This window comes from Pleuronectes platessa, chromosome 2 (genome assembly GCF_947347685.1).
Source record: "Pleuronectes platessa chromosome 2, fPlePla1.1, whole genome shotgun sequence".
NCBI classification, from domain to species: Eukaryota; Metazoa; Chordata; class Actinopteri; order Pleuronectiformes; family Pleuronectidae; genus Pleuronectes; species Pleuronectes platessa.
This window is the reverse complement of record NC_070627.1, coordinates 5949885-6021013: the sequence shown is the minus strand read 5'-3', so window position 1 is coordinate 6021013 and position 71129 is coordinate 5949885. Positions and strand designations below refer to the sequence as shown.

Genomic DNA, 71129 nt, shown 5'->3' with positions numbered 1-71129 from the left:
TCAGGTTTTGATGCCAGTCAGGGAAGATCCTCTAGAACCTCGGTTCCCAAACTGGGGTACATGTACCCCAAGGGGTACGCGAAGTGGTTCAGGGGGTACGTGGGGAGAACATTTTATCTGCGTTTTCAAAGTGAAAAAGCCCATTACATTTTCAAACTGAGCTATAAATAATCGCGCAATATTAAATAGTCTGAATAGCCAACTCGCATTGCCAAAAATACCCATATTCAGCAAAATAATTACACTGCCAAAAAAAGTTACAGGTAGGTTAGTGACCGTTAGTCAAAACTAGGGATGGGCATAATTAATCGACAATCGATTAATTGATCCTTAATAATTTCGTAGATGACATAATAATGTCATCTACGATTATTATAAGTCCTGAAATCCCTGACAATTTCAAAGTTTCAAGTGTTATAGGCTGTATACGTGCGTCGGGGGGGGGGGGGGTGCGTAGCTGGAGATTGAATGTCTGAAGGGGTACGAGACTGTAAAAAGTTTGGGAACCACTGATCTAGATTAACCTCCATTCATTTGAATTGGTCTCCCCAACTTCTTAATATTTATGATTTATTCTTTTATTTATTCATTCACAGCCTCATTCTTTGGTGCATGATATGGCAAGAAGACAGCAGAATCGCATGCTCTTAAGTAAAGCCGACACTGACAGGATTGTGCGGACACTGTCCTGCAATTTCAAATTCTCAGTTGCTCATTTTTCAGGAATAATCTCAGTTATTTGTCTGTCTATCCTATTATCTGGGAACTCATGAAGCGATGAATATATTCTTTATACGTGTACAAATGAGAGAAATAAATCCTTAAAGCACTGTTGTAATATGCCTTAATTTTGAACTGAAATGTCTAAAGGATTGGTTGAAAATAGTGTTATTCAACACAAAGCTGCAGTTTGTCTGTCCTTGTCAAATAATATCATGCTCTTGCTGATGATATAATAAAGCCAAGCTTTTTGTCCATTCATAAATATCACTCTCCAGAGGCTTATATTGAATATCCTCACAGCTTGAAGTGAAACTAGTGGTACACAACCAGCTGTTAGAAGATAAAATATGACATCAATTATGTTTTTTTTACTGAATTCTCATTTGGATTTGATGTTCAGTTCAGAATAAGTACTTTTGTCAAATGTTGTCCCAGAAACTCTCCAGATGTTTGTGCTTTTCATTGATTATTGGGAAAAAGGGAAATGTATAAGTTGTATTTCCCACATGTGTTTTAATTGAAATGTGAGGGCAGCTGCATGCAAGACATAAAAACACCCAAATTAAATTTAAAACATTTTATTCATTAGTCGACAACATAGTACAAACCACAAACAGAGTACAGACATGATGTCACCCAGTGCAAATTATACAGAGTAGGAGCAGGGGTTGCAGTGGGGGGTTAGTGTCCATTTACAAATATCACTGTATAAGTTGTATAAGTGTATAAGTTGTATTTCCCACATGAGTTTTCATTAAAAACTTAGTGGGGGGTGGAGTATGCCATCTTCCTGGCATCCACTGTTTCCTTCAACAAAAGGGAGAGCCTTGGTTTCCTCTTCCCTTTCTCTGCCATATGGTCCAGCTGGTTATAGTAGGTGTCCATCAATTCCTTTTCCGTCACCACCTCCAGGTCCTGCTGGATCATCTGGAGGAGCTGACAGAGGCCCTCAAGAGACGGCCCGTCTCCTTTCTGCAACAGCCTCCTGATGCAGCAGTGCATGGATTTCTCTGCCAGCACCTTGGAGAGGAACAGCTGCCCAATAAACCTCAGCATGTTAAGGAACCGACCGGAAGGTTTGGCGTTCTGTTGCTCTTCCCTCAGCCGGTCGGTGACCCTCACGTCCTGGACTGGCTTCAGGCAGGACCCACTCTCTTGATGAATGCCCTCCTTGTCCAAGTTCTTCATGAACTCTGCCTGGCAGTGTTTAACCAGCAGAGACCTGAAGGAGACGCTGGCTGACCAGTCAGACAAGGACTGGAACTCCACCTGAAGAGGAGAAAACCATAAAGGAATATTAACACTAATGTAACTCACATACATACATAGTGATCAGTGTGTTAAATTAAGGTTACAACCTGCATACAAATACAAGGTGTCCAACTAAGTAAGAAACAGGATAAAGTAGCTTCCAGTCATAGATGCATCACTTACTTCTGAGAGGTGTTGACACAGCTCCGCGAAGACTGCAGCAGAGTCTGGTTTCTTCACGGCCCTCTTGAAAATGAGCTCCACCATTTCCTGCAGGTTCTCCTCAACGTCCAAGTCCTCGTGACTCAGATCCGTCACGAAGGCTTGAAAATTTGCTGTGACGCAGCTGACGGACTCGTAGGAGGCAGCGCCGAGAAAGACCACGGGTGTTGGGATCATGTTGATTCAAATCAATCGTAGTTCTCTTAAAGGCAAATCCAAAGAAACGAGTTCAGGAGCAAGAACAGAGTTCAGGAGCAAGAACAGAGTTCAGGAGCAAGAAAATAGTTCAGGAGCAAGAACAGAGTTCAGGAGCAACGAGCCAAGTATTCCGAAGAGAACTGACTGAAAACTGACTGAAAACTGACTGAAAACTGACGCTTATGTAGGGACAGACTTCAAAGGTATATGGCTGCTGCTTTGGTGACCTTCAGTGACATTCATCAAAGGAACAAAGCCTGAGTGATAACGTTAAAAAAAAATTCAGAAAATGCCTATTTTTTTGTTTAATTTAGATAAACATTAAATTCAAACTTAACGGTTTGAGTGAAAAATCCCCGATGATGCTTCTGAAACTGTGTGTTACAAAAATAAAGTACATCTATTTATCTACATCAATTTAGATCTATCTGGCGGGGGGGGGGGGGTTGGGGTATAGGGGGGCTAGTTATGGGCATAATTAATCGACAATCGATTAATTGATCCTTAAGAATTTCATAGATGACATTATTTTGTCATCTACGATTATTATAAGTCCTGAAATCCCTGACAATTTCAAAGTTTCAAGTGTTACAGGCTGTATACGTGCGTCGGGGGGGTACGTAGCTGGAGATTGAATGTCTGAAGGGGTACGAGACTGTAAAAAGTTTGGGAACCACTGCTCTAGAATCACAGAGGATTTGGTGACTCTAGAATATGAGAATATGAGCATATAAATACAAATATATTTTTTTAACAGTTTCAGCAACTCACAATCAGCCTTATTTTGTTTTACAAAGCCTTGAGCTTCATGAATATGACAAAGACATAAGAAAAATAAAAAAATAAATAAAGAGGGGGGCATGTGTGTGAGTGTGTGTAGTGACATTCAAATAGAATATATAAATATAAAATAAACAAAGATATACTGTTTATTTAATTCAGGATGTGGTAGCATTAATATTATTTTTATAATCATACATATTACTCCCCTCATCAGTCATTTTGCATATGGATGCAATTCATGTTTTCCACCACAAGATGTCACTGACCTCCAATGAAGTGTTTTGAGGAGGGGGGGAAATCCATCAATTTATGAGACTTGGATAAATAATAATTATCATCCAGTCAAATAAATGACTTTGGTCGTGTTGAGTGTAGTTTCCTGTTTGAGGGTTAGTGTCATAACAAAGTCCACAGAGGACGCACGGCTGATTCTTGTGAAAACTAGAGATTGTGACAGCAGGAAATAAGAACTCATGAGTCATAGCAAGTCTTTTGACCTTTGCAGTTTTTAGAAATGTTAGGGAGTTAATCCTTCTCCTCATCTCATAGAAATATTCCATCAGGTTTAGTCAAAGTCATAACTCTCATGTTGAAACATCCTCGGTATGCGTGACCCCAAAGAAAAAGGCAGGTGAACAAAGCAGAATCGGACACGTAGTGATGTTATGGGTGGAACCTCTTTTCTCCTCATTATCAGACGTGAAGAGAGGCAGATGCATTCTTCTCCGCCAGTTGCTGAGGAGGGAGTTGTTTCCACAGTTCTCTTGGACAAGGTGCTGGACAGATAAGACGCACAGGCCTTAAGCCACGACTCTCAGACTGTGATGAATAGCTTGGGAAAAATAGCATTAGTTACCTACTAGTTTTTCAAAAGCCTTAAAAGGACACAAGGTGCACCACAATGTTTTACAGGCTTCACTTTATTGGCTTTACCTCAGTACTTCAATGTGCCAGGAGAGGGGGGGGGGACTTCTTTTAACATGAAATTCTTTAATGACGTAAGTATTTCGTCACTGTTTAAAAAGTGAGGGTTTCTCTGGGTGGAGGACACAGACGTCTCCTGTCAACAGACTTGCGTGGTTGAAATAGGGCGGTGGGGGGGGGGGGGGGGGGGGACTCCTTGGAATGTTCTGTGGTAATGAGGCTCAGCCCCTCGTTGAGAGGGGAAACAAACCACATGTATCCATGACAATAACCCAAACCAGAGAATGTCAACTGTGCTGGAGAAGAGGAGAACTATCACTCTCATGGTTCCTGTTGTTTTGTGTGATTGTCTTTCCTTTTTTTATTCTTCATATTCTTATTATTATTATTCTTTGCTGTCATCGTAGCCATCTTCAGCTTCTACTTATTATAATTCTTATTATTTTTTCTTTGTATTATTATCCTTCATTTTCTTAGTTCTTCGTCTTCGTCTTCCTCTTTTTTTTATTCATTTTCTTCTTCTTCTTCTTCTTCTTCTTCTTCTTCTTCTTCTTCTTCTTCTTCTTCTTCTTGTTTATTAGGGACACATGATGTATTTAATCTGTGAGTAACTATCTTCTGGTGTTTATATGAATAGAATAGAATTGAGGAGAATAAAATAGAAAATAATAAAATAGAACAGAATGCAGTTTAATGAGGGATTCCCCTTTAGAGGAGTCATAGAGTTTAAACCCCTTTTTTCCAGGACACACCCATCACAGTTTTCCACTTGACTGTTGTGAAATCTACTGAGCTGCAGGAACCGGTGAACTAACTGAGACTGTTTGTTAAATACAAGTTAAAACAACACTGACAAGTTGTATCTTTAACTGTTGATGTCGATGTGTAAACAAAAAAACTGTGAGTTTTATTCACTGTAAAGTTCGGTTCTGTTCTCCAAACACTGCGGTGTCAAGGTTGATGAGGTTTAAAAAGAGAACTTCCTCTTTAATTTTTTCAAAATAAAACTCGTTTTTGATGGATGGATGGATGGATTTTTTTGTACAGCATCTGTGGCAGCCAATTATAAAATATGCTTATTGTTTTTAAGGGTTTGCTGGGGGGGGCCCTGTATAAGGCGAATGTAAAATTAAATAAATAAAAACATATAAATGAATTAAATATTAGGTTCGGTCTGTCTAATTGAATTTTCTACCATGTGCCTGTCCTGTTCAGGTGAGAACAAATGTGTTACTACCCGACCAATTCCTTGTATAATATCATGTGTTTTATATAGAGAAACGTGAAATAGTGGAACAAATATGCTGCCTTTAAAGTATCAGTACACCTGTCTTAAAGGGATAGTTCACCTAAAACAGACTTCAATCATTATCTTATCACCACTATGCTGAATGGAGGTGGTGGGGGGGAAGTGTTTGAGTCCACAAGACACTTTTGGAGTTTCAGGGGTAAACAGCAGTGGATAAATAGATGGACATCCTAGACAACAGTAACTAGGAGGCGGATTACAGTGGACCATCACTTTAAGGGTGTGGCGTGTGTGTGCTTTTATTGTGAAGAGACCGTTTCACTTCCTGTCTCTCTGACTATTAAAGTGAACCTGCCCGACTGCTCGTTCATTGAAGAAACTTACCGTCGCGTCTCTCTCACCTCCGATGAAGAGTAACTGGGACCGAAGGGACTAGAATCACTGGGTTATTATCCGTCTCCCTCCGCGGCAGGACATGGACTTCCTGCTGGACACCTGTGGACGGCGGAGGTGTCTGCTGGTGGTGATGCAGCTGTTGGTGTTGAAGGCAGCAGGTCAGTGAAACACCTGGAGCAGTGAGATAATCTTTATCAAGCAACCAGGTCACGTGTTTACAACTCACCCGTCGACTTTACACGGAGTATAAAAACTTGTACTGCAATTAATAGTAACTTCACTTTAAAATGTACACATGTGTAGTATTTTAACGACCTGCAAATATTTCATTACTTCATGGGTACCCCCTCTTTGTAATGGCACAGACAAGTTGCATCAACAGCAGTAGTTATTATAGGCTACTGTAAGTAATAATTACTATATGAGTCAGGGACATTACTCGTATATTTGATAATTAATAATTTTACATTTAAGTTGAATTAAGTAGCTTTTGGGGGGGGGGGGGGGGGGGGGTATGTTTCTGACGTGAGCTGAAAAGAGATGAGATAGTATTAAAACCAGAATACATACAGTTCTCCTTATATTTTTTGGGGAATGTCTCTTTAAAATGATCTAATATTAAGAAAGGATGTTGCAGCTTACATTTCTAAGTAAATATAATAATGTGTATTAAATGTATTAAACTTAATATTTGAGATTTCTCCAAAGGGAAGCTCTGTAATCTTTCCTTACTGTTTTCCACGCCAGCCTTCAAAAGGGTTTTTAAATTGTAATGATCAGTCGCTTCAGTAATGATTATGGTGCCATGTTTGAAACCTAGCAATCAAACTGCAGCAGAACACAGTTTAAAACATTAATGGAATGACTAACATTTATTACTCTAGACCTAAAGTCCTCATTTGAATGTGAGAAACTGTTCATTGATGGATTCACACATTTAAAACTGGAAATCAATGGTTTTTTCTTACGAGCTCATTGTTTATAAAGGGGGATTATCTAAGTGTTCATTCTGCTAAAGACTAGGTTTGGTTTTAAATTCCTGTTTTCTTATTATACATATTATTGTATATTATTATTATTTTAAATCATTTTATCTTAGGCACCTACATGTGCTTTATAATTATGGCCCGTGTCTTTAAAACAGCTGCTTTTAAATGTTTGCATGTGCCCACAGGGCGCTGAGAAACACACGTTTGTTCCACCTTGTGTTTTACAGATGCGTTTGGAATGACATAATTCAACTTGAAACTTGAGAACTAGAAACATCTTTTCAGTTTCAAAGTAGTTATTCACTAAATCAAACACAGGGAAATCAGATTCTCAGATGAATCCTGCATCACCTCTAAATGATCCCTTTTTTTTTTTACTTATTCAATGATCATCATGTTTTCTGTTTGATTAACCAAAGGTGGATCGTCATGCCTGATTTTTGAATATAGTCAATTTCTCTTTTCTCGATTTTCCCTTTAGCCAACTGTCCCAAACCTCAGGTAGGGGATCATATAGTTTTGACAAATGAGGCACTTCTCATGAATGAGTTCCCAGAAGGCTCCACTGCCACCGTGGAGTGTGCTCACGGATTCGTTATCGACACTGGCTCCGGGGTCCTAAGCTGCACTGGTGGGAAATGGACCGAACTGGATCTCAGGTGTAAAAGTGAGTCCCGTCTTTAACTTGATTTATAACTTCATCTACAATCTCTGTTGTTGTGTGGCTAATGACATTAATAATATTTGTTTTATTATTTTACAGAGAAGGATTGCGGTACCCCCAAACCTCAGCCTCACTTGATTTTCAACCTCACTGAGGGAACTCTGTTTGGGGCTGAAATAGAAGTCAGATGTGAGAAAGGGTGAGTAAAAAATGTGAGAGGTATTTAGTGTCTCGCTCACATGTGATATTAAATCATCATATATTAAATGTTAAGGTGTTAAACAGCCAGAAGCTCCAGGGCCAACACAAAGGAGTCAGCTGGGTTCAGACATGAACATTGTTCTTATATGAAGGACACAGCAGGAGATTATCTGGGTCAGACAAGATCAAAGAAACAGGAGCATGTCTGGAACACAAGGGCTGGCACCTGGAGCGGGCAGGACGCAGGGCCTGATGGGTAACTCCTCCTGTGGAAAGCCCCCACACTGGTGGACTTAGATGGCGTGAGTGTAGAGATAGTGATCAAAACAAACCAGAACCATCACCGGCTCCTCTTTTTCACCCAGTTCCTTGTCTGTCATCAACTTGCTCTCTGTGAGTTTTCCTGCTGTATTCTCACACGGCTGTTTGAGCCTGAGCATATCTGAAAGCAGCATAAGTAGATTTTCATGTTCGAGGAGTCGTCTACCTCCTCACGCTGCTGGCAAACAGACACATGAAGTCGAGCTGGATTCCCTAAAGAAATTTTAAAAAAAATCCTGCAAGACAAATAGAGGCTTTGCCAGAAAGTCTTACTTCATAGTTTCTCTGATTAGAAACTTGGCTCTCAGAGGGTTGTTGATATGTACGGTGCTTGACTAAACACTGAAGGAATTTAGTGTCAGACTTGGAATTACCTTTCAATTGAATAAGTAAATCAAGGCTCTACAGTATCAACTCCTCATCAAATAAACAGGTGTGCTTCTTTTTTCCTTGGTCTGTCCTCAGATTCCAGATCAGTGGATCGAGCTTCAAAATGTGCTACGCTACAGGCTGGAGTGGAAGGGCCAAGTGTGAAAGTATGTGTCTTGTTTTTTGAAACAATAAATAAGAATATTTAGAAGCTTGAAGTTCTTGGAAAGTATCCAGTACTAATATTGAATATTTATAAAAATCCATATTGGAGCAAAGTGGCAAACAGTTAGCTACTGATGTGACCTAGACAGAAGTGGCCCTGGTGTAGGATCTTGTAAACGGGCTTGGGCCGGAGTCCTTTGGCACAACGGGCCAAGACTGGTGCGGACCGATTCCTTTTATCTGGGCCAGCTCCTGATTGGATAAAAAACCCTGCTCCAGGGCCGGTCCACTCCAGGCCTGAGCCAGGACCCCTGCCCAAGCACGTTTTATGGATTTGAACTCATGAAGGTTCTGGGTCACATCTGGGCCAAATCATATTTGCTGTATGGGAACTCCCTGGTAGAACTCTTTGTGCTTTTGAGCACAGTTTATATGACAGCCCATGTTTATTCTACGTTTCTTTCTCTATTGTGATATGAATGTGTTTATTTCTCAGTTGCAACGTGTGAGCTCCCTGATGAAGTGGCCAATGGCACAAGCCTGTGGGCGTCTCAAGACGAACCCACATATGGAGAAATCGTGGAGTTTGCCTGTAATGACGGATTCACCCTCGTTGGTAACAAGAGCATCGTGTGCAGTGATGGTGGTAGATACTCTCCTGCTCCTCCTGAATGCAGAGGTCAGTCCTAACTGCTTTCATGTGTTTATTAATCCAAAGATTACAGTTTGTCCTGTGTGTTGTAGAGTGAAGCTCTTCAATGAGGTGGTTTTACATGTTTTAACACTTTACTAAGAAACACTGCCGACCATTTTCACATCACTGATTTCTATTCATTTCACTGATTGACAATCACTCCACACGAGACAGGAACCAGCTCATTAAACAGGTGTCACCATCATTTCTTTTATCACCTTCACGGCATTTCTGGCAATTACAACACGATACCTAAAACGCAACCGACCCCAAACTGGATGATCATAGATATCCCAGGTTGAACGAGAGAAGCCATGCATGTCGTGGTGTTCATGTGGAGACAAAACAAAGATGGAGCTGTGACTGTGTCGCCCCCCTCACTGAACTGAAACTCAACCGAATGGTGGATATTACCCATGAATCCCGGCTTCCTGGGTCAATAACAAATCCAACAAACTGTGTTTAGAATTGGTGGAATATTGGAGATTTACGCTGGTTTTAAGAACTTCTAAGTCTTATTAAATGATCTTCAGTTCGGCTTTACTCTTGAACTTGCTCAACCAGGATTCTGACAATTGAAGCTGCGACGTCCAGTCAGTTATTTACTTCTATTTACTACTTTACTTGAAGGAGGAAAGATTATCTCTATTCCGAGTCAGTGAGCCATCAAACTCCTTGAGAAGCTGCTATTTTAAATGTGCATAGTGTCGATTCCGTGTTGACACATGGTGGAGAGGCCTAGGAGAATAGTTTGAGATAAAGATGCTTTATGTTTAGGGTCAGGAGTTGACATCCTGTCTCTGCTTGGAGATAAGACGAGCTCTCACCAAGATAATGAAAACCATGACATGACTTAGTGCATATAGACTCCTTGTCTGTTTCCTCCCTTATGGTATAATACTGAGATATTTTTACTGGACATCAATCTTTTTGCTGAAGCTGAACAAGGAGGACAGTGTACTACCTAACATGGGTATCAGGAGAGAGTATGCCTGAAAGAAACAAGTTACATGTCAATCAACTCTTGTTAATGCCGCAATATGCCACACCCTGATAGTGTTTGTTAATTTACACACAGAAAAAACAACACAAGATATAAAGACTGTGAACAATGTGATAGTAATTCAAGGATCTGCAGGTTTCGTGCTGCAGTGAAATGCATCAGTCACAAAACTTACTGCTGGGCTGAAACATGTCAAACCACATAGCTGTGGTATAACAACTTTCCCATCTCTGTAGAAACAAACTATGACTTGCAACATAAGCCTCATCCAACAACTTTACAGTGTAGCTTTGTGTGTCTGAAAGTTTAAAGCAGCTTGTTTTTAACCGTAATATATTGTTTGTAATTAAAAGTGCACACTCGTCTTTAAACACCACCACTTATCCCCTCTGTGAACTCTTCTCTGAAGCAATATCACATATTTACTCACGTTATCTTTCACCTGTCATGCATCGGCACTCCCCAAAGGCTCGGACTGCTCATAAAGAGGGACAAAGCACATTTGAAAAATATTTGAATTGGTTCTTATCCCACTGATGTATCTACGATTGCTCAAATTCCAGTGCGTTTGGTTTAATTGTTAATTTGATGCTGTAAAAATGGGTTGAAATTTAATGATTGACAGCGGAAACTGACTCATGATTGGTCGAGTCTGTGTATTGGCGGGACCTTTATCCTGTGGCTCCCCCCTCCCCCCTTTCAATTGCCAGCGTTAGTATCAGGGATATTTTCGCTTCATTTCTGGATACTGGGAGGAAGTGGAGACATGTTGGGCTTCATTTCCAGTCTATATTGGTCATAAGTCAAACCTGTCCTTCACCCAACACTGCCACACACACCGGTAACATGAAGTATGGTGTGTAGCCGCGGCACACACATGTGAAATGAAATGCGTTGCCCGTGCATGCTCCACCAGCAGCTTCATAAATGATGATATATGACACTTATTGCAAACCCAGATAAATTCAGCAGTCTTCTCGTTCATAGGTGCGACAACAGGAGATAGAATAACACCAAGTCCTGCGCCCACAGCACAAGGTAGAGGAATGTTCTACACACTGGGAATCATTCAAACTGAAACTCATTTCTATGTTAAACACACTAAACGCTTTCTTTAATCCCCTCGTTACTATGAGAAGTAAAAACATTTCTCCATCTCACGTCAGGGTCCACTTCCACAGATTCATCGACAATATCCACAGATCACAGAGATAAAAGTATAACAACCAGGGCGACAGCAACAGTCTCACCCACAGCACAAGGTACAGGAACATGTCTCCAAACTAGCCACACGATATATACACCCTGCACACACGGTTCACAAATGGCTTCTTGGGGGGACACTTTAGATCCAAACTCGAGCAGAACTAAGAATCCTTGTGATGCTTCTCTTCATAGGTGGCAGAGACACTTTGACAGAGGAAGCTTCTACAACCAGAGCTTCATCAACAACGATGTCATCTGGAGGTAGACACAGAGTTTGTTATTTCACTATTATATTATATTATATTATTTTAGACAGTGTGATAGGTATAATGTAACATACAAACTTAGTGAGTCACATTTAAAAGCAGACAGAAAATTAATATCAGTGAAAACTGCTGACTCAACACTTGGGGTCAGTTATTCCCTCCACTTTTTAAGACATGTCCACAATTAGTTGAACTAATTAATGTCATGACTCTAAAAATAAGGATTTGCTAATTTGGGAATTGGGCCTATTCGTGTTCTGGCAGAAGTGAGATAGTAAAAGTAGCTGCAGTGGAACAGCAGGTTAGATGTCAGACTCTTTCCTGCCCCCTCGCAGTTGCCAGATGACCAGTGGAGGCTTATGATGCTTATAACCCAACATGAAATGTCTCAATGTGTTTTTATTTCAGTTTCGAGATGAGACACAGGGAAATCCTGGCAGAGACCTTTTTGTCAGGCTAGCTGTTTCCCTCTGTTTCCAGTCTTTATGCTAAGCTAAGCTACCCATCTGCCGGACATAGCTTTGCATCAGTTATCTTCCACCAGGAAGCGATCAAGCGTAATTCCCAAACATGTCAAACTATTTCCATAACCCTCTAATTTATGACTTGTGATTTATATTGATATTTTAATGTTAGTTCCTCAGTCCTTCACCCATTTAATATGTTAATATATTTCTCCTCATCGATCCAACAAAGACAAACTGAGATAAATGGGTTGAACCACAGATTTTTTCACCCTACATACTAAATACAAAAATACACTGTCTAAATAATTCAAATATTATATATATTACTTATAAATTTAGTCATTCTTCTGTGTTCACGATGTGTTTGATGTAACTTGAAACTGTCCTGTTGTATATGGCACTTAAAATATTGTAGACAGTAATAATATGATTTTATATTTGCAGATAAACGCGACGGGGGTGTGAATACTTACACAGATACTGGTAAGTTATTGAATTCCAGGTCGAACAAAGATGTGGGTTTTATTCTGTGTCTAACTATGATTGTGTCTTTCAGGATATACGGCAGTTGTCGTCTCTGTCGTATGCGTTTCACTAGGTAATGTGTTATTTCTCTGGTTGGAATTCACAATTTAACTGAATATTGCACTTGAAATACAATATACATTAAATATTTTCTTTTCTCAACAGTTGCAACTATACTTGTGTTCGGTTTATACAAGTTTCTTCAGAGGAAAAAAGGGTGAGATTGAATTATTTGTACTTACCTCCTTCATGCATGGGTCACAATATTTTCTATTTACCCTTCTGTTTGTTTTTTTCTGCTCCTTTCATCTTTTGATATTCTGCATACAGTTCAATATGAGAACATATTTCTCTGAGCAAACGTGCAGGGAGTTAACACAGCGTAGCTCTGCAGCAGGTTCAGCTTTTTCCAGTTTCCACAGCTTTCTAGTTTTTGACCCCTAAAAGGAAATCTAGACATCTGTGTTTCCGGACTTGTGCTGAGGAATGAGGGAAGTTAACAGGAAATCCTTCAACACATAATAACCAGGTGTGACGTAGGAACTCGTGTCAGCACAGTTATTTCCTCCAATGCATAAACTAAAATATATAAGTAAGACTAAAAGTGAGAAATACAAGAAAATCTTAGCACAGTAATGAGGTAAATGTACATTCTTACTTTCCAACTCTCGTCATATTAACAATGTAGAAATTGGCCTTTATGTGAAAACCTTTGTTTGACTTCCATGTGACCTGCATTTGACAGAAACTGTGCAGAGAGCAACAGACTCTTAACAGTAAAATAACAGCTCGATATTCTATATTTCTAAACCAGATCAACTTTCCCTCAAACATTAATCATGCCTTTTTTTACTTATACACTCATATGCAAGCTTCTCACCTTATTAAACCAAGGTTCAACTAAATTTGAAGTGTGCTCTCGAAGCTGCAGTGACTAACACTAACACAGTGGGACACTAATCAAGAATGCAATTAAAAATAAAATACACTTTAACTATTGACATTTTAACATAACAATAATTTAAATCAACAATTCTGACTCAAATTCCTTATTTGGTGACACCATAGCTCATATGACACCAGAGAAGACCTGAAGCCGGAGTTATTACTGTTCCAAAATCTTTAGCTCTCACCCAGGTACCTGTCCAAAATACCTTTTTAAAACATTGTTTACGTGTTGATTTGGTAACGTTAATAATCAGCCTACAAGTGAAGCTACGAAAAGCATGAATAACCACAAATGTCTTGTCTTGTCGACACCAGCTCCTTCAATGGAACCGCCCCTATCTGATGAAGAACATCTGTGACCCGGGGGACGGACGTGCCAGCAGACTGCGCCTCTCTGAGTCGAAAGGGAAAAACTGTTCATATCATTGCACTTCAGAGGATCATCCCTGCCCTCTGCTTTTTTTTAAATTATGTATAATTTCGATTTACACATTCATTTTAACACAAAAATGTAAATATTTTTGCCACTACTATTTTGTACTTTATTTATGTTAAAAGAAAACTGGAGTAAACTTTTCCTTTGTATTTAAAAATACATATTTTGGCTTGGACTTTTTTGTGGAAGCTGGAGTCTGTGGGTTTCTGTCTTTAATGTGCTGCTTTGTCAGAGCTGCGCCTTGAACAAGGTGATTCAAGAGTCGCACAATGTGGTTAATTCAATTTGTCGAGCACAGGGGCGACCGATAAAGATAGGATCTGCGGCATTCTTCGCCTCCTGACTTTCTTTCCAGCATTGTGTATTGTTCTGTGGCTCCTTTTTACCGAGCTGTGCTAAAATAATGGGAAACCTTGTTTCATGAGAAAGTGATTCAATGGAGCTGCACTGACCTCAGCACGATATTAACTGAGGAGGAGAGGGATCCCAATGTTTCAGACCTTGATTGTGGAATTAAAACTAATCGAGCCAGTGAAGTAGAATCAAGTAGAAGTTTGTAAAACCATTCATCTGATATTTGAAAGCCGTTTCTTTTCACGCAAATGTTGAGCAGATCAGAAACATTTCACAAAACTGTTCTCCTACATATTGTACGAAGGGGGTGAAAGACTCTATTGAAAAAAAAAAAAGAAGCTTTGAAGCATTGGCAGCCATGGCAGCAGTGAGGGGGCCAGTCTTTGTCCTGGCAGGGGAGAGCAGTGTACAGAGGAGAGCTGTAATAAATCCTGCTCTCACTGTTTCTTTTGTGCCCGAGTCGCTGCTGAGCCAGACGCTCCCACTGTGGCCTTGTATCATCAAAGGAGAAGTTTTCTGCGGTCGCCCTCGGCTTTCATTAAAAACATCGTGGTCAGATTTTTACAGCTTCGGTCAACAGCTATGAGATAAACTGTGTCTGGACGAAAATTTGTAGAACTTCTCTGGAAGAGCAAGACATGATCACAAACAGGATATTCATTCATAACTCCAGTCATTCATCATGGTGATGTGGACGGACAGTTTATTACCAGAGGGCAGAGAGACCCCCCCCCCCCCCCCCCACAGTGGTGGTATCAACAGGAAGTACCCGCCCATTAATTCATCCTCCAGCTGCCCCAGAAGAAAAAACGTTTTATAGTGTTATTTCATTGAGATACGCCAACAGCTCTGTTGTACAGTATGTGTGGTGCTTTGAGCTAAATGCCAACTCATCTTATTGCTGCATTTTACCTCCAGAACATTTGTTAACCGACCCAAAATAAGAACAGCTGGATTATTATGTCTCTAAGAAAGGTTATAGAAATCTATCAAGAGGTGGTCGAGGTATTTCACTCAAAACACAATTAAGAGGCACAATGGAGCACAAACCTCGGCCAAGGCCCAACAGGTCCAACCTTTATGAAACCACATTTCAATCTACTATATGTACATTTTTCATCGTAGATAACAGTCCCCTAAACGTGCCCTTTTTTTTTTCAATCAAGATCCACAAATTATTCGCTGGGAAATCAGTGAAGATGTAAAAAAAACTCCCTCACGATGTTAAAAGAAATGTGAAGAAACTTTTCCTGTGTCGGCCTCTTTGTCCGGATCCTCTGCAAATTATAATGAGTTGTTAATCGGCCCATGTCCGATCCTTTCCCCAGGTTGGAAGCAGAGATAACAACAAAACTAAACTTCATGGTGGCTTTAGAGAAAAAGTCAACCATGAAAAGTAACCCATCTCAAACCAGTAGACCCAAACCAGTCAAGAGTCACTGGATCATCACTGTCACTGGACCTTGAAACACTTGATCTTCTAAATATCCGATTTTCAAACACTTTTTTTCTTAAAGTTTCAAAATGTCTCACACGCCCAAGAATATTTTTCATTAATGTTGAACTCTTGAGAGTCTTATCTCACACGTAAGGCTTTCTAAACATTACTCTCAGTGACGTGCAATATAAATAAAAACTATAATGTTATTGTAAAAGCAAATCAGGGTAGAAGCAAATTCCACCCCTCCTTTTAAAAACAGCTGCAGCTCTTTACATGAAACATTTCTATGTCATGTATTAGTATAACACAGCGTCTGGTAGTTTATTCAAACAAACCTCCGCCCAACAGCCCCCTTCAATTCAACCAAGCTGCATCGAATTACACATAAACATAAATCAGTCCTCTGATAATGAATAGATAATAATTTCCCAAGAAAAAAAAACACCCTATCTCACTTTATTATGTATATTTAGAAAGTATATAATATAAGTTTCTCTCCACACTCCACTATGGTTTATTTTTAATCCTGCAAGCTCACTTGATACTTGAGAGTCCAGTTCCAGGGCTTTTTTATTTATTGGCTACTTAAAGTTAACAGTGATACAAATCCATCAATCTCTTTCAGGAAGTTTTAAAGGGAACAAAATGCATCCCAGCTGGACTGAGAGCCGACTCCCATCACATCCACTGGTCTGGGTCATGATCCTGTGTTCACACGTGTCAGCACACAGACAGGAAGAGGTCAGGTCATCAGGCCTGCGTGAGGCCGTCAGTGTTTTCCTGCTGCAGTCACACTGTGGAGCATGACTACAGTAGGAGGGGGGGGGGACCTCACCTCAGCTCAGAGGAAGTGATGCAGTTTTACAGAAGAGGTAAACAAGGAGTTACACCAAACAGACACCACACGTCATGTTTCTGTAGAATTAACATGCCCCGACTGGAGCAAAGGCTGTGACTCATGCTCTGTGCCACCTACATACTGTGGCTCCTGTGGCTCCTGTGGTTCCAGTGGTTCCAGTGGTTCCAGTGGTTCCAGTGGATATGGCACAACAGACTATGTTGAAAAGGAAAAAAGTCCTTGGTCTTGAAGTTCCTCTTTAAAGTTGTTCTCATGAGGAGGGCGGGTTGGAGATCCTCAGAGCCGAAGACAAACAAGACATAAATGGTTCCCACTGTGGCCTCAGCGCTGGACCAGAAACAGATGTTTAACGTGAATAACCCACCTCACACTTCATGAGACGCATCTCTGTGTTTACATCCTTGTTTTTAATGGAGCTGCTCTTTGTGTGAGCACCTTCGGCTCCATTGATACGATTCCCTGAAGGATTTAGGGGATTTGTTGACAGTAATGGAAAATAATAGTCATAATTACAAGGAGGGTATAATTTCAACTGCCAACTTCCATAACATTTTGTTCCGAGGAAACCCCCCCGTTACATTTTGGTGTGGCTCCGGACCAGTGGCTGGATCGCCATCAGTTTGTTTTCCGACATTTTACTTTATTTCTCAGAGAATTATTCATGGTTGGGCTTTAGCGGAGATGTGACCTCTGACCACTATTAAGAAGAAGAAGAAGAAGAAGAAGAAGAAGAAGAAGAAGAAGAAGAAGAAGAAGAAGAAGAAGAAGAAGAAATGATAAACTTTATTTGTATAACACCTTTCAAGTGCTTTACATACAATATTGATGAGAATAAGAATATGTTGAAAAGACAGAAAATGAAATAAAAAGTTAGATAAATATAAGTGTAGAATCCCCTGAAACTAAGGATCATTGTGTTTTCATTACATTAGAATGTGAGCGTTCACCCTGTTGTACCATCATGTTTCTTCTGTAGCTGTGTCGACCAAACCACGTCATTGGTGGAGAGAGTCATCAAGATAACTTATTACTCCCTAACCCCCAAAACCTAACTCATACCAAAACCATACAACTGGCTCTTTGGCTTCTCTCCTGCACATATTACATTTGGCTGTACATGCTTCAGTGTACTCCCTCTATTCAGTTGGCAGATTCCTTAAAGTCTTACACAATCCACCTTGAAGCAGCCATATGTACATTAGAGCCCTTTAAGTCACACAACTTGGCACTCAGATTTTCCTTTTGCATCTGGTTGTGATTTTCAAGGACTCCACCACAAGTGTAATTTAAAAGCTAGCCGATGCCGATGCTGTGCTAAGCAGTGGCTCCTTTAGCCATGAGTCATGATCCCAGAATAACGAAGAAAGATGTACTTGAGCAGGAGAGCTTGTTATAGATTGACGAACAGCGTCTGGTCTCTTCACCGACTTCTCAGGAATTTTCCATTTTTTAACACAACACTATTTATGCACCATTGTGGTCATATTAACACAGTGAACCTGTCCTGTCCGTCTTCTCACCTGCCTGTTTGCAGGTGTGGCTGTTCAGAACAAGTATAAACATTTATTATCTCCTATGTGGTCGGACCACATGCCACAGAAATGAGAGGTTTACCTCAACCTGATCATAGCAGAGAAGCATTGCGTTTTTCCTGACAGTCCCGTAGATAAACATGCAGAAGTGTTTCCAACATGCGACAGATGCAAATCTGAAGGAAACAAAAGGAATACAAATACGGCAGGATGAAAAAGAGGAGCCATGCACAGAGAAGACGCCGGTGGAGATGTCAACTTCGAATGATCATTTATATAATGAGATTAAAGAGCTTTTGGTGATAGGGGCCGGCGCTGGTGCCGATGTGCTGTAATCGAGAAAAACAAGTATTAGAAATGTATAGAGTAGAAATGTAAAGGTCCTATGTTTTCTGCTGAATTACTGATCAACCCTTGAACCGACACTTCTTCGGGTGAGACGTAAGAACGCAAACATTTCCCCGTGCTTCCAAGGACAGACAACACGAGACATCTCAAGGTGAAGACAGCTCGTAGCTCTGTGAGTGTTTAGGCTCAGTGTGATAATCCGGAGAGGCGGTGGACTAGTGGCAGAAACTTGGACTATGGGCAGAAAAGCTCTCTGGTTCGTCTCTGGTTCGACTCCACGGAGAAACAACAAAAAAACGAACCTGGATTGATCAGTCCAAAAATCCAAGAGGATTCTCCCTACCCTGTCTAGTGCCCCTGAGCAAGGCACCTTACTCCCCCTGTGTGTCCTGCACCAGATGGGTCAAAAGCAGAGGTTAATTTTTCCTACCTGCATGTCTGTCCATGTGTTTGGGACAAATAAGTGCATCTTAATCTTAAATAATGTGACCTCACCAGAAGGTTTACAGTAAAACAACTATATTCACTTTCCCTTGTGCTCGTCCTCACATCTCATGTATCTGATTGTGTTGTGAGTGGATCTGCAGATGAAGACCAGCGTTGACTTTGCTCCTTATTCATCTGAAACTGCCATCGGACCCACAAAAGTCTATCTTAAGTTTGCTAACTTTAACCGATATAGATTTCTGGTCATACCAGACAGAGTCAGCCTGTATTTTTTATTTTCGAGAAGCTGAAAACACAATTTCTCAGAATCAGAGGTCTTTCTTTAAAGAGCAACACCATTAACTCCTCCTTACTGTGTGTCTATCTTTATTTCTGATGTATCCAATATGTCATTGAAATCGTGCGTCTGCCTCCGTCATCTGCTGAGGGCGTTGGGAAACTGACTGTGCAACCAACCACACCAGTCACTCTCACCACATCCCAGTGAGACAGGCACAGCAAGTCGGAACAGGGCTGAGCGGATTCAAACATTATCATAATGAGGCTATCACTCTTTCACAGAGACACTCCCTATGATTCATATTTACTCCGAAGTGTGAGGACATTGAATGAACATGTCCTTGTTTTGCTGTTGATATAGCAACACGCTCTGTGCTATGAATATATCTCCTCGCCCAATCACCAGGGCCGGCGTCTTCTCTCTTCTGCCAGAGATAAAAATAAGGTCATGCTGGAGGTAGGGTGGCCATTCAGGATCTGCAGCTTTTATTTTGACTGAGCTCAACAACACTTCTCAGGCCGTGTGAGGATGTCAGCAGGGGGAGTCGTTAGAAAGAGGCCCATGGCTCCTACCCAGCAGTTCACCCTGTTCGGACACTGTTACTCACTTGTGAGAGAAAATGTCAAAGGAGGATTTAAAAAGCTTCAAAGGGAAGTTTCTGATTCTGGAGGTTCAACAGTGTCAAATGATGCTAAGAGTGATGGTAGCTGTAATTCACAGCTCAAACAGCACAGGCACTGTTTGCTTACCCGCCACTGGAAAATGTGCAGAAACTTATATAAACATATTTTACTCGTGTCACTGTCTACACTTGCATCCTCTGATCTGCATGTTATAGTATTGCATTTTTTTTTATGTTTACACTGAGCTCTTTTACTTTATTTGAATTATCCCACTTTGTATTCTCTATGACGTTGCTCCTGTTGCATCGCTGAGCCGAACCATCTTTCTCATCCAACACTTTTCATTGTACCATTGACCCTGTGTTGACTGACACACGATAAATGAAGCTTGAACTTGAAAGAGAAGATCTGATATATTAGTACGACTTGTCACATTTACACATATATTTATTATGTGTCACAGTAAACACAAGGATTAAAAGAGGGATCTGATCGTAGCTGGCTTCATGAGGATGAAGTTACTACAAATATACCTACATTGTTATAAAGGACAAAATGGGAACATCAGTGCAGCTATCTCCCTAGATTTAAACACTGTTTATATGGGCGGATTAATATTAACAGATAGAACATACAGTAGAATAAAGGATCCTTACATTTTCACAAGGTTAAAACAAATAGTCATGTTCTAAAGTCACATTTCAACCCAGTGTGGTAGCTGTCAAAGAAGATACTTAACGTGGTTAGGCTGAACTGGAATCACCGCCCTGTGAGTGTGTGCCTCCTGTGCAGTTTCAGTTTCCTTACGTCCTTCCTCAAAGTTATATGAGGTCACTGTGACCATGACAATTGGTCAAACTTTGAGGAAATTCCCGTAAGTCAGAGTTAAAATCTGACGTTCATGAGGTACAAAAATATGCATGTGAGGCCGTATGACTGTGACCACCAAAATCGAATCAGTTCTTCTTTGACTCCCAAGTGAACCTTTTCACCAAATCTAAAGAAATAACCCTCACTGTTCCTCTTTGAGTCCAACTGGAATTTGAAGGAAATTCCTGGCGGGGTCACCTGCGATCTTTAAGATCAGGATGGACCCAATGAAAACAAAATACCACCGGGCACTGTTGCCACTTTGGAGACATAAAGACTAAGAATCTACTATTCATCATGAACTACTTTTACCTTATTCTAGTGTCACATAATGCTTTTTATACTAATAGATGCGAAAATGAATCTTTTGTATTACAACTTTAATTTTATGTTAACCATGACAATGTGAGTTCATGATCTTTTATACATTTTAGCTTAATTGTGTAGTGAAAAAGATTGCTGTATTAATGTGTTTGCCAACCATACGACGTGTGGAGGGTAACGGGTGAACAGTTGCCGGCTTAATTTTTAATATTGGTCCTTATTTGCTATCAGAAGAATCGTCTCCACTCTGCGTCTAACGAGTGACGGGTTGAAATTAGTGTTTGTTCACACAACCTACCTTCTCCTGTCCTTATAAAGTGAATTGAGGACATGATGTTAACGATCTAAGAATGAAAAAAATTTACTTTCATTTAATTGTCATTTCTGTAAAAAAGAAATCAAATAACAAGAGTCAAACTGAAACCAGTGTACACGTGGACAACTTGTCAACTTTATTGAAGATACAGTGTGAAACTTTTTAAATATTTGAATACAAGGAAAAACTGACACACTAACATTTTTCACTTACATGTAACCAGGGTCATCCTTCCTCAGTAGCCTTGGACGATAGCGAGAACTGCAGCTCAATGCCGCCCTCTTCTGGTACTTAAAGGAACTCCATTGTGCAGCTGCTGAGGGAAAGGTCTGTGTTGATATTCCCACCGCATTGTAACCGATTTCTAATGGTGCTAGACATGATGGAAACTCAAAACACCATAGGAAAACGGTCAGCCTGGGTGGGTGGGGGGGGGGGGGGGGGGGGGGTACGACGGTCAGAGGACTGAACTCTGACGCCGTTCTCTGGGGATCAGTGGAAAAGTGTGGAGCAGCAGCACGGAGAACCGGTCGAGAACTTCTGCTCGACTGACTGAATGTATCATAAACCTGGAAGAGTTCATACAGGTATCGATGCAAACTGTAATCCACGCTGTCGGAGATCCTGTCCGACAGAGTCCCACTCAAGAACACCGATTTCAAATGGTGCTAGATGGAATTTAATTCTCTAAAACACCATCTGAAACCAGTTCCCTGGGGAGGATGCCTCTGAGAATAAATATCTGGAGGCCACTTCCCCTCCTGAAATGAGAGGACAAACAAAACAACATTAGTATAATCACTTGAACATATTTCTGATTGATTTGAGTCTGCCAATATCAGATTAGCCAACGAGATGAATCATCGTTTTGAATGCATTTTACTGAGTAAATCATTGGAACACAATCAACAAAAGTGGCTCATTCTATCAGTGGGTGCGTTTGATTTGTGTAAAGAAATCTAATTGAATTGATCCTAATTTATTTTTCCTGCTGAGAAAATGCTCTTTTCCGAACTCAAACTGCCGAGCTGCTTATTGGTGCCGTCCCCACAGATCCATCTTCTTGCCAAAATACGTTTAAATGAAGATTGGAAAGAGGCAGTAATGGCTCCCGACAAAACAAAACACTGCTATGCACGCAGTTTGCTATTTGTTCTGACAAAGGAAAACAAGTTCCAACACTTAAGGGCGCGCATCTGTTCCTGTCATGGCGATTTCACAAAAACAAATAGGATTTCTTAGTCACACGATATGAAAAGCTCCTTGGCCTGTGTAAACTAAAGGTTTAAACCAAAGTCCTCTTTAATTTGAGGTGTCGTGCTGAAATTGCATTAACAATATAATGATAAATAACCATCATCTCAATTTTTTTTTATTTAACGTGAAATTGAAAACCCCCTTGTTTTATCACATGAACTGTAAAATCTCTGGAGGAGCAACATTTTACTCAAATACAGTCTGGAAACATCGGATATCTTGGTTTATCTTTACAATGCTAAGTTTCAGATATTCCCTCGAAAACAGTTGATGCTGCTGTTTAAGTAGTTCAAGCTAAGCGGTGGATCTAGGACTTTTCACAGAGGGGCCAATTACATTTGTCCAACACCCGTCCACAAATCCTGATTCACTAAAGTGCACATTATGTAATTTGTTGTTTGCTGTTAGCTGTTAGCTTAGCTTTGAGCAAAGCCCCACATCAGTTCCTTGTTTGAGCACAAATTTGAAATGTAGAAATCCTTAACAAATCGTCCTTCATGTTGTTAATAGGGTGACTCTTTTTTAAAGACTGCCGACCGGAAGGGGCACTTCAGGGTCGATTCAGATTTCAGCTGGGTCCATCCTTGTTCAAGCTATTTCCAAACAAAGAGACACAAAAACAACACAAAACTCAAAGAAAATGCTAAAAGAGGACAGAAAAGGTTGTCTGCCGGCAACGAGACCAATGAGAGGCACCACTGAGTCATGGTAAGCACGTCAGAGGATGACACAGCAGCATCAAGTGCATCAGATAACCAGGATCTCAGCGTAAGAAAGGGCACGGCGGCAGACTGGCACCAGAGATGAACCCCAACAAAAACCAGGAGTCTGTTAATCATGTTCGGGAAAAATAAATCTCCGCAGCTCCCCGTAGACGTCTTTGTATAGCACAATAGGATCCTGTGTCCCCCCCCCGCGCGCGTCAGCCTCCGGCATCCAGACCCACTGGTCCTGAACTAGGTAAGCATTCATTAAAGTGAACCAGCGTTGTCCCTGAGCACGCACTGCATTATGGGAGCACGTTTCAAGACTGTCTCCGTCACCGTCTCTTTTGGAATGACAACACAATACCGAGATAAGTCATGTGGAAAACTCACTGGCTTCTATTTGTAGGACTGGCACTGGGAGGCTGGCATTATCCCGTCTTGTCAGTGTCTCAGACGATGTTGTCCCGGAAAAGGTGACGTGTAGCAACTAATCCAAAACCCTCATGTGTCTTTCTGGGACAATTTCCCTGTCTGTCTCTCCCTAATCCTCTTCACTGGCAGTTTAGTGTCTTGGCTTAAAAAACACAGGCCCTTGCTGTATTATTAAATACGCCGTTATCACCGCTGATATTAAAACACGGGCATACATGATGGCTCTTATTGTTTTGTGCAGTTGGACTTTGACCCAAACCAACCCTCGAAATACCCCGGAATTGGACGAGCACTCCCAGTGTTTACACAAACACAGAGTCACAGGGAAGTCTGAGGGCCGCGCCACTGTTCTCATCTGTCCTCTCCTAGTTCCTGCTCTTCTGACTCCTCCCATGCAACAGTGCTATTTGTGAAATCTCTATCTACCTTTCCCTGGCTCTGTTGCTCTGTTTTTTACTAGAAGCTCTGTTCGACGTCTATTGTGTGTTGCAGCGACTGCTTGTCTGCACCAGAGCCAGTTTTATTTTCCAGCCAAGTCAGCTGACCATCTACTGCTTGTTAAAGGCGCATCGGCCCCTTTTTGAAAACAAGAGCGAATTGCGAAACCATCGTCCTAATTTGCAGCTAGGATATCAAACTATGTGCTGTCCAGCTCGAGTAGCAGATTGAAGGAACAAGTTGTGACAAAAGGGTCGGAAGATAAAAATAGGAATAAATCTTCAATCACAAACAAATACAGAAAATGGCAACATGATATATCTCCACTATAGTAGCAAATCCCCCAGGACAAATTGTGTGTTATAGGGAGAGAGTCATAGTGGGTTGGGTCTCAACGTCAGAGCGGGGTGACGTAAACACTGAATTCCTGTACGTTTGTGACATTGTGCGAGCGTAACAGTAGGGGGTGGGGTTGTGTGCATGTGTGCACGTGTAAACAGTGTAGGTGGTTAATCCTCTTACAGATTAGAGGTCCTAATTTATCAGGAGGGAGGCAAACTTGTTGAGGTACTGTGTTTTTAAACCTCCGCTCTACATTTGACCAATAAAGGAAAACTACTACAGGCTATACAAACTCACAGTTCTCTATTGTTTAGACGTCAGAAGCTTTGTCAAAACTTAAATTTGCTTTTATTTATGAGGTTGTGTAATGTTTTTAGTTGTTTTAATTGTTGTTTTTGTAATGTTTGATTAGCTGTCGTTTGTTTTATTTTGTATCGTTTGATTAGCTTGTATTCAATCTGTTTTTATTTATTTTATTGTTCTTGGAATGTTTGATTTGATTTGATTTATATAGTTTGTATTTGTTTTATTGTTGTGTTCAGAATGTTTGATAAGATTGTGTTTAATCAGTTTTATTTGTTTTGATTACATTTTTACATTTGATTTAGTTTAATTTATACTGTTTTTATTTCTTGTATTTATATTTTGGATTGTTAATTAATCAGTTCTCTTCTTGCTGCAGAGCACTTTTAAACTTTGTTAAGAGTGCTACATAAATACAAGTTTATTATCTTTACTCTATTAACACATATAAAGAACAAGCTCAGATATGTTTATAAATGTGGCTTTGTGACTATAAGACCACAGTTAAACTTGCTATTAAAGTGTCACTATTATGTGTTTACAGGAATCACATGATACTTTTCAGAACGAATCAAAGCCAAAAGTGGCATGAGCCTAGTTTCCTGCTCAATTTGCTCAACCACACATAAACTCTGTGGATCATTTAATAGCTTGGTTAACTCCTTCCAAGATGCCTCAGCTTCTCTTCCGTGCAGCAAACTGGTAAATATTCGGATCCTTAACACGTTCAGATGAGCCTGACACTTTGTTTGTTCTGTCTGCAGCACGCCGGATGAAAATAGAAGAGGCGAATTACACTTTGTCACTCTGTTCTGGCTCCGACTCGTGTTGTTGGGAAATATCAGAGGAGCTGCTGATAACAGGAGCGACTCTATGAGCTGAATGGCCACAGATAAAAGTACAGATACCCGTTTGAAATAGCTACGGGGATACTGGGTGTCTTTGTGAAAACATATCAGGTCTTCAGGAAGAGAGGGAGGAAATCTGGCCGGCATCCCCAAATGATTATCAGCAAATGTTGCAAAGAAACACCAGCTGCGTCACTATTTCCTCCTCCTCCTTAGGATTGTCCATGTTCCAGAAATCTTTACAGAAGTCCAATTGAGGTGATTAATCATGGCAGTAAGAAGTGTTTCAGCAAAGTAGCTTACAGTACCCCCTCCCCTTATTTTGCAGCCCATTAGTTTTCCGGTTGCTAATGATACCTGCGAATGAGTGCTGCCTCACACTTGTCTAATAATACATCATCATCTAGCGAGGCCAGCGGCGCTCCGAGTTTAATTTTAGCACTGTCATCTCTCAGCTCGGGGCCACCTCCTTTCCTTTAATCTGTGCGTAGGAGGGATCTGTTTTAGAAGGCAGTGGGTCGTTCAGACATTTTCCCTCGGACGGTTCAAGAGGTCTACAGGTGATGCCGGCCCCAGAAACATCCACGTCAACTCTCCGCTGACTTTTAGAAGTGATCTCTGGCTGCATCTGGCTTTTGGCCGAACATCCTCGGCGGAATTGCATTTGGCTGCCTCATTATTGAGACATTCCTCCGAGAACTCTGAATGAAACTGAGTTGAAAGCAGCTCATTTGGGGCCTCTTGTGCTGCTGTGCTCGGCTGTTTGTTTGACTCGAGAGGCAGCGCCCCTCCCTGCAAAAGAATAGCAAAATAACCATCGAGGTCACGTTTCCTTGTCGGTGAAAGTGGGTCACTTGTTCTAATGGTCAGCCCCAGGAAGACAGGGTAAACAGTACGACTGCGGAGGACATGATACTCTCAGTCTGCGTAATAAAAAAAAATATTCTGCTGAGCTTCCGCGTGAAGAAGATTATCTGACTCGTGTTTTCAGAATAACGTAAGTAAGAAGAGGAGGATTTCTGCTATAAGGCCATCCCTAACTCTCTTTCAGTGATCTCTTACGTACTTCCTCCCATGACCTTTACCTGTTTGTTTCAACACTACTAATGACATTCCCGCGGGAGTCAAGTTTCTATTCAGTACACATAATTAAAGTTCTAAAGCTCTCCTTCCTTCCCCTCCCCTTCTCTCCCTTCTCTCCCTCTCTCGCTAACTATTTCCTTGCCAGCAGTTTAGCAGCTCATGAGGTCGACTGCTGATTCACCCATTGAACGAACAAATCCACTTGTCATGAAGGGAGTTTTTCCTGTGTGTGTGTGTGTGTGTGTGTGTGTCTAATTTTCACCTCAGAAGCTCTACGAGGGCGAGTAAAGCACTTCATCTCCTGTCCCTCTGGCAGGTAAGCGGAGGTAGGAAGGCAACACGCCCTTTTTGCTCTCTCCACAGGGGTCATTAGGAAGGTGCAAGAGGCCCGCGGCCTCTGAGTCAACAGCAACTTGTGTCATCACATCAGGCGTGTCCGTGTCCTGCTGAGCTCTGGCTGGCGTCCATTGCAGGCTCCGACGCAGGTGGAGGCAAATCTGCTAAACGGCAAAAGAACAAAACTCTGAGGAACAAACAAATACAGCCAAGTTATGGAAATTCTATAATTATGATTAAGTTTGGAGTTATAGAATCACAGTTTGTGCCATTGGTATGATTAGAAAACAGAGCCCCAGAGATAAAGAAAAAAAGGGAAAGGTACAGAAGCTGTTTTCAGGTAGAGATGAGAAAAATACCTGTACGTCAACGTCCCTCAGCAGATAGGTGACGCCAGAGGGATTTGTGTTGCTCGGCAGCGCCCCCTGCTGTCCGGGGCAGCAAGGCTTGTTTTCATCTTCTCAAGTGCGCACGAAGAGGAGCCTGATTACTATGAATGGTCCTCCCGGGTTTCTCTGTGACGCAGCGACTGTTGTTGGAACACATGGAGCAAACCAAACAAGCTGCGTCACCGTTGTGCCGCTCGCTTGTGACGCGTCATGTTTCCTGCCGGGAATTACGCAAACGCCACAGCAGAGAACCTCTTCTTCTGCCTGCGCGTCAGTGAGAAGAAAGTCCGTCCGGTGTTATTGTGTTTGTAGAAAAAAATCAGGCGGTGACATTCGATAACGCCATAAAAAAAAAAGAAAAGAGAGAGAGCACGAGGACATGAAGTGTTAAGCGGCCGTGCCAATACCAACTGCGCAACACCGCGTCCTCTCCCACAACAAGGATTACGCACTACCCATCTCTTGCGCAGCATCCTATTCCGAGCTCCTTCCTCCTTCACACGCCAGCCCCCCCCCCCCCCCCCCCCCCCAACCGGATTCCACGCTTTGTTTACCATCGTAGTTTCTTTTCTCAAACGTTGGTTTCGGACGCAGCGCAAGTTCTTCCTCACTGTCCCCAACCATCGCAGCAGCGGAAATTGCCTCTGCTGTGATGGCGTGTGGTTTTCTTCTCTCGACTCCCTCTCGCTGACGCAGTTCCATTTACCTGTTGTCATGTCGATGATGAAACACTCCTGATGAGCGAAGGAGGAGGAGGTTTGTGTGTGTGTGGGGGGGGGGGGGGAGAATAAAAGTGCATACGACGTTTTTCCCCGTCGTGAATTCCCCCCCTCGCGGACGCTGGGATGGCGAACACGAACACTTTCTATTCCCTTTGAGCTTCTTTACACTTGCGCTTGTGGTGTTTTTCCTTTTTTATTCCCACCCAGCACTCGCCTGGTTGTGAATCGCATAGTGGTATTCACGACGCTCACATACGCAGCATTCGGCTCGCACTCGCTCCATACGCACGCAGATAACTTACGTGTTTTTCCCCGGGAGTTCAGGCGGAGGGAGGCTCGTCCTGGTCCCGCGGCCGGTGCCTGTCAGTCGTCGGCCCCCCCCCAGTCCCCTGTCCCCCGGTCCCCGCTGCGTGTCCGGTCCACCAGGCTCCGGTTTCAGCCTCACCGCCGCTGTCGGTGCGTAACGTTGGACACAGTTTGTCCCACTAACGATTTTCCATAGCGCAACACGGACAACCCGCCCACTGACACTCCCCCGGCCGCTGATTGGTCGCGCGGCTGCAGAGTGTGTCCTCATCGCCGGAATCACATGTGGCTGACGCATGTTTACAAACATCGACGAAATCACATGGTAATGGAGCTCTTTTTACCGTAAAGTACCTCCCCTCGACGTAACGAGCAGATGTCGTGTCGAGAGGTTATTAGTCTGTTTTTATCTACGTTACGAAAGTATGACATACACATTTCTATTTATTGCGACTTATATCACCTTATATCACTTAGAGTAATGTATAACACCAGGGATGTTAAACGTCATTTATAATGGTATGGAGAGAAGAAACTGCTGTGTCACTTCATTGTTCCACCAGGCCACAAGGATTAAAAAGAATATCTGATAAAGAACATGTATACCTGTCATTTTTCTTAATCTTAATATACTTCCACATATGCATCCCTTTAGAAATACTACAAATGTGTCAATGTCCAGTAGTAAACATCACATTTAGTTGCTAATAATTTTCATATCAATATTAGATTCCAGCATTATGAAAAATATGACATACACGTTTCTATACGACGTATATCACCTATATCAGAGCAATGATCACAGCAGGTCTGTTAGACGTCATAGATAATGGTATAGAGAGAAAGAACTACTGTGTCACTTTATTGTTCCATCAGGCCACAAGGATTAAAAGGAATAAATAAGAATATCTGGTAAAGAACATTTTAAAAATGTTTCTTATTCTGGATATACTTTCACATATGCATTTCTTTATAAATATTAGAAATATGTCCATTTCCAGAAGTAGAGGAGAGGTAGTTGCTACGGTTGCAAATAATCAATGCATTATTTTATCATTTTATTAAACTGACTTAAAATCCTAAAGTCCTGGGACAACACTCCTCTTGTTTTTGGGAACACTGTAGCAAATGTCTTAATGTGTTTTTAATCCCTGTGAACTTTTAAAGTGTGCTGGTTTTATTTTTATATTTTTGTGATGATGATTTTTGCACTGATATTTGTCTAAGAGTCTGACGTAGCTTAATTTACAACTTACTATAAAGTAGGTCAAAAGCCAAAAAGTTCTGGAACCAGTTTCCTTTGGAGTAGCTGTTGAGTTTTAATTAGGTCAAAAATATCACAGACAGGGCTTCTGAACTCGTAATTCAATCCATGTCCAAACATGTCTTTGCATATTTGATACTTGTCTGTTTGCATATTGCATTGTTGTTTACTTTACCTGTAAAAATGTGTTCACTTGTCACTCTGATCTCTGCTTGTATCCACATACTCTTGGCTGCATGCAGAGCTGTGCTGTGTTGATTTTTACACTGTGATCAGTTTATACTGCCTGTGATAAGTTCAGATGATGATTTTATATAGGTTAGAACAGGCTGTTTCTGTTTCTGTGATGACCAGACAATCACGACCACCTCTGAGGGGGCAGGGGATGTGATGTGTTGCTGACTCATCTTCTGACTCAACATCTGACGAACTAAAAAAAAACACAGAAAGACAAGTAAAAAGACAGAACCTGAACCACGTGATGCTGTTTCATTTTTTTAATGACCTCAGCTGTAAATTCTGGAACATTCAAAGCCATAAATCGCATCATTGATCCACTTTACCGTCTGCAAGTCACTTGTTAACTGTTAATTACGGTAAGTGACGTGACTCACTGCTCCGCTTCACGGTCCCTTACGGTAAACGGCTCGCTACGTCGGGTCATCACGTTTTGGCGGGAATACGCCTGACCGATGAGATCACTGTTTTAAGATCATAGAAAAATAACGGTTTCTTATTTTCGGTCCATTTGGAGACAAATACTTTCAAGTGAGTAGACGCGTGTTTCTTACTTCTGCTTCGACAAACTTTGGGTTTTTATGACAACTGAATTCTAGGTTCTCCTACATGTTTGGAAGGGGGGGGGGGGGGGTGACAGGTATTCAGATATCACTAGATTTAACACACCGAACCTTTAAATGTCAACATATCTACTTTCCACGAGGAAAACAACATCACAGGATAAAACGTTGCTCTATTTACAAACCTAACAGCTGAAATGTGGAATGAGCACCACTAGGTGGAGACACAGTGTTGACAATTGTATTTTGCTGTTTACAATTTGCACATGGGTCACGTGGCTCTAACTACACCCAAACTAAATCTGATTCACCACAGGTTGTTTTCTGCATTTATATATTTATATATAAATGCTACTTTGTACTATTTATATTATATCTAACCAACTCATGTTTAAATACATTTAATTTCAACTATGCAATACATACATTCTATGTTTAATCCTACTTACACAGTATGTTTTGTTAACATTGTATATATTCTGTTTGTATTGCATGTTTACTTGTTTATTACTTATTTTACTTTACCTGTAAAAGGATTCATTCATGAATATGTTATCTTACCTTTTCTTTCAATTTAGTTTAAATCTGCATTGCACCAAATCACAACATACATTATCTCAAGGCCCTTTACACAGGAAGGTTGAGATCCTGCAATATTATCTTATCTTATCAAGCTTTTGTACTTTTACCCTGCCACTACTACATACATGCATACATGTATTTGAAAGCATAGGCGTGGGATTTACTGGAAGAAGCATTGGATCATTTCCATCTAATGGAGATGTTTTGTTTTGGTGGCTGTTGCTCTGAGGATGGAGGGGATCACTGGTGGCAGAAATGCTGCCTCCTCCTGACCACATGTTGAAATATCCTCCAGCAAGACACTGAGCCGTAAATGGCTCCTAAATGTGTGTATGAGTAGTAAATGTACGTCAATGTAGAATCACTGAGACACGGAGAGTATTAACTGTAGCCCTGATGTTTTTTTACCACAAATGAGATATGCAACATGGATGCACAGTAAAAGCACCGACATTTTATACACTTGTTGTTGCAGGAATTATGTTCTCGACCTGAGTCATTGCCGAGCTGCTATCACCAAACGGCATGCTGACCTTTGCTCCCCCTTGGCTTTAAGGCAGCTGCACAGACAGTGGCAGCCTCTATTCCACTGGGCCTGGTGAGTGAACCGTTACACCAGGCATGTATGGGCTGTCAGAGTCTTAACAACAAGGGTGGAAAAAGGTCACACGAGCACACACACACACATGCTCACAGTGTCATGCTTTTCACACGCATACCCCCTCTCCAAGATTATCCACACGCAGGATGACAGGTGACCTTCTGACCGTGCGCTGTGTGACTGATTCTTCACGGCCCTCAGGAGCCCCTAGGTCATTGACTCTTTGACAATGGGGACCATTACTGTCAGCAACAGTATCAACAACTGCTCTCTGTGGTGCCACTTTGTTGTTGAGACATAGTTTTTGCACCAACACATTTCTGTTTTGACACAAGAAGGAGCTCATATATCTCCATCAAGCCTGTTTGGCTGCTTAATCATCATATTGCACATTCATTTATTGAGATATGATACATTAAACATGTACACACACATTGGGAGTATTTGATACCGTAAAGTAACACCCTCCTAAAAATACATTGATTTGACTGACAAAATCTGTATCAATATGCGGATCTGCACCAAATTCCACCTGTTCATAGATATTATATGTATTTTTCATAAAGATCTCTGCATTATTTTTGGAATAATCCTGCTCAAAGACAGACAAACAGCTCGTATGAGTTGTGATATCAATCAGTGAGATCACTGATCAGTCATTCAAACTGTGATTTGAGTTTTTATATTCCCCATTACTCACTGTATCTTAATACAAACACACAAGTCGGCTTTAATGTATATTTAAGATTTATTTGCACTAATGATTAGTAAATTCATACAATTAAATGACTTTGGATAGAAATGTACATCACATGAGTGAATAAAAATGCAGTGGCCAGAATAAAACTGTTTAACTAAAGCATTTTTATCAAATAATTTACCAATAATATGCATGCTATTAAACAATATTATCAGTTAGTAATATATTTGTAAAGACATTGACTAGTATTAGTATTATTGAGCACTAGGTCAGGTTTTTACTATAGTAAAAGCGATGGTAAATTAAGTGTTTTATTAATATCCTATATTTACCTCATACTGCATTGATTACTTTCTATATCAAGTGGCAAATACAAGCATGAAGTGAATGTACAAAAACATGATCTATTATCTTAGAAAGAAAAAGTACATACAAGAACTCACATATACCTTGTTAAAATATATAGTATGGTCTGTTATACATATGTGTACCTAAGTTATTAGTATTTTAATAGCAGACAAAGTAGATTTTTTCCTCACAGTCCCGACCGACCCAGCGCTGTGTCTTCAGTGAGAGTGCCCCACAGTGGTAACTCCTTCTGGGGCACTGCGGCATCTCCCCTTGGCTCCAGGCCTGGTTCTCTGTGCCACTCCCGTTCACCCACAGCCAGCTGCCAGCCAGATAGCGCAGGCCGGTCCACACGTGGTCTGTGTGGGCATTTCTGCTGGTCTGCAGGGTTTTAATCAGAGCAGTGGAATTGGTCAGGCTGACCAGGTCTCTGCTCTGGTGGCGACAGTGCTCCATTGCCTCCTCCCATGTTTTCTTTTCCTCCACCAAAACCAGGCTGCTCCGAAAACAGTAGAACCCCAATTTGCTCTCACATTTTTGTATGTCCCAGCCTTTCTTACTGTGAACAGCACAACTGCCGTCTTCGTCCCCTATGTCTGTTAACCAGTTGACGTATGATGCAGTTCCCCCTCCAGACCACCTCCAAGTACCACTGGCATCTTTGTGGAGACCTATCCAGACATAAGGAGGCCCTTGCTCGTGTTCGATTGTGTAGAGTTCCTCATCTTCATCTGAGTTGTCGACTGAAGACAGATCGGTGTGATGCTCTCTGCAATAGTCTCTGGCTTCTTGCCAAGACATTTTTGTGGTGACAGGAACATTTGTCCCAAAGAGGGCCCAGACGACCCCGTTGATGAGACCTGTGAGAATCAGAAACGTGAAAGCCCTCCTCATCATGTTAGCGTGACTCTGTGGTTCCCTTCTTTTGAAATGATGTCCTCCTGTCCAGGGTCTCTAGAACCTTTTTAAAGGGGGCAGCAAGCAGCCAATCACAGGGCATCCTAGATTGCTAGGAAAATTCCCAGGCCGGCACACACAGGCTTAATGATGAGGGCATTCAAATGTTTGCAAATCAGGGCTGAATAGGAAGGATCTGTTAAACTTGTTTCCATTAGGGCAATTTCCAAAAATCTCCCCCACTCAAGAGACACTTTATGACGGGATCTCATTTCCCCGGCTGTTTGTGCAAATGAACATCTTGACCATGTGCAGAGACCAAAGGATGTTTTCAGCCGGTCTGACTCTATTTATGGGTCCAATGTCAATCTGTGTATGTTTGTATGTAGCAGTACCAGGTTAGAAGGTTGTCTCCTCCCTTTACTGTATATTCAACCCATGACCATTACTGCCCTGACCTCACTGAAGCACATCACTAATGCCATGTTTTGAATAGAAAATTTGCTTTTTTCCCTATGTTCATTCAAACTACAGCCCTTTGCTGTGTTGGCTGTGACTCGTCCCAGCCTTAGGCAAAATAACTATTTGCATTTCAATAGAAGCCATGAAGGAAAACATAGAATTTTCTTATTTCAGTATTAAACTGCGGCTTCATATGTTTATGTAGAATTTTGCGAATGATTATCAAGTTCAAATGTCTGTTTTGAAGAGATCGGTGTATTGTAATCGGTGATACTTGCCTGTTTGTTGTCTGTCTGTCAAATTGATAACCATAATTTAATTTGGGAGATAAGAAGGGTCAGGACCTGCAGTGGTGATTGTCTTTCAAATTCATCAAAGATCAAGGTATGCAGCCTTGAGGGACTGAGATACATATTTCTATTAGAAATGAGTAAGATTGGTTAAAAAACAATTTGTGCAATCATCGTAAATCTTGGTTGATGTCATCAGGCCTTTGTTGAGAATAGTGCCACCAAAGTAATTTCCGTCCAGAAACATAGAAGGTGCCAGAAATATGAAAAATGTGTTCCTCAAAACCCTGTGGTCAGAATTCTACAAATACAGGCAGACATGTACTGGGGGTAAATCTGAAGTGCAATTGTGTTTGGAGCAAGTGGGTGATGAAGTGAGCAGGGATTTTGCTCACTGGCGACATCTTGTGCCATCTCCTGAACATACATACACACACACACACACACACACACACACACACACACACACACACACACACACACACACACACACACACACACACAAACACACACACACACACACACACACACACACACACACACACACACAAACAGTTTCTTTCACATCTGTTTGTTATTTCCTCTGTTCCTTGTTTTGAGTTGTATGTGTAGGCTACTGATTGCTTCCCTGATCCCAGCTATGCATTTAATTATAACATTTAATTTAAAAATTCTCTCCGTTCAACTGGTTTAGAGAAATCTGTGTATTTCAAATGTTTAAAATGTGTCAGTTCTTGAACCACATGAGCTAAAACAGACGTAGACTGCAGACAAGCCACACAAATATTTGTCAACAATCACAGTTTATGAATCAGGCGGAGTTACAGGCTACAAAACAGGCTTATTTACACATGCAGTACATTATGAAAGCAACCAGTTCTAAAGAGAAGCAAAAAAAAACAGGTGTAAAAATGTGTACCACTGATGTGTTATCATTTTATATCAACAAGGAGATAAGAGACAGTCTTTGGAATGATGAACCTGCTGCATGCTGTGTAGGAATTCCATGGTAGTGATTTTGTTTACCAGTCTAGCACCTTGAAAACATCTTGAAAAGAACTTGTCTCAGAATAATAATAAAAAAATGCTGGTAGGGTTTCACCATTCACAAAGGCAGTGGTACAAGAAGGAAGAATTTAACATTGTTTAAAAAACAAAAACAGAACTGTACACTAATGGCATCGTGAAAAAGCACTATGCAACCACACAAAAATAGAAATGTACTTTGCAAATTATCCCTATTAAACTTTGAAGTATTAATACCAAGGTTTAGTTTTCTTTTTATTTAGTCAGTGAAGCACTGACGCATTTCCACATCACGAGAAGCTTTAGTCGCATTATTTAATTCCCCTGTAAAACCAAAGATGATGCTTTCTGCTTGCTATCTCAACTACTTCCTACATTGCTAATACTGTGTCAGCTGGTCTTTGGTTTCCATGAGGAATCTTAATAATGGTACATGTAGCTTCAAGCTTCACTATCTGTGAGAGAATATCAACAACTTTAAATCAATTCAAACTCTGCGGTCTCTTATTGGTTTGACGTTTTCTCGACCCAGTAAAGTTAAGGCAAAAAGTGAGGCTACAAAAACAAACCTTTCCTGAATTACACAGACAGAAAATAAACAATCAAGCAGTGAGCGTCTGTCCTATGCCTGGCCTTCATTGGTTTCATTGCCACACAGTTGTGGATTGAACTAGTTGAGCGTGTTCTGCTTCTTCATCAGGGTTCAGCATCATGTATGTGACATGAATGACTGATTCTACAATGTTTACTTCCAGACTGACGTCAGGGCGGCCGACAGGTTCCAGTCAGCGCCCTGTGGATCAGTCCCAGTCCCAAACAGCATCTGCTGGTTCCTCTTGACACCAGCAGGGGCCAGTGGTTTTCACATTACAGGCATTGTCATTTATCGTTGTTGTTTTCAGCGTCGTCTGAGGGGTACAGGTTGAGGGCGGGTGGGGGGCGGGGATGTCTGGATCCAGCTGGGTGGGTTCATGTTGGATTTGTCTCAGTGTGTGGACAGTCTCTGAGGCAGCACAGGGGCTTGTGGGTGGTGTGTCCCAGTGTGTGACTGGTAGGACAGGACGATGAGGGAGGGCTTGTGGGTGTCGTGATTCACATCTCCGTGTCGGCCACCGGGGTCTGGGAGTGTCCGTTGGTGGTGGGGGTCTGACTGGTCCCGTTCTCAGGTGCAGCCTCTCCGTTGGGAGTGGGCTTGTTGAGGGGCTCCTGGGGCAGCGGGGCCACGGACACCAGGGTGTTGGCCTGGTTCTCCTCATCCACCTGGAAAGACTCGGCCTGAGGAGAGAACAGAGCCCTCACGTGAGATCACAGTTTACGATGCACTAGGAGAAGTTTAACCTACAGGTTTAAAAAAAACAAGTTTACATTTACTGTTTGAATATGATGTTCAAACAAGCAAGAAACTGTGTGTGACGCTGGATTTGTTTTTGTGGTTAGTTTTTAAAAGTAAATGATGCATTTTTCATCAGTGAGGTTTATGGGTGTCAGCTGTGTGCACATTCAGATGAGTGTTGGTAATGGTGTTGAGAGGTCAACAACATGTGAGCTAACTGTTAATTATTTAGAGGTGGCTTGGTAAATGTTTGGTGAGGTGCTCTGTCATGCCAGGCCTTTGTGGATCATCTTTAATGCTCGTGACAAAAACTTATCGGCTGCTTCATTAAAATGGGTGTGGCCCCATATGTAAACACTTTAACTGGGGACATAAGCTTTGCAACAAAAACAAAAAACATCTGTAGACCCCTGGCAGAGGGGTGAAGTGTAAACAGCTTCAAGGAATTAATGTTGCTTTGAATTGTGGGACACACGGGGAGTCAAACACATCCTCCCCTGAGTCAGGAATTAACTTAGGATTGACCGAGGATCACAAAACATATAACCTAAAATCCATACGTGTTTTGTTTCTTCAGTGAACCATCATCTTAGGCTACATCCCTACTTATGTTTTTCTTTTCGTGTTTTATATCTCAACAAGTGTGCACGCACTCAGAGCTGTCCACTTGTGATTGCACCTTAATCACCATTATGCTTTACTTTACTGGCACTAAAGGGGGAAATACTGGAGGAAAAGAAAATGTTGGCCTTTAAGGCAAATGGGATAAATAGCTTGAATTTATATTGCACTTTTCTAGTCTTCACGACCGCTCAGTGTCATTTACATTCCAGATTACTTTTCTTCATACAGTGCTGTCTGTACAGCGCATTCTGTCACTCACACATCCCATTCACATACTGCTGGCACAACTTGGGGTTTAGTGTCTTGTCCAAGGGCGCTTCCACATTGAGACTTGAGGAGCCAGGAATCAAACTACTGACCCTCTGATTAGAGGATGACCCGCTTTCCCACCATCGCCTCTTCCGTCATAGAACTGTGAAAGTAGCCAGGCCTTTCTCTGATAGCTAACCTCAAGAGCATGTTTAAAATGTGGCTTTAGCAAGCTGATCAAAATGGTGTTAAAACCTAACTTTCCTGTTCCCTGACATTTTAAGTAGCCCGGATCTTTTGAGGTGTGGCATTAACAGCGTCCCACACCTCCTCTAACCTACTCACCAGCCGGACTCCTTTGGAGCTCTTGCGGTGGGTCTTGAAGTAATAACCAGCCAGCAGCGCAGCAGCCAGCAGCAGGCCGGTCAGCAGCAGGGAAACCAGGACCAGCTTAGAGTTCTTCCCCCAGTGAGGATGAGCTTCCTCCACGTCAACCTGAAACCGAAACAATGACAACAAATTCACAGGACTGATCACTTGATCCCATTTTTGATTGTCCCAACCAAGTGAAGACACTGTACAACGTGAAACGTGACACACATGAAGACGTGAAATTCAATGCATCTGTGCTCACAGTCATTTTGTGGTCGCTGTTGTATTATCTATCAGAACTGTGAGAATATAAACACCCTCCCCCCACATCCCATGTTGGTGGAGATTCACCCAGAGAATTTAAGGTATTTCTTTTTTGCTTTAAAGCAGTATCAAAACAAAAAAAGATGCCAGTGAGCACAGTGTATAATAATAAGGTCAGTGTGTGCTGAGGTAATGAGAGAGACGCAACTGAGAAGAAGAAAGGCGGGTGTGACCAGGCACACCCATAACCCCAGATTATTCCCTAGGTACTGAAGAATTGTTTTGCAGCTGACAGATGGATTGTTTGTGGGCTTTTTGTTTGTCACACTAAACTGTGCCTGGCAGCTGGAAGCCTTTGGAGTGTTTTTCTTCTGCCTGGTGCATTTTCTCCTCCATGTCGGTTGTGAGTCGGTTTTATATTGAATATTATTTGCTGCTTTAATCTTCCTTTTTTATTGGACCCTCATTATGCTTAGTGCTTTAAGGGTTTACCATTTTGTCTGTTTGTGTGAGTGAGTGGTAACAGCTTGGTCCATGTTTTAGTTGTAACCATAGAAAAGATGCAAACCACAATGCATTACGAGGACAACTACAAAGTTTTTAAGGTACAAATCCTATAAAAAACTACTGATTAAAAATACTATCTAAGGGACATGATGTATATTTACATGTCAAGCATTTCTACAGGAAGATATGAAACTTTACCTTGTCTTTGATGTTGTCATTGTTGAACTTGTTGGCCATGCCTGCGATGTCGTCTGCAAATAAAAAACAAAAGAAATCCTGTTATATTACATTGTTTTTTATTCAGAGTAGATGCAGATGTACATGCTAATTATCTCATGCCACTTAACTGAGGCTACATCTATTTTAAAATGGTGTTTTTAGTGTAAAGCACCATAACTGTATTAATCCCCGTCCATAATGAACCTGAAAGTGAATACTATGTGACCGTTCACATGCACCAGGCAATTGCCTGTAGATTTTCTACTGTGCAGTTGGTCGCTTATAAAATACTTTGAACGTTTAAAGTGTTTAGTTCATTTGGAGGTTTCGTAGTATCTAAAGTTGTGATTCAGAAAAGCTTAAATTAGAATTCATAAGAAGCTAAACACAAAATATCATCTGAAGGCTTTTGTCAGCAGGGTTTTTTAAATCACTTGAATTAACGCAAGCGTGTGACTGACCTTCCACATATTTCCCGGACACAAGGATTTCATCGGAGTTGTCCTCCTGGTAGAGCTCCAGCTTACAGTCCTCACCACACAGCTCCTGCACAACACTTTCAATCTTTTGTTTGGTGTCTTTCTGCAAAGGGGAACAAAATGTCAGATGCTTAGTATTGATGCATTTTCTTTTAAAAATGTGAATGGTTTCATTTTTCATATTCTGTACTGCACATCGCACAAGGTGACGTTCATTTATAACCTCTGATCAACAGCTCCCTATAAAAATAAAGTGGTGTAAGACATATTAATTCAATACAGTTTATGTTGAATTCTTCTCATCTCTACGTTCTGTGTGCGCTGAAAACAAATCTGGTTTGAAGACACAGCGCTGGCTCAGTATTTTTGGAAACCAGTAAGGCTGAACACCCGGAACAGCCCATCACTGATCCAGCAGTAACAACCATAGTGGGAGAAAGGCGGTTATTAACAGTGTATGCTAACGGTAAGCTTATCCTCTTTGTTGGGGTGATTTTTTATATTAATTATATTGGATTTTAGGACCAGACTAACACCACTGACTACAGGGGGTAAGGGGTAACTAACCCAAAGAAGAAGACGAAATAAGACCAGTGTGAACATTGAGGAGCCGTTCAAAGGTGTTGAGACCAATCTCTTCAAGGGCACATACACACTGTTGCACTGTCGCAGCTTATTCTGGTCGTTATGTAGTTTGTGCAAATACAGACTGTGTGTTTTGTCTACAGATAAGGATAATGTTTATGGGTGGCTAATTCCAACTTTTTGATGCACCCTGGCAAACTGCGTGCGTGGATGCGGGCGAGGTGGAGCTACCGAAGGAGCAGTGAAGGGAGGGGTGTATTTGTTTTCAAATGTCAGCACTCGCTACCCAGATTCACTGACTCCACCGTTAATCTTCAATGTTGTCTTGAATCTTCCACTCGTCCTCTAATCCCTTCTTTCCCTCTGTTTTCTTCAATTCGAATCCGGTAAGGCATATCACAGTCGTGTGCGCGACCTTTTCCCGGATGTAATCTGATCCAATCTGCCACACTGAGGACTCTGGATACCGGCTTAGGAGTTTAGCTTTGGGCAGGACTCTGTGTTACCTCTGTCTGGAAGTCTTTGTCTTAGAAAAAGCACGGATCCCATAAAGAGCTTTTTCAGCCAAAGTGTCATTTGATCTTTTCTATTTATCAGCCCTCATTCAGCAGTTTCTTGGCAGGAACAGGAAACTGATCTACCCCTTCTCAGTGTCCTCCTCATTAAACAATGTGACCTTGCATCATCAGTGTGTGTAAGAAATATTTAAATAGTTTGCCAAAAGGTATTAAAATGGCTTAATATTGGATCTGATAGAGCCTGTGAGTTCTTTAGGGAACATAAGGGGAAAACAACCCAGCTGAATTGTGTGATACTTCTGGGTTTGTTGTGGACAGTTGATGAGTACACAACCCCCTGATGCACATTCCGCTGCTTGTAGCTGTTTATGCATTGTTTAAATGTTGAATAATGGATTTGATTCTCAGGTTATGAGAAGTTGAAAATCACATCTAGTGGGTTCAGGCCTCCACGTAGAGGCTGTGATGTCTGCAGACCTCAAAGCTGTTATCCGGGGAGACCGAGGAATTTATATTTCTAAACACAATCACGCTCACCCACCCACACACCCACGCTTCTGCTCCAGGCCTCTATACATTACACATTCTCACAGCAGCAGTGGGCCCACCCATCACGCTCCCCTCCCTCTGCCCTTGCAGCTCAGTCTATGGCTTAGATGCACGATACAGAAATTCTGTTGGACTTTCCTTCTCATGTAAGAGGGAGACATTAACAAAGATGGACGAGGGGCATCGAAATTAAGGCTGTTCCACTTCCAGCATAGTTTGTGGGGTTTTATGTATGTGCATCAATATTTGGACCTCTTGCTGGATCATATATAAATCTATAATCTGTTTATAATTCCAGAAATCTGGACGCCTAGAGCAAAGACAATTGATTCTATAGTTTGGGGTTCTCCTACACCATGAATTACCAGGGGAACAGCTCTTTGTGCAGCAGCAGTGGAGCAGCTCCAGTCTTTATTTACTGCGGCTACATTCTAAGCAAACATCCCATTCTACAGTAAAAACACACATAAGCTGATCTACTATAGCAGACAGTAGGGGATGTTTATTCCACTTACACAGTTGGAGGAGGCCTTGAGTTTCAGACTGACAGCGTTTTTGTTCTGCACCGCCTCTTTGGTGACACACACAACATCATCATTTGGCGCCGGCTGCAGAGAGAAACAAAAACTGTAATTATCCCATTACGCCTCGCCAGTTCAGCTCATGGCTGCTGTACACCGCTGACTGAATTGTCGAAATTATAATGTCATTTGGTGGAAATTTGAATCCTTCTCCACATTTTCTTTTATTTAGGGCGTTTTAATTTGATTCCAGATGAACAAAGAGGAAACCCCGGCAGCACAGCACACGCAGATTAACAAAAAAACTCCTTTGACCATCTCAGAAAAACTAAACAAAGTCAGAAAGCTCATTTATACAATTATTCATACAATGCAAATGTGTGTCCAGCTTTGGCTGAAGGCACATTTGTAAACAAGGCCAAAGAAACGGTTCTGAATCGTATGCAAATGATTCATTAATGTCCTTTTGCAGAACAATGCACTTTCTACTTGAAGAACAATCATTTGCAAATTGTATCAAGTCACGATACACAAAAAGATGCGTCTCAACATACATAACTGGTGTATTAAATGGTATTGAATATTAAATGTAAATTATATAATATTACATGCATTTCACTGTTTTTGTTTTTATCTGAGCTCTGCTTTTCAAATCAGTCTATATTCTCAGTTCAGGAGAATGTTGGGAGCAACTGAATTGGACATTTGTGATCTCACATTCAACCCTTCTGGAAAATGTTAGGATAATACTCGCAGTTCAATGCACGTCTGCAGGCAGCTTGATCTGAAACTCTGTTGTATCTTACCCCTGGAACGTTCCCGGGGCCATCACCTCTGGATGGCATAGGTGCTGGGGTATCTGCGACCTCGGCTTGAGGTTTGTCGGTGTGTGCCTCAGCAGTGGTCTGAGTTCCCTCACCAGCCGCCTCCTCTGGAGCCGCCGGGCTGCTGTTCACAGCGTTTCCTGCCTCATCTGTAGCTGCTGTGGTCTTTTCAGTCGGCTGGAGAGGTCCCGGGGTTGGGAAAACCATGACCTGTGGATATTCTGGTTCTGAAAAAAACAATTTAAATTCAGGTTTTAGTTTGTGTAAAGAAGCCGGTCTTATTCTTCATGTGTTTTTCTTTCTGTATTTGGAAGTTTGGTTTCAAAGGTGATACGGGGATATGGGTGGGCTGTGCTTTCAGGGTTTCACCCACACTCAACCATCCCTATTCAAGTAACTTGGAGAAACTACAGTGAACTTCAGGTAAAGTAAAACAAACTCTCTGGAAGCCAATGTTTGGTTTGACAGTTCTGGGATATTCGTGCCAATAGATTCCCCTAAATCCCACACACGCCTTTGAGTTGGCACCGATCATTCATGCAACCCACGGCCTTTGGAATTTTTGGAATCTTAAAGTTGATATTCTGGAACATGCTTATGCAGTACATTAGTGTTGATGATTGGCTGAATGGTTGTGCTGGTTTGTGTTTCTTACCTGGAGTTGTCTGTGGAAGCATATCTCCTCGTACCGGTGCATCCAGTGATGGGGCTGTTGCAGCAACGATTTCCTCCACCTGTGCCATGACTCCTCCTGTAAAATCCGAATAAAGCCCAATGTCACTTTGTTTGAAAAAACCCAGATAAATGATTGAATTGGTATTTTATTATCTCTGCTCAAATGATCCTCTAAATTGAATTTATGTTTTCCAGTAAGACGTTTCAACAACTGTCACAATCCGTCCTTAAATCATTGAGTCTCAACTTTTCGGAACTGTCAATAATGAATCACACGTTGCTGGAACGAGTCTCTCTGCACAGTCTGAGCAAATAAATCATCCCTTAATTCAAGATCTGAAACCAGGCCAAAGCTCTTGACCTCCTGCTCACTCCCACTGGGATGATTGCTATGAGTCTCGCAGGGAAACCAGTTGGCTCATGACAAACACGCTGTGAGCTCCACCATGGACTTGTGCCAAAGTTTTTCTTATACTTAAAACTAGCTCTGGACCCGAGTGGTGCCGTTTAAACCTGATAGACTGGTTCACTGTCAATCAAAGCAAAGGGGTTCTGTTTGGTTTTTAAAGGCTTAGTCATTTTTTTACATCTGTAGCTATGATTTTACTGTTTCTGTGCCATAACCCATTAACCTTACTGTTTTTGACTTTCACAGAAAATGAACACAGTACAAAACCAATACACAACAAGATAGGGATTTATTTTATTTAGTGACGTTAGCAAACTGCACTCAACAAGTTTCCATTTACCAAAGTAGTCGTCAGAACCGAATTCTTAAGTGCAGCGTGACGTCTTCCACCTCATCAACTCATTATTCCTCTACTGGCGCGACATATCTGTAATGTGAGGTTGTAGCTCATAGCTCAGATAGTGTGCACTTTTCACCGCGGTGCTTTCCTAATGTCAGTTATCACCCTAATGCATGAACTCATAGAGTGGTAGAGTCTCCTGAGTGTTCACTGTAATATATCTTTGTGTCCCTAGAGGCCCCCGCTGCAGTGGAGGGTAATACATCTTAAATAGATCCTATTGCAGGAGATAACAGATGCTCTCAGATTCATGCATCACGTCATGAAATAATTTACTTTGAAATTAAATCTTGCTCGACTCCGAGGTCTGTAAAAAGATTGTGTGGGTAGTGACTCACATTCGCTTGGCCATAAAAATGTTTCTGAAATATGTGACAGTGGAATGATATTTGATTTATCCTCTCAATGTGCAGCTGAGAGGTTTCAGGTGATGATGCCATTTAAAACATCACATTTTCCAAATTTTTGGATTTACGCAGTAGGGCATTATTCCATTTTCAGGGAGCTATGTGACTTGTTGGAGTCCTTGAGAAATTCCCGACGCTAAATCAAAATGTTGATTAGATATTTCTAGTCAGCTGTAAAATGTTGAAAATAACTTTCAGGGTACGTCTGATTTCTTTGTGCTAATTAAAAAAAGATGCCACCACGCCCTACAGGCCCTGAGCGAATGAGGTCAAATTGCAAGCGTGGTATCCAGAGTCGACCCTGAATACCTCGAATTCATTCTGTTCACCCGGATCTCCCGTTCTCTAACAACTGCATTACATCATAGTCAAAACATTTCCATACTGCCATACCTCTGCAGATCTCATTACTTCTCCCTCTCTCACTTTCAAATTCCTGACCGGTCGATTTTAGGTTTGAAATTGCACAGTCCTGCTATTGCTTTTGTTTACGTAGAGCTTTACTTTTGTTGTAGACTTAAAGTTTGGAGTTTAGGACTTTTAAACATGACCCTTAGTATTGAACTTTAGATTTCTTGTGTATTAGAATAACTTTTAGAAGACACATGTACCTATACATCCACTGGTGGTCGCTAGCATCTACATCTACTAGCGGTTGGAAAGCGAAAGAACTTCAAACATACGAACGATATTCACCATCTTTTTCTATGTTCTAAAATTATTAACAGGCCTCTTTGACATTTGTTACAAAATCTGAAAAGGTGATATTTCAAAGCTTTGTTTGAGTCAGTGTTTTAAAAAAGAGTTTAACTGTAATAACACGTTAAACATTCGAGATATGCTTCAGTCCCCTTTGTGTTATTCTCTCAATCTCATTCTGTTTTTTACTCCTATAAACTGTTGCTGTGTCTTTATATTTTAATAGCTCTGTCATTTATGGAGGCAAAAATCCTAAAAGACGTCTGCTCCTCATACGACTGCTTCATTATTCACAGACCATAGATCTGGTCTGAAAGCAGCTTCATCCAGAGGTGACCTGCTCCTGGATCAATAACCTTGTTTTTCTACGGGTCTGGTTCTTTCAAGTGATTCAGTCAAAATCCATTTGAATGATTTTTGTTAAAATGACCGAATGAGTTCTTCTACTCCTCTGCTGCACTCTTGTCTCCATGTGGTCTCACCGATTTCCCGCCAATACTTGATGTTTCCACACATGAGGCCTGTATGTTCACACAATGGTGGCACTGTGACACTATTCCAGAGACTTCCTCAGATAAATCATTTGTTACAGACAAGTGCCACAAGTGTTGAATAAACGCTACGTGTGTGTGTGTGTGTGTGTGTGTGTGTGTGTCTGTGTGTGTGTGCTGGCAGATGGAGGCTGTAGTCTCCAAGGAGGTCTTCCAGTGTGTTTAGCAACTGTGCCTCGCAGCTGTCCGTCAACCAGTACCTTCTGCACCCTGTGGAGGTTTAATTTGAAGGAGGAAGATCACAGTCACTGACCTCAGGGCTGTTTTTGTGATTTCTGCCACCATGTCGAATCTATTACGAAACCTCACATGCTCAAGTTTCACCATGGAGCCAGGATGAAGCCAAATTTAGAGCCTTATCTCGGTATGCCTGGTGTCTGTAGTTTACTGTGAGAAGCATTAGTGTGGGCGTGGAGCAGCAGTAGGTCAAGGGCTGCCTAACCTTGTAAGTCCTGTATGTTCAACTCCTTCCCCTGCCTCCAGCTGCCATCCCTCCACCATCTCCGGGGTGGTCTGTTTGCTTACTTTACCGGAAAAGGATGAGGTACAGAATGGGTGAGACGCTCAGGCATAAATCAGGTTTCCTCATACAAATGTGACGCCCAGGAGTGCCAGAGTGCAGAGGCTAAAATGTGTCGTTTCAGCTCTGCGGTCAATTTCTGTCATCGGGTGAGTTGCAGCCGACTGGGAGGTTAAACCTGTCAGTGGTGTTCTCCTGCTGAAGCTGATGAGTGTGTTTAGTTTGGAGTGTAGGTCGGTCGCTGATGAAGTCTTGGAGGGATGTTGTGGTGATTTACTGGAAGCTAATTTCCTTCACAGCCAGAGTAGCTCTGTCCATATTTAAAAGCAGTTTCCAATGTGGAGTTTGAATCCACATTGGAAAAAAAGGCAAGTAAGTTTGAACATCTTGTGCTAATGATGTCATAGCAAATCTAGCACTCTTAGAAAAGTTGCCTGCTACATTTTCACCTGCTTCACCAGCTTCAACACAGCCAGTGAAGTCTATCCAGACATCTGACCTGACATCAGTCATTTCACACAAAGTGTCCCGACAAACCAGATTCCAGATGGAAGGAAATCTCTGCATTTAGCCGCCTCTTAGGACCAACACCAGAGACGGCTTTAAACGTTTTCGTTGTTAAAGCTAAAATCACAAGCTTTTTTTCAGTAATAATCCCCCCCCCCCCCCCCCCCCCCCGATACCAACACACCTGGCAACGCATATCACGTGACCATTCACAAACACTGAGCATGTGTGTAGTCAGGAAGCAGATTCTCTTCCTTGCAGCAGGTTGTTTACCTGAAGAAAATACTGAACCAAAACCACTAGTGAAAAGTAAGAGCTTGGACCAAGGAGGACGTGGAAGTGTCTATATACCTAATATGTTTTTATTTTCTGTGTGATGAGTGCTGCACTGATGTATGCCGACAAGGAAGCAAATCTGGGTGACTGCTTCGTCTTGTTTTCTGCTCTCTGGACTAAAGTCTAAACTCAGACCTCTGTGGAGGGCATAGACATGGCAATAGTGTTTTAAAGCCTAAATGTAGAAGTGTGAATGTTTTATTGCATTGTTTTGATTGCATTAAAAAGTCAACATTGAATGGGGAGTCGACGGTGGTCTAGCTGTAATTAATACATTTGTCTCCAGCCCGACTCCCTGCGTGAGGTCAGCACACGTCCCCACAGTTTGACCTCTGAACCCATAACCTTTTGGGGCCAAACAAAAAGTTATCCCTCATTTTACTGAACTCTTGCACTGTACATGACTTACAAAGGTCTGAGACATCTACAACCCTTGAGCCCCACATCACATACAACAATCCAACCAGACTTCCCCACTTCCTTTTGCGTTTAAAACAAGAAGAGTCTAAGATAATACTCATCGGTCGCGTGTCTTTCCATTATTGCCCAAACACAACAAACCCAGTCATCCTAATTGACCCTGAGTCCATGTGTTCTACAGCATGGGACTTGACTCCATTGCTCTGGGGAAGATTTTCCCACCAGATTGCTCTGAGTGACGGCCGTGGTCTGGAAAGGCTCCCCCCTGCACCCCCCTCCGTCTCTTGGGACTCCGGATGGAGGAATGTGGCAAGGCTCCTCCCTGCAAGCGCTCTCTGCATGCTCGCCCTCTCCAAGTCACGCACAGCTAATCCCAGGCATCTCTCGAGGTGAGATGTGGACCCTCGCACCTCCCACACCATGTAGCGGGATATAAAACAACATGCCAAGAGTAAATTTGTAACAGCTAATATCTCTCCCCTGGCTCAAGGGAGCTTTGTCGCTCTCCAGTCTCTCAGGCTTGTATATCTAGAGGCTTAATATACATGAGTTTCACGTGAAGGCACGTGTCGTATCTGCATTTGTTCTTCTTGGGCCTCTCTCAATGACTTTATGCCTAAAAAGTCCTCATTGAGTAAGAATTGGTTCCAGTTTCCCAAATAGACGGGAAAAGTTTCATATAAAATCTTCACAGTTTCAAATTCACCCACATCTAAATGCAGCCAATGCACCTTTCTGTCTGTGTAGCTAGAAATATTGGGTCCAGGCCTTTTATGGATTGTGTCGTTGATTTATGAGGAAAGCAGCAGGAGATTTTCTGGATTAGATGCATTCACAACAACAAAAAAGTCTGGATATCTCATATGAAGGGGGGTGCCTGGTAAGAGCGTGCAGGAGGCAGAACATGACGTAAGAATCCCCCAACAAAAAACATGTTTGTTTTCAGCACATTGACACTGACGTCAGCCCGACTCGTAAAAAGCTCTCATATCTCATTGTCTTTTATAGTTGACTTATTCGTCTTCTACATGTACATCACCTACCGACATTTTGCTCGTGGACTAACGGGAATAGTTCTTGAAATAGTTCTGATTAACTGACTCTGACATTTGAATTCAACTTTTAGGGAAAAGGTCCTGAATGCAGTGCATGTTGGGAAGCTGCTATGTGTGGGTAAATGGTGTTTCCAGTAGGTTTGGACACTCCTGTGGCTTTGGCCTCGAGAGACGTCCTGTGTCCCCAAAGCCCCTGGACTGTCTCCGCTTCGGTTGAGAAAAACCCTGCACCGTGTAATAAGGCATGAAGAGGTGATAATGGTCTGCAAAAGTTTGAGGACCACCATGACAAACTCCCAATGCCTGAGTTCCTGCTAACACCCTCCTCGCCAGTTACCATATAATATATCGTTTTCTTAGAACCGAGACACTCGTTTATCTTAGAACAAATTGAGTCGGCAGCTTTGACCGGTGCCACAACTCATTTTTTCTGAAATGTCTTAACTGCTCTGACTGAGTGTGTGAGAGTCTGTTCAGCCAAGACAGCTTCTATAAACACTCAAGACACATCACCCCCCCCCCCTTTTCTATCAGGGTTTAAATGTACATAAATATTCCTGGAAATATTCCTTGCACTTTAATCTACAAGATATATATATATAAATGCATTCCAGAGTCCTGACTGACCACGATGTAACTGTTAAAGTGGTGATGTGTCATCTACATAGTGTAACACAATACATACACTTAATGTAGGGTTTGTGAACAATGTTAAACTGCAGGAAAATTGGGAAAATGCCTCATTTTACTGCAATTAAGAGGATTTGTCTTTATTCTCCGGCCAAACTCGGGTTACAGATATTCAAAGTATCTGTGACCTGACATCACTCCGGCATCGGCTGGATAGAAATATGATTCAAGAGCACAAGCCCGACAACCCCACCCTTCCATCAGCCGCTCACCCCAACTTGGACTTCTGAAAGTTGAACAGCGGGCGGAGACAAATAGGCTCCATGATATCTCTTCATTGATAGTTTATCACCCTTGGCCAGGATCTGAACTGAGATCTGAGTACTATAAGAACGTTGATTAACAAATGAAAATTGATTGGAAGATTGGATTCACTCTCTTTCAGATTTACCTCTCAAATGTTAGTTTTGCGTTTATATTTTGAATTTTCAAGGACAATAAACATGTTTCTTGTTATTCGGCTTAATAAGCATTGACCTCTTGTCAGCTTTTTAAAACAGTATTTTGCATGAATGAAAACACCATTCATCCGCTGTTATTCTCTTAATAAACCCGTCCTTATTATTTAATATCCTGCTGCCCTTGAAGAATCAGAATTTTTTTTAAGAGTAAAGCGTGTGCAGAGGAATGTGACATAGGAACCCCCGTCTCCCTTAGGGTTAAACATGCTCTGCAACTCTACCCTCTTTGAAACAACAGACCGCTGACCCCACTATGGTGACCCCCCCCCCCACTCACACACACACACATGAACACCCTGCACCCCCCCACACTCCACTCCTCTCGTTCCTGTCACAGCGATTAATAGCAGAACCTTGGCCATTCTCCTCTCTTGGCAGAAAATCAACTGGCTCTCATGGTTTCAATCAAGGCCCACGAAGCCGCGCTCACTCCACCTCCACTGCCCAGCTGCGCCGCTCACCCAACCCCACCCTGAGGCCTCGGCAGCTTCTTATCAAGAGCTGGCTGCCTGTTACCAGGAGCACATTCAGGAAACATGACATCTGCTTTCATTTGGCAGCATTATATCACCACCCACCCACAACCCTCCCCCAGCCTCAACACACACACACACACACACACACACACACACACACACACACACACACACAATTGACCACTGCAGTTGCGATGCATTACCTCGAATGAGCCTGTCTGCTCTGAGTGTGTGCAGGTAGAGCGTGAGAGGATCCTGTTGCAGAGTGAGTCATATCTGGACATCAATAGCTCCGAGGCTCAACATTGATTTTGTCCAGAGAGAATTTGAGAAGCGCAATATCTCTCCAAAAAATCTACCAGAGTAATTGCTTGCACACATATCCAGGGGTGGTATTGAAAAACAGCCATAATAGGCCATTAAGACTGTGAGCTGAAATGCACTTAGTCGACGTGCAAAGACTCGCTCTCTGCTTTAAAACTTCATTAGCTGTAATTTATCTGTAGTTTTTCTTGTTGCCATGTGATACTCCATCTTTCACTTCCTGTTCCCCTCCATGTGTCCAGGTTAAGGATCAGAGGCAATTGCAGCATCCTCTGACTGTTTCATACTCATGGGATTCACAGCACTTACTGTACATGAACGATGCAATCAGAGCAAATAGACTAAACGAAAACAGAGAGAAAAGATCCTTTTCCTCTTGTCAAAAACCCACTAACATCTGGCTTTGGTCTGCAATGGGAATAGATGCAATCGGCATTCACTCCCAGGTCAAATGACTCTGCAGAAGACACAGGTTTTAATCTGCACCAGCTCCGATTGGAGCTGAAACATAAGACCTGGGCGAACGTGCTTATTTCGTCTTCTTCTGTGTTTCGGCAGACTTCAGGCTGATGAGATCACATTGAACTTATAGGTATTGGGGAGCGTGAATAGCCACAAACATTTCTGTGCTTTAATGTTTTTTAAATATCAGGAACAGCAATATTTCTCTTTGTGTCATGCAAATGCAACAACGGCCAGACAGCAAGGTGAGAGAGCTTCTCAATTTCCGGCAGACTCGTGGTATTGACTCGCAATGAGAAAGGAGATAATCCCCTTTTTTTTTGCAGGTTTACTCAAGAATACAAAGAAAACCTGTGTATACCTGCTATTATTGATCGGAAATATGCTAATACCTAAGGGAAAAAGCTGCTTTTTCTTATCGGGATGAACGGATATTGAATCTTAGATGTGTGTTAGTGTGTGTGCTTCCAGATGTCTTTCCACCGCTGCCTCACTTGACTCTGGGTCCTGACTTGGCTCAGTCGGTGCCACTTGTTCTCACGAGAGAACCGAGCTCTCTGTTGCTCCTTGTAATTCTTCCACAGTGTCTGGTACTTCAATGGGTGCAACACAAACAGCGATTTACATAATTGCATGCTCTGGGGTTGGCAGCGAGGTTGGGCAGGGTTCCATGCTTAACTAGAGAGCCTCCGAAAAACCACTTCACAGCACGGGCACAGCTTAAACCCTACTACGAACAGTGTCCCTAAGTGTAGAGTTTTTCCGAAATTTAACCCGGGACATTCCGAGTGCAAGACATTCCAATCGTGTCACTGACAACAAAAGGAAATCTGAGCATACTTCATTTAACTACGCTGCTTCAGCTCACGTTTACTAAATGGTCTCTACAGGGTTCCCCCCCCCCCCCCCCCCCCCCCCAGCGTTTCTGATCATCTCCTGATGCTCGCCACCATCTGCGAGTCCGCTCTGACCTCGTCGTAGTGAAGTTGTTCATCTTCCCTGTACTTACATAACTCAGCTCCAATCTGTCAAGACTGACACAGACAATCCAACAAAAAAAGGGATTGCTGCTCCACTCCGGAGACAGATGGTTTATCATCGAGTCGACTCCTGTGGATTCCTCTTTCTCTGCCATCTGTATAATATCTGATAATATCGTCTTTGAGGAAAATGCACATTTGGCCCGAGCACACATGTCACATGTTTTGAGTTGGTTTGGCCGGGATTGGTCAAGGAGCATAAACATTTTAGTGCACGTCAAGAGATGCCTCTTTTTTTTTTTTACTCAAGAACACAACAAAAGTTTTGTTTCGAAATCCACAGTGTGAAATGAAGTCACAGCAGTTTTTTCTTTTTGCGAAGAAGCAGATGCAGCTGCTTCTCACTGAAGATGATCTCATTCCCATGAGCTGTATCCCACAAAGGGGACAGGAGGTTTGAATTAAGCAAATTAGTTGTGTCATTCATTTCCAGCCACAAGAGAGGGCATCGGGAAAGATGGCAGAGCTCGAGTTCATTCTCTGCTCCCTGTTGGACATGTGCTGCGCTTATTGGATCAGATCACGACTTATTGAAGGATGAGACGACAACAGAAGTGTCGCAGATACTTTTCTTTCTCCAAATAATCTCTACACTTGATCTCTTCATTTTTGTTCCCTCCCACTGCAGGGGATTAATGAGCTAAACTGGAGTTCTGTGCAACCACACATCTGAATTGTATTTTACCGGAATAGTATTTATAAAAACTTATACAAGTGCTCCTTGATACAAATCAAATGAAAAGTTAATCATACCAGTAGAAACCTAAACTTTAATTTGTTAATCTTAAAATACTACAAAGGGCTTTTACTTCTAGATGATAAATAAATTGGATTATTCTGTTTTCTCTATTTTGATATGTATCTCAGCCGCGTGAGCCAAGTCGTCTTTACACACAGTTAAACATCAATCATCCTCGATGCTTGAAACACCTACTCACATCAGCACGACCACATTTCAGATGCACATCAACAAACAAACTCCTCTCACGCACTCTCTGGCCTCGCACTGCAACCAGCTAAATATAAACACGCGCATTTCTCAAAGTCCTCGATGATCATGGGAATCAGGTCAGTGGAGTAGCAGGCGTAGCAGCGGAGTGCAGATCATAAACGTTCTAAAACTGAACAGTTAGAGGCAAAAAAGGCTTCAGAACAGGAATCCTAACTTCAAATCCCCATTTAAAACGTCCCGGTGCCTCCACAATGTGGGAAATCCTTCTCTCTTAATCGATTTCTTTGTTTGCCAAAGTACCCCGCAAAGTCATGGCTTTTTTTTTTTTGTTCTCTATGGGAAATAAAACCATCTTTGTCAAACCCTTTTCAAAACTTATAACAACTCATATGTTATAGATCTGCTCTCATTGCAGAGATGGTGTACAAAAGTATTCCAGAGAGTAAAAGGGTTGTAGGGTTAAAAACTCAAAGAGCCATTCAAACAAACACTCCTCCAACCCCACCCCTCCTGTCCCTCCCTCCCTCTCTCTCCCTGCAGATGGCCTTACTTACTTACCTACTCTTTCTCAAACTATTTTACTATTTAACTTTTCTCCCTCTTCTTTCTCACTACTTACCGTTGAGGAGTGAGGCGGCGAGCAGCAACGCCAACGCCAACATCTTGCGGGGCTCCTCGTTTCTCTTTGCACATGATGCTGCCATTCTCCTCCCGAGCGTGCACACGTCCGATGGGTGCGAGTGAAAAGAGAGGGAAAGAAAGAAAAAGGGCTGGGGCTGGTTGAGCCTGAGCAGTTCAGGGTTTCCTCTTTCACAGAGCGGGACAGGGTGGATAAAGCACCACTTGTGTTCTGTCAGCTTTTTTATATAGCAGCCCCCCCCCCCACCCCAACACACACACACCCAGCACCCCTCCCTGCCTCCCTTCTCCCTTACTGAGGCCCAGCCCAACAACCAGTCCTCCACTGGTTCCTTTACCCATTCCTCTGTGCCCCCACCCCTGCAGAAGAAGAGGGCACAGGGAGGGAGGGAGGGAGGAGAATGGAGTCTTGTTGGGATATTTAAAAGAGAAAAACTTAGTGCAGCGTTCTTCAAATACCTCTCCATGTTTATACTCAAATAAAATATGCAGTTCCCATGTTCAAATCCTCCACTGCAGTGTGTGTGTGTTTGTGTGTGTGTGTTATAACGCTGCAGAAAGCGATCATTCCTTATTGCTCCGCTATGTCTGCCTGAACTGTGAACCCTGTCTGGACAGAGGCAGTAATCCACCTCACAATGAAAGGTGATATCTGACAATGGGCTGTGACACCGGGGTCCCTAATAGGCTTACGGAGATAGACCACAGAGCCGAATAATCAGACCCAGAAAACAAAGATGCGGCCCACTGTTATGTTAATGGTTTTAATCCAGTAACCCCCACTTCTCTGCCAGGGCCATCAATCACCGACCACCGTCCCAGGAGTGAAGACACCACAGGATCGGCTTAAAAACTGTTCACACCTCCACAGAGTCCTATAAGCAGCCAGCAGCCCCCCCACTACCCCACAACCCCCTGCAACCGTGAGGATCTTTGCCCTCACTTTTGTTTGCTCGCTGTTGGCCCCTTTGGCTTGTGGCTCTCATGCTCTGTGCACATCACACATCTGGAACCACTGGAGAAGGTATGCTAAATGACTTGTTAAAAAATGGAAGCCCCACCCTCTCAGACAAAGGAACAACAGCGAGCGGAGAGAATTAAACCGAACCACAGCTACATCTCGCAAATCTTTGTAAAAAACGCTCCTGTAATTTGATACCAGTTGTGCCTGTAGTGCCCCCCCCCCCCCCCCCCCCTCCCTCTCTGTCCTTCCCCCCCAATCACTCCATTTCCTCCCTGTTTCCCCCCCCGTTCCTGCTTGCCGGACCCCTATCAAACACTGAACTCAAACAGCGGGGCGTCGAGGTGGGCAATTGGCCCCTGACTGTGACTCGAGATGAGCTTTGCTGGAAACCCCGAGAGAAAGAGCAGCAGTGTGCCCGTTACAGCGCGCGCACAGCTGGACAGCAGCCGCCATGTCACTCCAGTAAAACATTCATTAGGCCGTTAGCTAGTTAAGTATTTTCTGTTACTCGAGTCCCAATGAATCACAGCTTCCTGTCAGAATAGACCTTTTACCCTCAATCTAGGGGCGGCCGGACGAGCCCCCTTTTCCTCCCCGTGACTTTTCATGAACTGTTTCCTCCCTCACATTTGTGTTGTACTTGTATTGTATTTATAGAAAAGGGTTTCATCATTTCGCAACTTTGTCATGTTGTTTTCTGCGGCAGGACAACGGCAATAAAGAATCTTGGATCGTGAAACAAACTTCCATCAAGTTAGTTCTGGTTCTTCATTGTAATACAGGCATTCATACATCCTGTGGTCATCACCTGGGTGGGCTGCATCTACCGATACTTGGCATTGATCTAAAAAGTCCAAAGGTCTAGACCAAACACGGTTACATCACATTAGACCGATTTAAAAAATTAGAGGGGGAGAGATCCTGATTCTTAAGGATGAAAGGTCAGGGGTTCAATCCTCGGTCTTCCCCACCTGCATGCCGACGTGTCCTTGGGCAAGATGCTGAACCCCTAAATGGCCTCTCGTAGATGCTGAATGCACTAAGTTGCTTTGGATAAAGGTGTCAGCAGAATAACATGTGATAATCTCTGTGTCCATTAAACTCTGCTCTTGTCTTCGGTGATGGATCCATTTTTGTTTGCTAGTCACATTCCTCCCCCTCCTCACTCTCAATCATTGGACACCCCATGCATCTACCATTTGTCTTCTGCGTGACTGTTGGTCAGAGAGTGTCGCAGGGCGGCATGTTGTGGTCACACAGTGGGAAACCAACGCAACACAACCAGTGCATTTCTCTGAAGACTTTACACAAAGCATATCTGAGAAACATTTCCACCACCAGCGTCCTGAGATGTAGATCCCATACAGTCGTTGCTTCATACAGCTTTATTTGTTTATAGTATATCCACTGTTCAGCACATCTGTTGCGACTTATGGCTTTTGAAAAGCAAGCCCCTCCTCCCCCTTTAGCTGCTGCGGTGTTTCTTCAGTAACAGTACATTGCATTTACCATATATCTGCTGCTGCCATACATTATCTGTGACAGCCGGGTGTGTTTTGGTTTAACTTGCATGTGTGTTTTAACCAGATGTGACGGTTGTGCTTTATACTTCCACGCATTGTGCATCTACACCTCGGGGCCATGTGTGTTACGCTTCTTTCTGAACGATATGATGGAGTGTCCCAGAAGACTATAGGCAACTGGGCTGTTTGTGCTTTCCCCTTTAGATTTACCCTGTGTTTTAGAGAGTTTTTGTGTGTGAATACATGTTTTGTTTGTCTCTTCTCTTTTATCTTTTGTATTTGTTTTTCTTTTCTGTGTTGTACACACTTTTTGTAAAAGCACAAACTCCATCCACACATGCTCGTTCAGCTTCGAGGACAAACACAACTCCCACTGTATTCTCGCTAAAGGAGCAATTCTGAAAGATTTATTAGTTTATTACTCAGCATGCATTTCAAACAGTTAAAAAAAAGTGCAGATGAGAATGTGTTCCATCTGATTGGTCTCTTCAAATCATAATTTAGAAATGCTCCCAGAGGCATTGGCTGGACAAGCTGAGCCCCGCCCTCTTTTAGAAATATTTCTAGCTTTTGATGCATTTGTACTTACTTGGATGTGGAGGCTACCTGGAGAAGGAGGGGTGGCTTCGGATCTGATTCAACGTTTAGTCAGCGCAGCCACTTAGATGTCTCAAACCAACATGACCATCACATCAGATATCTACTACCACTACCCATAATGCAATGGCAATGTCACAGATGAGAGTTAAAAGCAGCTCAAAGTAACCAAGTAATCCAGGATTCTGTTGCAAATTGATTTGTGATAAACCTTCTTGATGGGAAACTTGTAAAACATGAGGAAGTATTATTACCTCTGCTGTGGAATGATTAATGCAATAAGTGCATTATGTGTAGTGAGTATTGTTGTGGCGTATCTCTGCTCCCCCCCCCACCCCCTACACACACACTGACTGACTGTGAGCTTTTGGTTTAGTCTGTTACACATGATGCACACAGCAGCAGATTGTCTGAGTCAGATTCATTCAGAACAACAGGAAAGTGCCCGGAACATTCAGATGAGAGGTGGCATCTGCGTGGAGGATGAAGAAGGCAGGACAGGACGTCTACATGACACTGAAAATCACCAGTTTTTTTTGTTTGCAACTCATTGACACTGGTTTCAGCTCCAGAAGGCTCTTGCATCTCGTTGTTCTTACAAGTTGACGTCTTTGTCCGTTACGTGCACAGCTTCTCTTTTTCATCCTGAGATATTGTATTCTCACACGGGCCTCACTCATATATTTTACGGACATTTTACTCGGGGGGGGTCTGGCAGGAGGAGTTGTGGAAAATGGCTGGATCCACTGACTTGGACATCTCACAACGCAGCCCCTTCCAGAGGGTTTCAGGAAAACATCCATAGTTCACTGCATGTCTGAAAGCAAGTGAAGGGAAGAATTCGGCATGCGAGTCAGTTTTCCTACATATTTCCCCTCTGATTGGCCTCATCTCCATTCATTGAATATGAAAAACAAGCTGTTCAGTGAAGATACAGAAGTCCAACACTGCCATCTTCTTTGAGAGACTAGATCTGTAGAAACAAATCGATCAAAGTGGAGAATTATCCGGATATACAACCTTGAGCGCTCAGGCCAAGAGACGTCAATGTGCATTAATAATAAAGTTTCTTGGAGTATAACTTTTCAAACTGTGCTGATGAAGGAGCTTCCTGCAGCCCGGCTGGAATCTGCCTATAAATTTCACTTCTTGGATGTGTTTTAGGGTCACTGGCGCTTTATCCAATAAGTCTTATTTCGCGGTAATAGGACTCTAAGCAGTTAATTGGACTCCCCAGGATCACTGAGGTTTGGCTGATGAATCACTGGCTGATTTAAATTGCAGAATGTTCTCAGAGAGCTTATTAGCAGAATGTGTCAGGGATGATATTCTTGAAGCTGAGTAGAGGTTTGTGGCAAAAGCATCACCTACTTCCAGGGTGCATGGAGGAAGAGTGTTATTTGAAGATTTATCCTTTTTCTGTAAGTTTCAGACGTACATCTTTAAGTTTGAACTATAAAGTAATGAGTTCGGTATCTTATGAAGCACAGTGGCTTTTCTTAATGGGTTTATTTAAAATGCACTATTCACGAAAATATAAGATCGTAGGCCAAGATATTCTCTACGCACTAAGTCTGTACGTCCTCCAAGCAACCTGCCTGTGTCTGGATTCAAGGTAATTATGTTGTGTCAGTAGATTATTGTTAGAGTGGAAGTCTTTTGATTTTGTTTTCTCCACTGCCCTTTGAGAAACTCTTCAGAAGTAATAAGCAGGTGGGTAGATGTAGTTTGAAAATGGCTCAAGTACCCAAAAGCCCTTGAAACCTCTCAACAATTAGGTAACAGCCTTTTATATTAAATTGAGCTGCATTTGTTATAAATAAAAACTTGCTCCATATGGCCCTGAACCCCTTCGCTTACATTGTAATCGGTTTTATTCAGATTTATTTTTAGTCGGTGTGTATAAGTTACATATATATGAATTTGTATAGTTTATTTTTTAATTTTCCTATTGTTTCACAAGTTAAAAGTGAGTTTATAACAAAAAAAACTCACATTTTCATACATGTTGCAGTAGCAGCAGTGATCATCTTCTCTGAGAGCAAGACTTCACAGGCAGAGGATTATTTGTAAGAGCCCCAGGACGAGTTGGGAACAGGAAGTTGTAAAACAGTGCCTCTCCAATGTGACGCTCTTTTGTGGGAAGAGAATTTCTTTGCCAACATAGCTTCAGAGGTTCATGCTTCTGAGAAAAGAAAACACGCAACCAATTCTCTCTGTTAAATTAACAGTGTTTTTCAAACGTCCTCGTTTAATTGCGGTTCCCTAATTTCATTGTGGTTAATTTATTTGAACCAACGCATGCGGACACACACAGTCACATAAACACTGACGCGCTCCTAATGTGCAGTTTATGGAGCTTTGTTTGGAAATGGAAGGCGTAATTTCTCACAAAGTTCACAGATTGGCTCTGCGGGAAGGAGCGTGGTTCAAAATGAATTCAGGGGGTGCAGGAGAGAGGGGAGGTGGGGGAGGTGGGGGAGGAGGGGAGGTGGGGGAGGAGATCTCATTTCAAACTGCAGCAACTGGTGACCGTTACCTCTGTGGGCCGGGCCGAGCAAGGGCTGTGCCTTTAGGCGGGAGGGGGGGGGGGGGGGGGGGGGGAAGTGCTGGACGAATGAAGTCACTTGTTCCTAAAACAAAATGTGCATCAGTGGCGTGTCCCTGTGTGGGTTCTGTTCACGGTGTCAGGATGTAGTGGTGGTGTCATGACCCCTTGGATTGCTGCATAGCCCTGCAGATGTTACACACAGACACACACCGAGCACACACACACACACACACACACACACACAGACACACAAACACACAAAGCCCCTCAGGCCGTGGAGCTGAAACAGACACTTCTTGTCTCTGACACAGGCTCTACCCTTTGCCCTTGTCACATTTTCCCAACCCTCTCATGATCTCCTGCCCTCGTCTCAGACTGTGGACAATCTGCTGTAAACAGCTTATTGATGAGTGATTGAATAATAGTCGCTCTGTCTTTGTCCATCAGCCTGCAATCCTACCTTTAACCACAAGATGGCACTGCTAGACTTCGCTGCTTTCCAGATCAGCCTGCTGGACACTTGCTTCTCCAGTAGATCATGAAAACCATCATTTATTGATTTATGCCGAACATTCAGTTGGAATTGAAATCAGTGACCAGGTCGTTGCTAGTGGACAAATCACTGCCGTTAATTAGGGATATAAAATGACGTCATGGATGAGCTCCTTCGATGGATTGTGAAAGATGCTGTTAGAGAGAGAGCTGTGGCCATTCAGGGTTTGGTCAAAACGTCATCAGGTATTTTTTTGTGGAAGCTGTTCTTGGCAAGAACAAATATATCAGTGCCGGTTTAATTGTGTGTGTGCTCTGATAATCCACGATGCATCAGATGAAAGCAGCAGGAGATTGATGCCTGCAGACCTCAACAGCCTCGAACCTGCGTTCCAGCTGTGCTCAAAATAATTTAGAGCTTCATTGTGCAGTAGTGGGCGTGTCCATTATAGACAGGAACTCCAGTGTGACAAATCTGTGTCCATATGTCAGTGGTCACTGGATCATTTTCCTTAATGTGTAAAAGTGATCTGCAGCATAAGGCTAACTGCACGACTCAGTCGACATAACCCTGAACAGTACAATTCATTCAGTTTTGTGTGTATCGCACAAAATCACAACAGACCGCAGACCTTGAAACCCAACAGCTCCTACAACGAGCCAGCACTGGCCAATGAGAAATGAAAGAACTCCCTCAAGCAGAGTCAGTCCTGTTGTGGGTCAAGTCCCAGCCGCTTCTCCTGCAGAGCACTGGTTACCAGTTCATTTAAAGTCTATTAATGTTGGACATATGATTGGTCCAAATTGCACCAACTCCAACACTGTGTTTCCATAGGCTCTTAACAATGCCAAGTGTGAAGCCTGGAATTGGATTAGTAGATGAATGAAACCAGTGAATATTGAGTCCAGGCATATTTAAGCAACAATTGTTGGTGATGAATTGGATTATTTTCACATAATATATGATTATTTATGTATAATATTCTTATAATAATCTTTATTAAACCCATGCAACGATATGATTTAAATCATCTAATGCCACACTCACTGGGCGGAGGTACAGTGCAGCAGAGCCCTGTCCATTGACTATAAACACAAATTCTGCTGGTTTGTTCGAGGTAAACAGAAAATCAAGGGCCTTTCCCATTTGTCCTCCATTCCACAGTCAGAGCTACACTTTGAATTATTCCTCCAGATCTGCAGTCTGGTCAGTTTCTGAATCAAATATTCTGGCCGGCCGAGGCTCTGTTATACCTGGCAGCGCTCGCCCAGTGATTTCTCAGGGAATTAAGCGTTGCCCTTTTATTCCTACCGCACACGCCACATATATAATGTAGTTACATCAATAATAGGTCGGAGCAGACTGAAATATGATGACAACTGTCAGGGATTGATAGAAGAATAATGGGTTTCTAATGGGTGGAGCAGATCCATAAACCTGTCCGGTACCGACCAACCACACGGTCTATCAAGAAGATATCCTGCGGCTCGCTCGGCTGTCAGTGGAGGAGGTTTGAGTCCTAATGGTCGTTCTCAGTGTGAGTCAGAGTGAGTGTGTGTGTGTGTGTGTGTGTGTGAGAGAAGTAAGTGAGGGTGAGTTGCCGACTGCTGAGTGTTTCTCTCTGACAAGCAAAGAGAGGAGCGAGTGAAGACGAGGGGTGAGAGTCTGGCAGGTGCACAGAGGACCCTTCGATACCCTGATGACACCCCCACCTGGATCCGACAGGTATGGGTTGGGAGGCCGGGCTGTGTTCCTGCAGCCCCCCCCCCCCCTCCCCCCCCTCCTCCCCTCTGCTCTGCCTGCCCAGAGCCCCGAGGGGTAAACATGAATAATATATTCTTGCTCCTTATGGCAAGTGCTCAGGAGCCCCTATATGCTGCTCACATGCCAAACCGAATGCTGTCACAGTGTGATGGCAGAGCACAGCCCCCCCGCTCTGAGGGGCTACTCACCACATGGGGTTGTGTGTTTTGTTTGGTTTTTGAATGAAACTCAAAGGCGTTTAGTCATTTTCTCCCGGGATGTTTCTCTGCACTTTCATAGGCTTTGTGTTTCCTGAGACAACGTGTGATTTGGTTTGTTGTGCAATTGTAAAAATCTGTTTTCGATAATATGATGGCAAGAAATACGTGTTCCCCGACTTTCTGTGAGGAGGACATGACACTTACTACATCTGCCAGGGAGGTTTTGTTTCAGTCTTTGTTTGTCTCTTGTCTGTCTACTAGTTAGCAGGGTTATGCAAAAAACTACTGAATGGAGAATTTCATTTACATCTGTATCGACAATAATGATTGATAAACGTAATGCACACATGTATTTGTGCAGGAGGACAAACGGGATGTCAGGTTCTAAGTGCAAAAGCTGAACAATGCAACGTGTCCCTGGGATTTCATGTCTGACATTATCTCGCTTTTAGTGCCTTTTCCCTCATGGAAACTCAATAACAGTTTAACAATTAAATTACCATGCAAGTGGTCCTCTAACATAATTACAATGGATTATCCAGTTACGTGTGGCAGAGTTCAGATCGGCTGCAAATCAACGTGACCTCTAATGGCAGCAGCTGTTTGTCTGCAAAATATAAAACAGGAACTTAGAGCTCATATATAATGAATCCTATATTGATTCTTTGGACATGAAGGTTTGTTTATGTCGTGGTATAAAATGCGGCAATATAAAACATATGAATTCAGGGATGTTAACACCAGATATCACATAAAAGTGTTTTTTCAATATGAATAAAGCATTTTCTTGACACAATATTTAATCTAACAGGACTTAAAGTCAAGATTTATTACAATTACTTCGATAAATCCAGAAGAAACGAAACCATACAACAAAAATTTCATCAGCTGCGCATTTAATGTATAACAACAGTACAAAGTGAAGTTTTTGCTTGCAAAATAGTAGTTGTTTTTTTATGTACAGTATTTATACAATAATATATAGCTTAAAAAAAACATTACAGTTTATTGCACGACACAATTATAAATTATCATTATTATCGAACCACACATGAAACAGACGAGTTCTCTGTCACATATTTCAACACTTAACAGGGAAATGTATTTATTATCTATTTTATTTGATCTCTTTTAGATGAACATGAATCAAGGTCCTGTGGGGGGGGGGGGGGGGGGGGACGTTCACCCCACTGATACTGAAATGGTACAAAAAGAAGCTCTTTAGAATTCATGTGACATGTGACTCTTCATGGGACAGTTAAACGGTTAAACCCTCATGATAATTATTTTGAAAGGTTAGATATGGCACTCTATAAATACAGCAGCAAGGAGACAACAGGCAGTCAGGTCACATCTACACAGAATGCCAAATGGAAAACGTGTGAATCGTATGAAACGTGGAAATTGTCGGGTTTGTAAAGCGGAGACATCACGGTGAAGCGTCGGACATTTAATGAATACACTTCACAAAGACCAGCTGCTGATCCACACACATACATCATTAATCACGTATCCACTGTGTGTACAGAATATAAGGAACACCTGCTTTAGAAGATCCAACATCTCCAGGGTCTGAAATGTCTCCTTCCCCGTGATTCATTTCCAGGTTCCGTTCAAAGAGGATTTATCAGGGAAATCAAGGAGGCATCAAAGTCTTCATCTGCCTTAATCTGAGCAGATTACTCCACAGGAGCAGCAGGTGTTCTCCATATCTCCTACACTCGGTGCATTTCAAGTATCATGCTCAATGTAAACAATGACTGATGAAACGCGGGGGCGCCGGCGGCCTGGGTCAGGGCTGATCTGATCCTGGATCAGGCTCAAGAGCATCATTAATCATGCTCGCTGCTACAGTTCGATTTGGTCTCCACTTATCTTTGAATGGCTGAATTAGTGGCCTCTAGATCATCACTGTACAAAATGTCCTATCTTAAATGGGATCTGTACTATTAATAGCGTCTACCGGAGAATTTAACATGAATGAAACATGAGAAGTATTTGGCACAAAAAGCCGGGAAGTGGATTTGGAAATATATCTACATACTGCCTGTGAATTTCAAATTTAAACACAACAATATTTGGCGTTGGATTATTAAAGCCTCACCTTGTCAATGACAAACTTTGTATTTACTGTTCTGACCCTCGCAGAAAAACAAACATAAAAACACAAAATAAAACAGTGAGTTTCAAGTAGGTGAACGAGAACTAATGATGCCACGGTCTTTAGTTTTTCAAGCCTTTACAAGGCAACAGGAAAAGGCTTAACAACACAAAGTTACACATCTCTGCTCCCATTGGCTCCCGTTGGCGAGGTCGCTCCAGGCCTGTGATATGTACCTCCAGCCAGCGTCCTTCATCTTCCACGTATAAAAAGTACTCTGTGTCTCGTCCCATTAAATCGGCTCGTGTCTCTGCTGAGCCCCTCCAGTGACTGTTCAAGTTGAGTCTTTCTTTATTAAGTGCTGTTTTTATGACATTTAGTATAAGCACCGACTACAAAGACAAAGCGTCGCCCAGCGGGAAAAAGGATTGGCAGAAAATTGAGCAACAACGACGGCCGACATCCTCTCTCTCTCCTCCTCTCCCTCTGTATATAGGAGCATTGTTTTTTTTTTTTAGAAACTGAACATTTGCCTGCTGGAGTTTTTCTTCTGAAAAAACGATGACACTGGACACGAATGTCGTGCTTTGGGACAATCTGCTGTTTGATGTGTGCTGGGGTTTGTGTATGTACAGTTGCATGTGTGTGTGTTTGAATGTGTATGTAGCGTTTGGTTATACAGTAGGTCCATAGTAGTATACATCAGTGTGTGTTTGTGTGTGTGCATAATGTTCACACGTGTTGGTGATTGGTTTCTAACTCCTCTGTTACCGTGTGTGTGTGGAGTGTGTACATTGTGTATATGATTGTGTGTCTGTGTGTGTATGGGTCTCAGCTCTCTGCAGACATGGCTGAGATGATCTGCTCCAGTTTATACGCCAACTTTTGCTTCTGGGCCTGTTCATCTAGCTCCAGTGCCTCAATGATCTAAAACACACAACAAACACACACACATGAGCACAAATATGATGAGGCGTATTATTGGTCATCTATAGGAATCATATACAAGTACTCACATATAGATTATATATCAAACTGATGTAAAAATGGTTTGAAAATTAAGATTGAAAATGACCGTTGCAGTTTCATCTAAATTAACTGGTCATTCATTTTCTCTCTTTCTCGAGTTGTGAAGTCGTCGTTGGGACTCCAGTGTGTCCATGGACGCCGTGAACCAAATGTGTTGTATTCATGTGTTCTAACACTTTGACACCTTTTTCCAACCTCAGCATAGTAACGAAGAGCAGAGGGAGAGGATCAGGTGTGACGGGCACATCCATAATGTAAACTGCAGGCACCGTCTCAAGTCTGTATTTGTTGGAGAGGTGTTAGGTGTCGAGAGGCGGATGAACAGTTTGCAAGAGACGAAAGTTACATTGGAAAAACTTCACATTAAGAAGCTGTTATTTAGGGCTGATTGTTAAATGACATGAATTGACTTTTCTGATTTTTTTCCCTTGACACCACAACAATCCACTGATCAGTTCGATGAGAAGTTGAAATATGTAATTTAAAAACACAAACAGTATCTGTCTGAGCACGTCGGGATTTGTGAAGGGCACTTTCTGACATTTTAATTATCAAAAGCCATTAATCATCGATCAGTCTACACATTGAATAACATTTGAAAGGTGTAATTAGTTTCAGCTCAATCTTTAAACCTGCACTAATTGATACTCTCTTGCTCAGTGTAACAAGCTGATAATAACTAATTAATGATTCATGGTTTTGGTGGTAAACATTCGCCTACCTACCCTTCCAACATACACGTATACAGAGCAACACCAATAATCTAAGCTGACTAGTTTAAGTCAAATCCACCTTTAGCTCGACCTCCACCTGCTAACAAATATCTGTCTCTTATACTATATACGTTCACCGCCGGTGGAGAACATTTTCCCGAGCTTGTCCCTGAAACCAGCTGCCTGCTGTGGACGTATGACGCCATGACACTAACTCTGACACTCTGAGCGTGAACCAGAGCGGTGAAGCTGTGAGCCGTGAACCCAAAGCAACGAGAGCAAAGATTAAAATGCACCGAGCTGTGTGAGAACCACCGAGCTGAGCGACGGTTCTCAGGGGGTTCACCACGACAAGGGACACGTTTACATAACCCTTACGTTACAGTCACATGAATTATTGTTGAATATAGAAATATTGATGATAGCTGCTTTGAAATGAAAAGAGGCAGACTGCAGTCCCAGCAGCAGAACCCCCTCTGCAGCACATTGCCATGACACACTGTGTAGACTCGGGCGCTCACCTCTTGGCTGTACTTGCTGACGTAAGCGTAGATCTCGTGGAGGGCACTGAGCACGTTGAACTCACTGGAGTGAAGGCGAGCCTGCTCAGCCAGATAGGCATTCATATCCTGATCACTGATGGCAGGCAGGCGGTTGATGTCAGCGTAGTACCTGAGCGGAGACACACACACACACACACACACACACACACACACACACACACACACACACACACACACGGTCAGTGTCAAGGACACAGTCGTGCATGCCAGAGCTTTTCTCTTCACTCGGATTCTGTCCACTCTTGTGAAAAGCCAGAGATCATCCAGCGTTAAAGGCGTCTGTAAATCGGAGTGTTGGCAGGAAGATGAGGAAATCTTTCACTCACAGGTTCAGTCATTTAGTAATAGTACTATTGAAAGTGGCTTCAAAACAAACCTGCAGAATGATGTTTATAGACCAACACACAGACTCATATCACTACAGGATTTTTATGATGTATTAAGCCGTTTTTAGACATGAACTCGGGAAAATGTCTGCACGAGGGGGTCCAGACTTTCTGGATTTAATTTCACATATGGAGAAAGCAGCAGGAGATTGTCCAGTCGGACGCATCAGATCTTATTCCCAAAAGCTGTCGAATATCGATGTCTTTTCAAATCCTCATGTTCGTAAGCTTCTCCTTTTTCATCCTGAGATATTTGTAGCTGTTGTAGCTTTTTTTTTCATTTTGCATCTGTCGCATGTTCGAAACATCATCAACACGCCCACTCGCTCAAGGTGAAGCCTCAGGAGAATCTCCTGCTGTGTTCTCACATGTGCTTTCAGAGAAATGTCTCCAGCAACTCACTCTGACATTCTCACGTCCAGCTTCCACTTCAGTTCACGTCTGAAAGCAGCTATACTTTGTTCTAACCCTATTTGTTCATGATTACTTTCATTAAATCCAATCATGACTTGGATTCATAACATATTTGCACAAATTGCATTAGATGGAAGATATGTTGCACCAAACCAAGCACTCATAAGCTGGAGCAGCTCCCTTGCACTAAATGGCAATTGTGCAACACACAAAAGAACCATGGCAACACAAATGATCAAACAAAAAGAACAACATGATTAAAAATGGAACTATGGTGAAGGAAGGTGAGAGTAAACAACAAATATTTTCTGGCTTAGCTCTTGAATTGAATAAGACCTCAGAGATGAAACTATCAATGTAACAAAATACTCTACAGTGCAACACCGAGCCTGACAACCTCCTAATAGTCACAACTTGATTACAGAAATAGTTCTTAGGGAGTAAACCCGTATTTTTTATTTAAACACACACACACACACACACACGTATACGCACCTTTCTACCCAGCTCTTGTAATGCGGTATGTCCTTGGCGTAGAGGAGCTTGGTGGACGGGGAGTCTTTCCCCAGACGGTGTTCGGACGTTGAGCAAGAGTCCATAAAGGTTTGAGCCACCACAGAGAGACAGGCGTCCGTGATGCTGTTTTTGTGGATGTCAAACACAAACTGAGGATTCTTGATCACGTTCACCCAGAACCGAAGAGGCAGGCTGCAGCAGATAGTGAGAGAAACAAGGCAGAGGGAAATATTTTAGACATTGCAAGAGGAAATCGTTTAATTAGTTTGCTTGTTTCATTCACTCAGGTATGAGAGCGAGCTGTGGATGGTTTTGAAAAGATTTAATTTAGAGCTTTAAAATCTAGAGCGGCAAAGATGAGCTGAAATAACACGAAGCCAGAGAATAAGATAAAAAAGAATAAAATGAGCGATAAGATAATTGTCATTATGAAATAGCATGAAGAGGAATCCAGTAAGTTGATTTTTAAAATGAGGTTTTTAAAAGGGAAGACACATATCTGATAAAATTCTACAAAAAATAAACTTCTATTGCAAAAACTAAAAATGAGAAGCTGCCTCGTTTTTTCAGCAGAGAGAAATGAGCTGCAGCGCTTTGAGGAATCCTTCTCACCAGTTGCTCTTCCACGTGTGGCGAACATCCATGTCGTGGATGCCGTGTCTGTCAGCCTGCTCGTCCAGAAAGTCAAACATGTATTTGATTGCGAGAGGCAGGGCGGTGCCTCGACACACCGTGCTGAACAGCGTCTCAAACAGGTCGTCCACAAACTTCTGCAGAGTGCCCTGTAGGAGGAAACAGCAACAGAAGTAAGGACTCATAGTTCTCCTGCTCTTTCCAGGAACTTCCTGCAGCTGCGACTAGGGTGGAAAAGGGGCGGCAAAATGTTCGGTAAATATCTGGAAACTTTCCACGGGTAGTTAAGCTCGGGAATTTGGGGAATTTGGAAAAATAAATAATACGCAAATTAATCGCTGTGCAATTAAAAAATCATTCAAAATTCTATTTTAAAGAGCAAGTTGAATTTTCAACCCTCCACTGTGCATTTCTCCATTACATGCACAGATAATTCAGGGCTTTTGAGGCCTGCTGTAGTGTGGAGGACTAATCAGGTAAGTTTCAATGATATTACTGGGGGAAATATATAAGCATGCTGATGGGGATTGTTCATCTGTTCATCTAGCCTATTTCTATTCATTTATCCATCACTTGTAAAATATTTTTTCAGACGATTCCAATTGTTTGGCTAACTATTTTTATCTCAAGCATTGCATTAGGGTTTTTTATTCTACAGAACACTTCCACGTGCACTAAGAATGACACTAAGATGCAGAACCATATAGTCAAGAGCCCAACGTTTCCTCAGGGCTCAAATCAGCCTATGACAAAACAAAATGTTTATATTTATGTCTGTATATGACAAGGTAAATACAGTTAGTATAAATTACCCAGAAGCATTTCCAGTTTATTCCCGTTAATTCCCGTATATACCCATGGAAAGTTTCCAACTTTGAATATTCCCAGAATTTTGCAACCCTATCTGTGACGGGCAGAAAACTACAATGATTTCAAATATCACAGTCACAAAATCCCCAACTGAGAAATTTGCACCATTTATTTATTTACCTTTGTTGCGAGCAGCCTCGTCAGGTAGATCTCAGAAACCATCTTGCTGCCGCGTTCGCCCTCCTTCTGGTCGCCGTGGTCGTGGTTCTTGACCAAGTGCCACACCTTGACGCCGCTCTCCATGTCAGGGGTTAGCATGGGCACGCGGGAGTGGGGGCTGTCGGGACTGGTCGGGGTGGAGCGGAAGGGCACGTCCACACCTAGACGGTCAAATGTGAGATATCAAAGAAACAGAATGAGGACTTGATCAACAGAGAGAAACTGTCTCGGTTATCCACAGATGTGCAGGGTGGACGTGTGTGTTCACTCTTTCACTGGTTGTCATTGTCATTTCACTGTGTGTCTTTTTTCCTGCTCCCCCTGTGCGATATCAAATGTGTCATCGTTTCCACTTGGGTCATCAATCACCTGCACCTCATGTGGGCTGCAGTTTCAAAGGCGTGGTTTAAATTACACACCGAACCAGCCGGGGGATGAAATGTGTGTGAAACCAAAGTGATGAGACTGAAATTTAATGTCCCCTATAGATCATAAACACACACTTCAGAGGGAAATATTTCAGATGGCAATATGTTTGAAGGAAGGTGCAGTAACCCTGAGGCTTCAGACAGAATTTGCACCGTGTTGATGTTGCATCTCTTTGTTTTAACGTGTGATAATGTGCTTTAAAGCCGACTGATGAGTGGCAGCAGCAGACGGTGCAGCTCTCCCGTGTGTCGGATGAATATTAAACATTTGTATTTCTTAAACAGAACTGACCGTATCGGCTGATGCTGCGTGGGAAGCTGGCTGAGCAGGGAATGTTGAAAGAAGACATCTGTTTGGGCACCAAGGCCACTACGCAGCGCTCCGACACCTGAGGAGACAAAGGTAAAGCCGCTCTATGATTCAGTTTTTATAAATTCCTAGCTTGAGGGTCATAGGCAAAATTAATCATGACTGGAATTACAAAAAGATTGCTGTAGATTAAAATCCAAGGACACCATATTATGATTCAGAGGTTATGAATGCCCGCCGTGGGCAGCTGAGTCTAAAGACTTTACAGTAAAGTTATAGAGGATCGAGTTCAAGTAAAAAATGTTCTGTAAAAATGAATCATGACAGTCCAACATGGATCACAACAGCTTCAGCTACATTATAGGACCAAACCTAATGAGATTGTGTCAGTGGAAAAGGCAGAAATCCTCCTCGCCCAGTATAATTCAGCTGGGTGACTAATGCCTCATGCAGTCGGAGTGTAGGAATGAAATCTAGTTTTTTAGCACAGAACGCAGCAACCCCTTCCCCTCCATTAAGGATTCAGTGACTTGTTACAAACAGAGACAATTTCAGTGAAACTAAATGAATTCAAACTTCCTTCTCAGTGCAGATTAAACCCTTGAAGCGTGCATTAGCCTGCTGAAACTCCACATTGTCTTATTAACAATACTTGTATTAAAATGAGAATGTGTCTCACTGACAACTGAATATTCAAGGTCACAAAGACCGACCAGCCTATTGCAGCTGGGTCCTACAATTAGTCTTTGTGGTCGTACCAGGTAGATACTGACTGTTGGTCAACTTCTTTGCAGACGATGCAACATTTTCTATTGTTATTATATTTTTTTTTTTTACGAGCCAGTGTAAAAACCAAACATTTCCACACCTGGCAATGAAAGAGCAAAAAACTCCTTGACAGACATGAGGTTGTACATCCCTCTCTTGTCGAAACCTGATTTCAGTGCAGAAAACCCAGTTTCCAAACCCCTCTTTGTTTGTTAAAGTTTCCAGCGCTGTTGTTTCTGTGGAGACAAACATGTCTGACAAAGGAACAGCGTGACTCATGCGAGGTCCGTGACCTGTGTAGTCGTATTAATGAGCAGGTGGAGAGAAGATGCTGGAGAAGACACGGGAGCCTGTTCCGTTTGTGACTGGGAGTTAGAAGAAAGAAACGCAGGCAGGGGTGAGGTGAGTGATATGAATATGAATGAGCAGCACTCCGTCCTTCATCGACAGTATCTGCTGTGACGCCCTTGAGCAACTTGATAAGCGCAGTTTTTTTCAAATAGGTTGAGGAAGATTTAGGGTTTTGCGGGTGTGAGGGAGCAGCAGCATTTGA

At 42.3% G+C, this 71129-nt stretch overlaps 4 protein-coding genes and 2 long non-coding RNA genes across 11 annotated transcripts in view; 2 read left to right on the top strand and 4 right to left on the bottom strand.

The window, feature by feature from the left end:
* Positions 1 to 1285: 1285 nt before the first annotated feature.
* LOC128458478 (eukaryotic translation initiation factor 4 gamma 1-like) lies at positions 1286 to 2488 on the bottom strand. The gene is made up of 2 exons (XM_053443319.1): positions 2158 to 2488; positions 1286 to 1992 (listed from the first exon to the last, which is right to left on the bottom strand). Exons 1-2 carry the CDS (start codon positions 2371 to 2373, stop codon positions 1486 to 1488), a joined length of 723 nt encoding a protein of 240 aa, XP_053299294.1. The 5' UTR covers positions 2374 to 2488; the 3' UTR covers positions 1286 to 1485.
* Positions 2489 to 5715: 3227 nt separating this feature from the next.
* Positions 5716 to 14159, top strand: im:7151449 (complement decay-accelerating factor). Of its 5 annotated transcripts, none has more exons than XM_053442470.1 (13): positions 5716 to 5904; positions 7217 to 7402; positions 7499 to 7598; positions 8387 to 8457; positions 8952 to 9134; positions 11140 to 11190; positions 11334 to 11414; positions 11551 to 11619; positions 12536 to 12574; positions 12648 to 12689; positions 12782 to 12833; positions 13685 to 13753; positions 13880 to 14159. In XM_053442470.1, the coding sequence occupies exons 1-12, from the start codon at positions 5826 to 5828 to the stop codon at positions 13740 to 13742; spliced, it is 1011 nt and encodes a 336-aa protein (XP_053298445.1). In that variant the 5' UTR covers positions 5716 to 5825; the 3' UTR covers positions 13743 to 13753; positions 13880 to 14159. The 5 variants fall into 5 exon arrangements, with proteins under 5 accessions (XP_053298445.1, XP_053298437.1, XP_053298447.1 ...); XM_053442462.1 differs by having other exon boundaries at positions 11319 to 11414; XM_053442472.1 differs by lacking the exon at positions 11334 to 11414.
* An 11128-nt stretch (positions 14160 to 25287) lies between these two features.
* LOC128459104 (uncharacterized) lies at positions 25288 to 28044 on the bottom strand. 2 transcript variants are annotated; one of them, XR_008342105.1, is made up of 3 exons: positions 27500 to 28044; positions 27067 to 27304; positions 25288 to 26513 (listed from the first exon to the last, which is right to left on the bottom strand). It is a non-coding gene; the product is annotated as an uncharacterized LOC128459104 (long non-coding RNA). The 2 variants fall into 2 exon arrangements; XR_008342104.1 differs by having other exon boundaries at positions 27067 to 28044.
* A 2441-nt stretch (positions 28045 to 30485) lies between these two features.
* Positions 30486 to 34418, top strand: LOC128458909 (uncharacterized). The gene is made up of 3 exons (XR_008342071.1): positions 30486 to 30589; positions 31679 to 31801; positions 33476 to 34418. It is a non-coding gene; the product is annotated as an uncharacterized LOC128458909 (long non-coding RNA).
* Positions 34419 to 36530: 2112 nt separating this feature from the next.
* si:ch211-286o17.1 (hematopoietic progenitor cell antigen CD34) lies at positions 36531 to 53802 on the bottom strand. The gene is made up of 8 exons (XM_053443343.1): positions 53575 to 53802; positions 43227 to 43322; positions 42554 to 42798; positions 41742 to 41834; positions 39557 to 39677; positions 39075 to 39127; positions 38079 to 38228; positions 36531 to 36802 (listed from the first exon to the last, which is right to left on the bottom strand). The coding sequence occupies exons 1-8, from the start codon at positions 53657 to 53659 to the stop codon at positions 36620 to 36622; spliced, it is 1026 nt and encodes a 341-aa protein (XP_053299318.1). The 5' UTR covers positions 53660 to 53802; the 3' UTR covers positions 36531 to 36619.
* Positions 53803 to 62896: 9094 nt separating this feature from the next.
* The window catches only part of LOC128455444 (plexin-A2), a 62070-nt gene continuing 53837 nt past the window's right edge, over positions 62897 to 71129 (bottom strand). The window contains exons 26-31 of the mRNA XM_053439097.1: positions 69791 to 69887; positions 69032 to 69231; positions 68021 to 68190; positions 67388 to 67600; positions 66051 to 66201; positions 62897 to 64714 (exon numbers count right to left, since the gene is read on the bottom strand). Of these exons, the coding sequence (XP_053295072.1) occupies positions 64619 to 64714; positions 66051 to 66201; positions 67388 to 67600; positions 68021 to 68190; positions 69032 to 69231; positions 69791 to 69887 (927 nt within the window). The 3' untranslated portion in view covers positions 62897 to 64618. The remainder of the gene's footprint in view (positions 64715 to 66050; positions 66202 to 67387; positions 67601 to 68020; positions 68191 to 69031; positions 69232 to 69790; positions 69888 to 71129) is intronic.

Excerpts from the sequence above, each read along its gene's own strand:
- si:ch211-286o17.1 (XM_053443343.1), bottom strand. The coding sequence starts at position 53,659 with ATGGCAGCATCATGTGCAAAGAGAAACGAGGAGCCCCGCAAGATGTTG. Across the intron at positions 43,323-53,574 it reads CGCCGCCTCACTCCTCAACG|GAGGAGTCATGGCACAGGTG; the intron begins GTAAGTAGTGAG and ends CGGATTTTACAG. Across the intron at positions 36,803-38,078 it reads GCTCCAAAGGAGTCCGGCTG|GCCGAGTCTTTCCAGGTGGA; the intron begins GTGAGTAGGTTA and ends TTCTCTCCTCAG.
- im:7151449 (XM_053442462.1), top strand. The coding sequence starts at position 5,826 with ATGGACTTCCTGCTGGACACCTGTGGACGGCGGAGGTGTCTGCTGGTG. Across the intron at positions 11,191-11,318 it reads TCCTGCGCCCACAGCACAAG|GGTCCACTTCCACAGATTCA; the intron begins GTAGAGGAATGT and ends ATCTCACGTCAG. Across the intron at positions 12,575-12,647 it reads GAATACTTACACAGATACTG|GATATACGGCAGTTGTCGTC; the intron begins GTAAGTTATTGA and ends TGTGTCTTTCAG.
- LOC128458478 (XM_053443319.1), bottom strand. The coding sequence starts at position 2,373 with ATGATCCCAACACCCGTGGTCTTTCTCGGCGCTGCCTCCTACGAGTCC. Across the intron at positions 1,993-2,157 it reads TGTGTCAACACCTCTCAGAA|GTGGAGTTCCAGTCCTTGTC; the intron begins GTAAGTGATGCA and ends TCTCCTCTTCAG.